At 32.3% G+C, this 71,757-nt stretch overlaps 6 protein-coding genes across 13 annotated transcripts; 3 read left to right on the forward strand and 3 right to left on the reverse strand.

Moving 5' to 3' along the window:
• Window positions 1-12,664: 12,664 nt before the first annotated feature.
• LOC130944359 (3-ketoacyl-CoA synthase 4) lies at window positions 12,665-15,189 on the forward strand. Of its 2 annotated transcripts, none has more exons than XM_057872650.1 (2): window positions 12,665-14,096; window positions 14,867-15,189. In XM_057872650.1, the coding sequence occupies exon 1, from the start codon at window positions 13,078-13,080 to the stop codon at window positions 14,077-14,079; it is 1,002 nt and encodes a 333-aa protein (XP_057728633.1). In that variant the 5' UTR covers window positions 12,665-13,077; the 3' UTR covers window positions 14,080-14,096; window positions 14,867-15,189. The 2 variants fall into 2 exon arrangements, with proteins under 2 accessions (XP_057728633.1, XP_057728632.1); XM_057872649.1 differs by having other exon boundaries at window positions 12,666-14,109; window positions 14,867-15,188.
• Window positions 15,190-15,963: 774 nt separating this feature from the next.
• Window positions 15,964-21,259, reverse strand: LOC130946193 (uncharacterized). The gene is made up of 4 exons (XM_057874866.1): window positions 21,197-21,259; window positions 18,957-19,325; window positions 16,734-17,128; window positions 15,964-16,568 (listed from the first exon to the last, which is right to left on the reverse strand). The coding sequence occupies exons 1-4, from the start codon at window positions 21,257-21,259 to the stop codon at window positions 16,550-16,552; spliced, it is 846 nt and encodes a 281-aa protein (XP_057730849.1). The 3' UTR covers window positions 15,964-16,549.
• A 967-nt stretch (window positions 21,260-22,226) lies between these two features.
• Window positions 22,227-25,306, forward strand: LOC130944070 (TOM1-like protein 6). Of its 5 annotated transcripts, XR_009071961.1 has the most exons (7): window positions 22,229-22,621; window positions 22,845-23,079; window positions 23,703-23,836; window positions 23,928-24,091; window positions 24,215-24,296; window positions 24,377-24,461; window positions 24,575-25,306. XR_009071961.1 is itself a non-coding variant. In XM_057872212.1 (5 exons), the coding sequence occupies exons 1-4, from the start codon at window positions 23,822-23,824 to the stop codon at window positions 24,437-24,439; spliced, it is 324 nt and encodes a 107-aa protein (XP_057728195.1). In that variant the 5' UTR covers window positions 23,703-23,821; the 3' UTR covers window positions 24,440-24,461; window positions 24,575-25,306. The 5 variants fall into 5 exon arrangements, 2 of the variants coding, with proteins under 2 accessions (XP_057728195.1, XP_057728194.1); XR_009071959.1 differs by having other exon boundaries at window positions 22,227-22,621; window positions 23,703-23,855; window positions 23,928-24,296; XR_009071960.1 differs by lacking the exon at window positions 23,703-23,836 and having other exon boundaries at window positions 22,233-22,621.
• LOC130944069 (3-ketoacyl-CoA synthase 4-like) lies at window positions 24,633-28,600 on the reverse strand. Of its 3 annotated transcripts, none has more exons than XM_057872210.1 (5): window positions 27,168-28,600; window positions 26,342-26,699; window positions 26,219-26,256; window positions 25,069-25,134; window positions 24,633-24,868 (listed from the first exon to the last, which is right to left on the reverse strand). In XM_057872210.1, exons 1-2 carry the CDS (start codon window positions 28,184-28,186, stop codon window positions 26,693-26,695), a joined length of 1,026 nt encoding a protein of 341 aa, XP_057728193.1. In that variant the 5' UTR covers window positions 28,187-28,600; the 3' UTR covers window positions 24,633-24,868; window positions 25,069-25,134; window positions 26,219-26,256; window positions 26,342-26,692. The 3 variants fall into 3 exon arrangements, with proteins under 3 accessions (XP_057728193.1, XP_057728191.1, XP_057728192.1); XM_057872208.1 differs by having other exon boundaries at window positions 27,155-28,600; XM_057872209.1 differs by lacking the exon at window positions 24,633-24,868 and adding an exon at window positions 26,064-26,139 and having other exon boundaries at window positions 25,072-25,134; window positions 27,155-28,600.
• Window positions 28,601-31,393: 2,793 nt separating this feature from the next.
• Window positions 31,394-35,562, forward strand: LOC130946194 (palmitoyl-acyl carrier protein thioesterase, chloroplastic-like). Its single transcript, XM_057874867.1, has 6 exons — window positions 31,394-31,798; window positions 32,376-32,509; window positions 32,842-32,955; window positions 33,200-33,377; window positions 34,785-34,853; window positions 35,299-35,562. Exons 1-6 carry the CDS (start codon window positions 31,394-31,396, stop codon window positions 35,560-35,562), a joined length of 1,164 nt encoding a protein of 387 aa, XP_057730850.1.
• A 4,840-nt stretch (window positions 35,563-40,402) lies between these two features.
• LOC130946547 (heavy metal-associated isoprenylated plant protein 7-like) lies at window positions 40,403-42,233 on the reverse strand. The gene is made up of 5 exons (XM_057875322.1): window positions 42,138-42,233; window positions 41,839-42,055; window positions 41,462-41,667; window positions 41,305-41,386; window positions 40,403-41,130 (listed from the first exon to the last, which is right to left on the reverse strand). The coding sequence occupies exons 1-5, from the start codon at window positions 42,144-42,146 to the stop codon at window positions 40,517-40,519; spliced, it is 1,128 nt and encodes a 375-aa protein (XP_057731305.1). The 5' UTR covers window positions 42,147-42,233; the 3' UTR covers window positions 40,403-40,516.
• Between the last annotated feature and the right edge of the window lie 29,524 nt (window positions 42,234-71,757).

The following is a 71,757-nucleotide window of genomic DNA, read 5'->3' on the forward strand; positions in this document are numbered from 1 at the left end:
TCAATTTTTTTTTCTAAAAATATATTTTTAAATTATAAATTGTTAGTTTTAAAAGTTAATTCTCTGATTAAATTATTGTTTTGTATACAAATAATAATTTAAAATATTTAATTCAACTATTTAATATAATATATTAATATTTAAACTATTAGTTTTATATAAATAATAAAGGTTAAATATGTGATATTAGTAGAATGAAATGTAAGAAATATACATGTTGACCAAGTAGGACAAGATTAGTTAGATTTACAATTATGGTAAATGTTGAATATGTGATATTATATTAGAACGAAATTTAAGTAGCGTTTCTTTTTATATACTGGAACTGAGATTGAAAATTGAGATTTAAAATTGTATTTATTAGTTAATATAAATTTTTGGTTCTTTTAGTATTTCTAATAATAAAAATACAAAAAACTAAAATAAATACAATAATATGAAAATTTTAATAATATTTTTAAAAAATATATTTTTATTTAACTTTTTAAATTTATTATAAATTTGTATATTTATTTTAAATTAAATATAATATTAAAATATAATAATATATTTTATATTAAATACAATATAAAATTTTAATTTAATCTTTGTCTTTTAATTGTTTTATTTATCCCAGTTTCTTAATTTTAATTCTTTTTAATACAATTTTAAAAAATATCCATGTTAACCAAGTTTGATCAGATTAGTTAGATAAAATGTGAATATATATATATATATATATATAGGTTAATATTTAAACTATTATTTTTATATAAATAATAAAGGTGATCATTTATATAGGCGCCAAGTGGGAGAGAAGAGGAAGTATCGGATTCTCAGTTTCTGACTTTAACGTGTCACAATAATTATAGCACCGTCCAAGACTAGAGAATTGAGATGCTTCATGTCATAATTAAAACAAAAATATTATTTATATATTAAAATTGATTATTAATATATTTTATATAAATATATATAATTTAATTTATTTTTAATATATATTTATTTTAATATATAATTTATATTAATAATTAATTTTAGTAGTTAAATTTAATATACACGTAGTATAATTATAATAAAAATCATCAATTGATAATGAAGGTTGTGGTAGGCTTAGAGAAGGGGGGTTGAATCTATGCCTTCCTTTTCAGTTTCTGTTTCTGACCTTTTTAATCAAAGTTACAAATCTGATTCTGTTTGAACTCAGCAGCGGAAATTTATGAGACAATTTATTTTTGTCTCATGAAAAACAGAAAACAGAACATGACAGAGAAGAAAAAGCTAACACCAGCATATATCTTGGTTCGGTTGCCTTGTGCTATGCAACCTACATCCAGTCTCCTCCACAAATGTGGAAGAATTTCACTATAGTTAACAGTTTTACATACACCAATTTCACACTCAAGTTCTACTCTAACTTGACATTGGCTATGCTAACATCTAACTATTTTCTCTTAGTGCTAACCCAACTAAGAAAGGGATACCAAACAGGAATAAGATACAAGACACTTGACCAACCTAAAGAAATCTGAAAATAACTCTAGGCTTTTCTCTCAAGTGTATCTCTCAGCCTTTTTCCACTCATGGCTTTTTCTCAAACTTTCTCACAATGCCTTTTCTCTCAAGAAATTACAGAAAGATAAGCTTTAGAAAAGTACATTATAATCAGAACAACATGAAGGAGATTGACTTCATCAACAGCCTCTAAGCTATGTGAAAAACCAGCTTTGCAAACCTCTGAATTTGTTCTTCAATGTTGGCAGAATGCTTCTTTGATAGAGAGCATTGTCCAAGTAGAGGAACTTCACAGGGAATACTTCACAGAACTCAACGTTTCAAACTCTGGTTTTCTCTCCTTACCTTGAATGAACAGCAAGCTCTTCTTTTATCTCCCTGCATGTTCCTTGGTTCTTCCTCCAAGGTCAACATCTTGAGCCTTGAGCTTCACCAACCACAGATTCACTTTTTCTTTTCAATCATCAAATTGGAACCTTTCCTTCTGACTTTTTCAACTTGACCGAAAGCCATGAATATGTAACTGAACTTGTTTTCCAATGGTCAACTAAAATCTGAACCCTTGAATACCAACTTGGTCCCCAAGTCTTGATTAAGACCGTAGATGCACAGCAGAATAGGGCAGATAGCAATTTTCCCTTCACAGCCATTTTCGGATAGAGCAGAGAGTAGGGAAGAAAAGGATGAAGATCTGATTCATGCAAGATGATATAGTTTACCTTTCTTAAGCTTGATTTAGCTTGGGATTTCTGATTTAGCTTCTGTGCTTCAAGCTTCAACTCTCTCTCTCTTGCTTCTTTGGTTAATGGCTTATGGAAGAAGCTTTTCTTCTCTTTCTCTTTCTTGCTTTTTCTGAAATCTTGATGTGACTTGATTAGAATGAAGAAGAACGTTGCTTTGGTTGGAGCATTATGGTGGGAAATGAAAATCAATTCGGGTTTGGATCATGTAACCCGTTTGGCCCATCTGATTTCTTTGGCTTCTTCCTTTGCTTTTGCTTGGGCTTTTTATTTTGCTTTCAGCCCAATATTCTTTGCTGAATGCCTTTTATTCCATTTGGGCTATTACCATTTGGCCTGCAACAATAAATAATTAGTTAATTAGTAGATATAATTGATCAACACTAATTATTTATTTTGCTCAAAAATAATGTTTGTCATCATTAATTAATTTAGTTAATTTCTTAACTCAACAATCTCCCCCTTGATGACAAACATGATTTAAGCAATAATCAAAAGGAAATAAGTTTGAGTTAGGTTTAGAAAACTCCCTTTGATTTTATGTTGCTCCCCCTTTCTTTTTGAAGATTAGCTCCCCCTGGATTCATGCTTTCCTCTTTGTTCCTGTTTATGCATTGTACTTAAAGAAAGCTATACACATTTATTTTGTCTAAGAGATATCAACTGAGCTACATCACAAAAAATTCGAATGAACTACTAGTAGCTGCATTAACATCAAAAAATACCAAATACTATCCTTACTCCCCCTTTTGTCATCAAGGGTGGACAACTCAAAAGATCAACAAAAACATCAATTTAAACCCTGCAAGTAAAGGTTAGTCAGTAGTTGAAAAGTTCTAACTAATCAACAAAAGTGCAGCAGTAGTTAAAGTTATTACAGTCATCCAACAAGTTCAACAGATGCAAAATAAATAAAATTCATGAGACAAAATGAGAGCAGCAGCAGCATTCTTCATGAGACAAATCTTAGGCATCAGAACCATCTCCTTCCGAGGCAGCATCCTCTTCAACATCAGTGGTAATGTCCTCATCATTGTTAAGGTTATCAATGAAGGTCATGAGTACAGCCACTCTATCCTTGATTTCTTCAGAAAGTTCTCATGCTTGCTAGCTAACTTCCTTTGTTCCTTGCTCATGGCAATCATGTGATTTGATTGAGATACAAACTCTTGAGCTACATCCTTGACCACATTCAGCAGAGTGGATTTCTTCCCAGTGGAAATGGAAGTACCCTCGGTGGAAGGAGCAGGAGAATCCTCATGGACACATTCTTCATCCTCATCATCTAGTACGACTCTTTCAGATCTAGTGGGTCCTTTGTTCTGTTTCACTGAACCACCCCCCTTTAGGTATGAATGTCTATTTTCATATGTCTCATTGGTCAAGTCAACACCAAAATACTCAAATATGCAAGTTAGAAACATGCCATAAGGAAGTGCTTTATCTTTTGTACTTCGAACAGAATCAAACATGTATCTAGCCATCAAGTATGCAAAAGAAATTTCTGTTTTTGTAATAATGGCATATAAAACAAGTGTGTCAGTGTAAGAAACCCTTTGATATGAACCACTTTGAGGAATCAAAATGTGGTTGACAATGCGGTGTAATTGAGCACGTTCATATCCTAGGGCTTTGTGAGTGGGTGTGATTCCATCAATTAAAGAAACATGTTCACAAATGTGAGCCAATGCATCTAGATAAGAAATTCCAACACCTTCATCCCATTTAACCGAAGTGTAAGCACAAGGCCCAACATCAGTATACTTCAATGCATCACTGACAGTTTCATTATTTAAAAAGATGTCTCTGCCCTTAACATAAGAATGCACACTTCCTTCATGATAAGTCATGTTCGCATAAAATTCTTTGACCAACTGAGGATATACAGGTTTTTTGATGTCAAAAAGGTGATTCCAGTCTAAAAATTCCAAGTTTGCAACAAAAGGAAAACCTTTCTTTTTCAAATCAGGTAAGTCAGCCAGAAAAGATGGACATAGAGTACGGTACTTAATAACTCCATCATAGAAATCGTGGTTCATGGCAGATTTGAAACGATGGGGGTTAAAATCAGAGTGAGAAGTCATATAGTGTGATTTGTGAGCAAAAGGATCAACTTCAGGTTCTCTAACAGATGAGAGAGGAACTCGAGCTTTACCTCTCTGTGAACGCACAGGTACTGACCTTGCCCTGGGTTGTTGTGGCTCGGGAACAGGTTCCTCCGTCGCCGGACGCTTCCCTTTGGATGAGGGTGGCTTTGAAGAGCCAGGTTTTGAGGAGGCAGGTTTGGAAGGCGTTGCCTTTGGTGGTGGAGTAGGTTTGGCAGAGGTAGGGAACCTTGGAGTAGTCTTGGTTCGTGCCATGGGGTCACACCTAGGAGGAGAGGTTGGAGGAGAAGGAGAAGGTGTGAAGGTTCGGTCTTGAGAGCGAGTGGAAGGTTTTGTGGGCAGTTTGTATATCTTTTCACGAGGAGCCCTTTTTGCAATGACTTTCTTCCTCATAGTGGTGTGAGAGGGAAGAAACCGAAGGGTTGAGGAGAAGTTATGGAGGGAAGAGAGGGAGTGTTGGTAACCGTACCCAAAAGCAAGTTTCCAAAACCATGCAACTGCATCACCATTTGAAAAGACTTGACAAGACATGACCTCATAAAAGAAAGATTTTGTTTGATTTTTTTTTTAAATTTGAAAACAACAAAAATAACCTGAAGCCTTTTTCGGCCAAAATTAAATTTTCTTGAAAACCTTTTGGGCCACAAAACATTTAGTGAAAGCCTTTTATGAAACACAAAAAAAACAAACAAGATTGTAACATTCACATTTGGGCCTTGAGGTGGTATGAAATCAATGAAACACACTTGGACCACTCTTGATCTGAATAATGAGGTTGGCCCAGATTGAGATTTACTTGAAACACGCCCAGATCACATGGACTAGATGGAAACGTTCATCACTTGCCCAGAATTATCTCATGCTTGTTTATGAGACAAAAAACTCCAGCAAATACATCAGTGTTTTTCAAACAAGGAATCATAACTCAAAATTCCTAGACAAGTCCTAAGCATGCAAAATCTATCCTCAGCCAATGGTTTTGTAAAAATATCTGCTAATTGCTCTTCTGATTTAACAAATTGAATGCAAATATCCCCCTTTTGGACATGTTCTCTTATTGAGTGAAATTTCACTTCAATATGCTTAGTCCTAGAGTGCAAAACTGAATTTTTAGAAATATTGATGGCACTCATATTATCACACATTAAGGGAATATTTTCAGCATTTAACTTGTAATCAGCAAGCTGTGTTTTTAACCATAAAAGCTGAGAACAACAAGAAGAAGCAGCTATATACTCAGCCTCTGCAGTGGAAAGGGCCACTGTTGGTTGCTTCTTACTTGACCATACATTTAAGGACTTCCCAAGGAAGCAACATAAACCAGAAGTGCTCCTTCTATTAACTCTATCACCAGCAAAATCTGCATCACAATACCCAACTATAGAAAAATCATCAATCTTAGGATACCAAAGACCAAAATTGGATGTGCCATGAACATATCTAATGATCCTTTTAACTGCAGAAAGATGTGACTCTTTTGGTTTGGATTGGAACCTAGAACACAATCCAACACTTTGCACAATATCAGGTCTAGAGGAAGTCAAGTACATAAGAGATCCAATCATTCCTCTATACCTAGTCTCATCAACATCTTTCTCAGTTTCTCCCTTATCTAATTTGGAATTTGGATGCATGGGAGTTCCCATGGGTTTGGCATTTTCCATACCAAATTTCTTAACTAATTCCTTGGCATACTTCTCTTGATGAATGAAAATGCCCTTTTCAGTTTGTGTAATTTGCAGCCCAAGGAAAAAATTAAGTTCACCCATCATACTCATGTCAAATTCACTTGTCATGAGTTTTCCAAATTCAGTACAAAGGGATTCATTTGCTGATCCAAAAATAATGTCATCAACATATATTTGGACTAAAATAAAAGAATCATTAGAATTCTTGATAAATAGAGTTGTATCAGTGGTGCCTCTTTGAAAACCATTTTTCAAAAGAAAAGAGCTAAGTCTCTCATACCAAGCTCTAGGAGCTTGTCTTAAACCATAGAGAGCTTTAGACAATTTAAAAACATGATTAGAATGCTCTTTATTTTCAAAAGCCGGAGGCTGCTCCACATATACTTCTCTATCTATCACACCATTTAAAAATGCACATTTCACATCCATTTGGTATAATTTAAAACCACAAAATGCAGCATAAGCCAAGAGAAGTCTTATGGCTTCCATTCGGGCAACAGGGGCAAAGGATTCATCAAAGTCGATTCCTTCTTCTTGGTCATATCCTTGTGCCACTAGCCTAGCTTTGTTCCTTGCAATGCTACCATCTTCTCCCAACTTGTTCCGGAATATCCACTTGGTGCCGGTCACTTTCTTTCCACTTGGCCTTGGAACCAACGTCCACACTTGGTTCTTTTCAAACTCAAGAAGCTCATCCTCCATAGCCTTAATCCAAGATGGGTCACTTAGGGCTTCCTTGACGTTTTGAGGCTCCATTTGAGAAAGAAGGGCAATGTTTGAACCTTCATTTGCCTTTCTAGTGGAAGACCTAGTTTGCACTCCATGAGAGACGTCCCCAATTACAAATTCTTCAGGATAATTCTTCAAGAATCTCCATTCACGAGGTCTGGTGGACTTGGAGGCAGATTCGGTCACCAATGGAATCTGTATGCTGCTGTCTGCAGAGTTTCCTTCAGATTCATGAGACAAAATGGATTTGTCTCTTGAATTTTCAGCATTTGCTGATTCTGGTTCAGCTTGTTCAGAATTTTCTTTTCCATGATTCTGAGCAGCTTCATCATCCTTTTGAGCTTGATTTCCTGCATCACCATCTTCCAAAATGCTTTGCACCAAGTTAGTATCACAAAATGTAACATGTATGGACTCTTCAATAATTCTAGCATCTTGATGATAAACCCTATAAGCTTTACTAGTTGTGGAATATCCTACAAACAAGCACTCATAAGCCTTTGGATCAAATTTTTCCAGATTTTCTTTGTTGTTCAAAACAAAACATTTGCATCCAAAGATGTGCAAGTAATCTAAGTTTGGTGGGTAGCCTTTCCAAAGTTCATAAGGGGTTTTCTTCAAAAATTTCCTTATGATTGTTCTATTCAAAATGTGGCAAGCTGTATTAACCGCTTCAGCCCAAAGGAATTTTGGAACATTACTCTCACAAAGCATAGCTCTTGTCATCTCTTGTATGCTTCTATTTCTTCTTTCAACAACACCATTTTGTTGTGGTGTTCTAGGACAAGAGAAGTTGTGAGATATTCCATATTCCTCACAAAAGGATTCAAACAAATTATTTTCAAATTCAGTTCCATGATCGCTTCTTATAGAAGAGATTTTCAAATCCTTTTCATTTTGAATTTTCTTGCAAAAAGGTTCAAAGGCCGAAAAGGCTTCATTTTTGTGTGCAAGAAATAAAACCCAACCAAACCTAGTATAGTCATCCACAATTACTAAACCATAATGTTTACCACCTAGGCTTTGAGTTCTAGTTGGACCAAATAAATCAATATGTAGCAACTCAAGTGGTCTTTTAGTAGAGATGTCTTCCTTTGGTTTAAAAGAACTTTTTGTTTGTTTTCCCATTTGGCAAGCATCACAAGTGATGTCTTTGTCAAACTTTATCAAGGGAAGACCTCTTACTAATTCTTTCTTTACAAGTTTGTTTATTTGAAACATACTTGCATGGCCCAATCTCTTGTGCCATAACCACTTCTCAGAATCTTTAGAGTGGAGACAGGCTACATTTTGATCTTTTAGTTCATCAAGAGTGAGTCCATACATATTATTGAAACGCTTGGCAACAAACATTACTTCATTTGTCTTTTCATTTATAACACAGCATTCAAGCCTTTTGAAAACAACTAAATATCCTAAATCACACAGCTGACTTATGCTCAAAAGATTGTGTTTTAAACCACATACCAAAAGCACATCATCAATGAAAGTAGATTGCTCATTACCTACTTTTCCAACAGCAATGATTTTACCTTTACCATCATCTCCAAAGGTCACAAAACCTCCATCATACTTATTCAGTTTGATGAAGTAAGCTGACCTTCCAGTCATGTGCCTTGAACATCCACTATCCATGTACCACATGTCCTTTTTGTTCTTGGATGCTAGGCAAATCTGCATGAAGAGTTTCAAGCAGCTTTAGGTATCCAAACTAGTTTGGATCCTTTGAAGTTAATCCATCTTGGTTGCCCAAGAGCATTGAAATCACAAACAACATTGTAAACTTTGTTTCCTACAACTCTCTTTTCAATGAAGCATTGTGCATATGAGTGACCAAATTTCTTGCAATTAACACAATGATTTTCTGATGTGTGCCGCTGAAATTTAGGTGAGTTATGTTGCTTGAAATGATTAAAGCTTTGAAATTTTCTGGTTTTTGGAGGAGATGCATTTCTTTTAACAAACTGATTTTTATTAAAGTTATTCCTTTTTGTAAAAGTATTTTCACCAGAATTTTTTTGAACATTATTGCCTTTCGAATATGAGGTTTTGTTGTAAAATGGTGGTTTCTTGAAAACAACCTCATTTTTCGAAACATAACCCAAACCTGGTCGGTTTGAGCTCGGACCAGTTCTTGGTGAAATTTCTGTTTCATTTGTGTGTTCTTCATCAGATTTTTCTTCACAAGTGGAAACATATCCGATACCTAATTTATTTGGTATGGATTTAGTATTTGATGAAGAGGCCACAAATTTTATAGAGGAAGTGTTGGAAACAGCATCTTCCTTGGCTATGTAGCCTAAACCAGATTTTTCAAACAATGGTCTTTGACTTGCAAGTAATTTGTCCAAGTTATTGGAACTTTGTGCAAATTTTGCCAAGTCACCATTCAGTCTTTTAATCATATCATTTAATCTTTCATTTTCAGCAATTAACTCATGAGAAGGATCCACAATGTGCTTTCCTTTTAATTTTTCAAGTTCAGATTTTAAAAATCTGTTTTCTTCAATGATGTCCAAAGCACATTCAGTTTCCTTTACTTTTTCTTTTAAGAATTCATTTTCAGCTCTTAACACATCTCTTTCAGATCTGCAACCATTGTATTTATCAAGCAGTTTTGAGGTATTTAAAGTGAGATCATCAATAATAACATGCAAGTCCTCAATGGTCAAATCATAATAATTTACCTCATCAAGATTGTTGTTTCCAGCCATGAAACAGTCTTTGTCATCTCCTTCAGATTCTTCTTCTTCATTTGAGTCATTCTCAAGATCCTCCCAAGCTGCCATGAGTACTCTCTTCCTTTCCTTCTTTCCTTTGTCCTCCCTTTTGAGCTTTGGACAGTTTGACTTGAAATGTCCAGTCTCCTTGCAATGATGACATGTCACCTTGCTCAAGTCTATCTTGTGCTCCTTTGAACTTGAGCCCTTGTATTTGCCTTTGCTCTTCAACATCCTTCTAAATCTCCTAGCAAAAAACAAAAGCTCGTCATCTGAAATACCATCACTTAACTCACTTTCTTTCGGTTCTATTTGTGACTTAAGGGCTATTCCCTTTTTCTTTGAGTCTGTGTTTGTGTGTGTGGCTTCATAGGCAAGGAGTTTTCCTCTCAGCTCATCATAGGTTATTGGACTTATGTTGTTACTTTCGGTTAGGACAGTGGCAGTGTTTTCCCACTCTTTTGTGAGGCTTCTAAGGAGTTTTCTCACCAAGGTTTGTTCTGCGTAGTTTGTACCCATAGCATCAAGGTTGTTGATTATGATTGAGAATCTCTCAAATGCTTCATCAATGCTTTCTCCATCCTTCATGCTGAACATCTCATACTCTTTTCGCAGCATATCAATCCTCATTTCTTTGACTTGTTTGGTGCCTTCATGTGTAACCTGGAGTTTTTCCCAGATTTCTTTGGCTGTCTTGCATCTAGACACCTTCCGGTACTCTTCAAAGCTGATAGCACAGTGAAGAAGGTTGATTGCTTTCGCGTTCAGCTCTATCTTCTTCTTATCATCTTCATTCCATTCAGCTTCTTCTTTTGGAGTCACCACTCCATCAGCACTTGTTTTTGTTGGGATCTTTGGACCACTCACAACGATCTTCCATAGGTTGTAGTCAATGGATTGGATGAAGATCCTTATCCTTTCTTTCCAGTAGGAATAGTTCTTCCCGTTGAAGAAAGGTGGTCGGTTGTTTGACTGACCTTCAGTGAGGGTGTAGGCAACTGTGGTTGTGCCCAAGTTGTTCGCCATTGGATCTTTGCTCCAAGCGGTTAAGCTTGATTCTTGAGACCTTTGCTCCTGATACCAATTGAAGGTTGTGGTAGGCTTAGAGAAGGGGGGTTGAATCTATGCCTTCCTTTTCAGTTTCTGTTTCTGACCTTTTTAATCAAAGTTACAAATCTGATTCTGTTTGAACTCAGCAGCGGAAATTTATGAGACAATTTATTTTTGTCTCATGAAAAACAGAAAACAGAACATGACAGAGAAGAAAAAGCTAACACCAGCATATATCCTGGTTCGGTTGCCTTGTGCTATGCAACCTACATCCAGTCTCCTCCACAAATGTGGAAGAATTTCACTATAGTTAACAGTTTTACATACACCAATTTCACACTCAAGTTCTACTCTAACTTGACATTGGCTATGCTAACATCTAACTATTTTCTCTTAGTGCTAACCCAACTAAGAAAGGGATACCAAACAGGAATAAGATACAAGACACTTGACCAACCTAAAGAAATCTGAAAATAACTCTAGGCTTTTCTCTCAAGTGTATCTCTCAGCCTTTTTCCACTCATGGCTTTTTCTCAAACTTTCTCACAATGCCTTTTCTCTCAAGAAATTACAGAAAGATAAGCTTTAGAAAAGTACATTATAATCAGAACAACATGAAGGAGATTGACTTCATCAACAGCCTCTAAGCTATGTGAAAAACCAGCTTTGCAAACCTCTGAATTTGTTCTTCAATGTTGGCAGAATGCTTCTTTGATAGAGAGCATTGTCCAAGTAGAGGAACTTCACAGGGAATACTTCACAGAACTCAACGTTTCAAACTCTGGTTTTCTCTCCTTACCTTGAATGAACAGCAAGCTCTTCTTTTATCTCCCTGCATGTTCCTTGGTTCTTCCTCCAAGGTCAACATCTTGAGCCTTGAGCTTCACCAACCACAGATTCACTTTTTCTTTTCAATCATCAAATTGGAACCTTTCCTTCTGACTTTTTCAACTTGACCGAAAGCCATGAATATGTAACTGAACTTGTTTTCCAATGGTCAACTAAAATCTGAACCCTTGAATACCAACTTGGTCCCCAAGTCTTGATTAAGACCGTAGATGCACAGCAGAATAGGGCAGATAGCAATTTTCCCTTCACAGCCATTTTCGGATAGAGCAGAGAGTAGGGAAGAAAAGGATGAAGATCTGATTCATGCAAGATGATATAGTTTACCTTTCTTAAGCTTGATTTAGCTTGGGATTTCTGATTTAGCTTCTGTGCTTCAAGCTTCAACTCTCTCTCTCTTGCTTCTTTGGTTAATGGCTTATGGAAGAAGCTTTTCTTCTCTTTCTCTTTCTTGCTTTTTCTGAAATCTTGATGTGACTTGATTAGAATGAAGAAGAATGTTGCTTTGGTTGGAGCATTATGGTGGGAAATGAAAATCAATTCGGGTTTGGATCATGTAACCCGTTTGGCCCATCTGATTTCTTTGGCTTCTTCCTTTGCTTTTGCTTGGGCTTTTTATTTTGCTTTCAGCCCAATATTCTTTGCTGAATGCCTTTTATTCCATTTGGGCTATTACCATTTGGCCTGCAACAATAAACAATTAGTTAATTAGTAGATATAATTGATCAACACTAATTATTTATTTTGCTCAAAAATAATGTTTGTCATCATTAATTAATTTAGTTAATTTCTTAACTCAACAGATAACGATTTTGTTAGTTCAATAATAATAATGAGCAATGTTAGGGGGCCAGTAATTTTTGTGATTGTTAGCCATCAATTAGCCATCCATGATGATTTGATGGTGTGAGATTGGTGTGAGAATGCTCACCTTCTTCTGCTAGTTACATGCTGGCCAAAATTCAACAAAACTGCTGGTCCCCTAGACTTTTTCATAATAATAAGGTGATTGCTACGGTACGATGATAAATTCATACGTACCGATACGTTTAAAATGTGGACAAATAATAATAAGACAAGTGGAATTTATTTTCCACGTCAGCATTTAATTTTTTCTTTTTTAAATATATAATATATCACCACTTTTACTAAAACACCCTTTTAATTAAATAAAAATAAAAAATAAATTTTATTTAATTTTAATGAAAAGACTTAAATATCCTTCTTTTATTTAATTAGACAAAAATACCCTTTGAATACCCCTATCTTAACAGCTTCTCCCCTAAACCCTAGCTTCTCCACCACCGCCGCAAGGACTGCCGCCGTCCGTCGCTCTCAGGCACTACCATCGTCGTCTGGTCGTCCGTGCTTCTTCCTCCTTCAAGAATCGCAGCTTATTCTTCCTCGACCTCGGCGCATCAGATCCTGGTATTCATCTGCTCCATCGCGATCCTGCCGCCGTCCGTCGGGCGCTCAGTCACCATCGTCTTCGTTTGGTCGTCGCAGATTCTTCCAACCCACCACCGTCTTCAGAGTTGTGTTCGTTGCCTGGCCTCTGTCTCCATCACCATTCTGCCCCCCTCTTCTCAGACTGCTCAGTAGAAAAACCCATCTCCATTCCAGTTTTCTTCCTTCGAGTTCAGAGAGCAGAAGCTCAACCAAGAACAAAACCTTAGACTTTGATGGTCAGTATGTACTCGAAGCCATGCATCATATCCCTCCAACTCCTTCCATGGCTGCTGCAAGAGAAGAATCTGAGAATGTTATGTTTGGTGCTTTGGATAATCTCTTTGCTAATACAAAGATTAAGCCTAAGGATATTGGTGTTCTTGTTGTGAATTGCAGTTTGTTTAACCCAACTCCTTCACTTTCTGCAATGATTGTGAACAAGTACAAGCTTAGGGGTAACATTAGAAGCTTCAATTTGGGTGGTATGGGTTGTAGTGCAGGAGTTATAGCCATTGATCTTGCTAAGGACATGCTTCAAGTTCATAGAAACACTTATGCTGTTGTTGTTAACACTGAGAACATTACTCAGAATTGGTACTTTGGGAACAAGAAATCTATGCTGATCCCAAATTGTTTGTTCCGTGTTGGTGGTTCTGCTGTTTTGTTGTCCAACAAAGGCTCTGTTAAGAGAAGAGCAAAGTACAAGCTTGTTCATGTTGTGAGGACTCATAAGGGTGCTGATGATAAAGCTTTCAGGTGTGTGTATCAAGAACAAGATGATGATGGCAAAACTGGTGTTTCTCTCTCAAAGGATCTTATGGCTATTGCTGGTGGGGCTTTGAAGACTAACATCACAACTTTGGGGCCTCTTGTTCTTCCAATAAGTGAACAGCTTCTGTTCTTTGCTACTTTGGTTGTTAAGAAGCTTCTGAATGCAAAAGTGAAGCCTTATATACCTGATTTCAAGCTTGCATTTGATCATTTCTGCATTCATGCTGATGGGAGAGCTGTGATTGATGAGCTTGAGAAGAATCTTCAGCTTCTGCCTATGCATGTTGAGGCTTCTAGAATGACACCTCACAGATTTGGGAACACTTCTTCAAGCTCTATTTGGTATGAGCTGGCATACACTGAAGCCAAGGGAAGAATGAGGAAGGGGAATAGGGTGTGGCAGATTGCATTTGGAAGTGGATTTAAGTGTAACAGGGCAGTGTGGCAGGCACTTAGGCATGTCAAGGCTTCACCCAAGTCTCCTTGAAAAGATTGCATTCATAGGTATCCAGTGCAGGTTGTTACATAGCTTTAATTTCTGCTACTCTCTCTGGTACACATAGCATAAGCCAATAATCAATCCTATTCAAGGAGATAATAGATAATGTCTCAGCTGTTCAATCATCACTTTAGAAGCCTATTTTTGTTGTTATTTTTAATTATTCTAATGCTTCTGTTTTAGTTACTTAATCCTTAAATTAATATTTATGTATTTGTCACTGAATCCTTTATTTCACTTGGTTGCATAAAGACTAATGCTAGATTTATATCAGCAATATAATGACTTTTGCTTTGCCTTGCTATCATGTATGAGATGCTACTAAGTTTGGTTAATCACTGTAGTCATCAAACATTTTGCTAAGTTAGGCATCGTTTTCCCTTCTAGTAATTTTTTGTGTTGTGCCAACTGGAAGAAAACCTGTCTCTGTTCCTGAGGTAACAAGTTCTGGGATATCTTCTTGTGCTGAAATTAATTTTTGTTTCCTTCTGGACTATGCTTATGCTTAGAAACAAACTTTGTTCTGCCCTTCCAGTTTTTTTATGTTTTGTTTGTGTTTTTTTTTAAAGAAAAAGAGCAGCAGCTTTGTTTTTGGTATGCTTGGAAACCAAAATTTATAGTGTGCCAGTAACTTTGTTTTTGTAAGAAATTGCATCTTCCCAGAATCCTATAAGCTGTTGAAAATGGTTGGACTATTTTAATTATAGTGCAGGAATTTTTTGTTATAACTAGTGATGTAAGTTTATCCCATTTTTGCTTTGTTAATTGCCTGTAGCTTCTGGAGAGTAAGATACAGGAGGCGAGATCAAAGGAGGATACTCTGAAAGCAAGAGCTCAATCTGCAAAGTTTGTCCAAACCATTTTCTGATTGACTCGCATTTTATTACAGTCTATTCCTAATCCCTTTTAATCCTGGTTTTTTATTTATGTAATAAATGTAACTCTCTGATTTTGTTCTAGAACAATTCATTTTTCCATTGAATTTCTTGTCATTTGTTGAAAGAAAGTGAAAGAAGTTTTGTGGTCAAATATTAACTGTAAGAATAGTTAGATCTCTTACGAAGAATTCTGGTGTTGGAAAGTTATGGCATTAGCATTTTTTTATTCTTCAGCTATGTTTTGTTACTATTATTTTCATATAAAACACTGAATATTTAGCATCAATGGCCTTGTTACAACGTTTCTACTCATTGATAAAGCTTACATAGACTTCACTTATGCAATTTATAAATTTCATTGTGGATATTAATGTACAAGGAATCAAATCAAGGAATGTTACAAGCAATTGTTAAGTTGTAATCATGATTGCATCCTCTGAAAATGAACAAAGTATATACATGAAAGAAGAAAGAAAACAACAATAGAGTGGTGCAACATGCACATTTCAAAGTATATCAAGAGCATGTACCTCGAGGCAGTGTTGAGTTTAATTCTTTATATACAAGTAAGACAGTGAATGATAGATTACAGGCTTCATTTTGTTAGCATATCAACCGTTGAACAGAAAAATTATGATCTTATTGCAGTTACTTGCAAGTGAAATTACTATATTAATCTGACTCACAACAATGACACCATTTTGCTTCCCATATAGTCATCAATTTTGTTAGCATATCAACCGTTGACTCCCTAACATTAACTCTAGTGTTGGATAACAAATGAATTTATATTCTAAGATAGGAACAGAGACAATGAGTTAAACAAATCAAAAATCAATTACAAGTGGGAGGGGAAAAATGGTGGCTTGTTTCTATCCAAAACAAGCAACAAAAAATATGCATTATCTACCATGGCATTCATCCTCCTTTTGGCTCTCCATATCTCTCTATCTGTCTACCAAATTACTCTGATAACCACTGAAAATGAAAAACAACCCAATCCCCTTTAAAAAGTGACAAAGTTCAAGGGATATGAATGCAACTTTGACATTAGAAATATACAATATGCACCTTCCAAGAATGATCACCCACCGTTACAACTTTAAAAGGGGTTTCTAATGGCTCTCCATACATCTCATTGAATAATGATCACCCACCGTTCATTGACATGATCAATCCAAAAACAGCCACAACATACTATTAAAAAAAAGGGACTGACTAGGTAGTAAAATGAAAAAATAAATACAATCATTGGATTCCTCCCAATTTAAAACACATACATGCTACTAGTTCACAATCATTGAACCACATAGTTTTAGCACTATGTAACAGATATTATTAACTAAAAGATGTTCTGCCCCTTAAACTTTAATAATAAAGAATAATATATTAGATTATTGTGTTCCTGAACTAGTTCTCACGTAAAGAATAATCACCTAAAAGATAGAAAAAAAAAAAAGGAAATGTCATAACATGCTTCCACTCTAGATAGATATGCCTAAAGGCCTTAAAAAATAGCAACAGCCTTCTTCTTCTTCTTCTCATATCTGATTGGTTCTCATGAGACTGATCTTGCTTGACTATGGTATCCTTCCAGCCCTGTTCAAGCAAACAAAAAATAAGCAGGCTTCCTGGATCTATTACTCTATGAGATCTGTTTATATATAATTGCAAAGGAGATGGTAATTGAGATCTAGTAAAAGCAAATGGAACGATAAATTCGTAGTTAATGGACTATAATTATTCCTGAGTCCAGTGACAAACCTTCCATGCTTTTGCAGCAGAGATCGACGAACGGACTGAGTGGGATGAGCAGTTAGGACCAAATCTACAGTTTGCTTCTTCAAAGCATCAAACACTTCCTGTGGGGACTTTTTCAGTTCAGTCACAAGCCTCTTGAAGGTTTCTTCAATGTCAGATTCAGTGATGGCAGAGTTCTCATCAGCAAAATCGCCCTTCTTTAATAGCTTAATCCTTCTTCGGTAGGCAATTTGAACTTCTTCTGCCAAGTTAGCCAAATTAAGCATGTGGGAAAATGATTTGGCAATGACAATAGAATCCCCAGCATCAAGACCAGTTAGCATATTCCCAAGTTCCTCCAACTTCTCAGTCTTATGCTTCCTTTCATACTCAGCTGAAAGCTCATAACAATCTTGATCCTATTAAGCATCAAATTGTTTAAACTATAAGGCACAACAGGAAAATAACAAAGAAAGAAAAAATTACAGAACAAAGCGGAAGATTGGGTTCCTCTTTTTGAGTCAGTGCCAATCCTTAGTATGTAACATGTTTGAGAGTACTTGTGCATATTAAACTTCTCCCCTCTTTTCTAGAGTCAATAGATCAAAACAAGGTTCTGAGAACCGGACCGGTCATCGAACCGTTCTAGTCATTGGTTCACTGGTTCATTAGTCCAACCGGTTCAACCGGAAAAACCGTTTTAAAATAAAATAATAAATAAATTATAAATAAACATCCTAAAATATAATTATAGTATAATATAAATCTTAAAATATCTTTGAAATTTAAAACACTACATAAAATATCATCAACCTAATCCATATGATCTTATCAAAATACAAACTCAAAAATTAAATAGTAAAAAAACATATCTAAATATTAAATCCTAACATCATGATTTATCAATCATCAAAATCCACAAGAACTTGTTGCAAATTTGCTTCGGTGGATTAGGATTAGGATTAGCAGCATCATTCGAAATTAATAAAAGTTTTATTAATCTCTATTTGATTAATACTATTATCTATAACTGAAATTAATAAAAGTTTTATTAATTAAAACAAAATTAAAGACCAGCCACAGCACAATGAAAAATAAAAAAATTATCAACATGACCATATCTAAATTCTGCCACCAACATTCAGCAACAAACAAAGCCAGCAAAACCAGCAATAATTAGGAGCCAGCAACTACAAATCAAAGCAAAACCAGCAACTACAAAACAAAGAAGTATCCATAACCAAATACGAAATTAAAGACTAGCCATAGCACATTGAAAAATCAAAAAATTATCAACATGAGCATATCTAAATTCTGCCACCAACATTCAGCAACAAACAAAGAAATAAAAACAGCAGGACATTCAGCAGCAAAAACACCATTACCAACAGCATTCAGCATTCAGCAACAAAAATTATCATTCAACAACAAACAGGGCATTCAACAACAAAAATTAGCATTCAACAACAAAGTGTGATCTTATCAAAATACAGTCTCAAAAGTTAAATAGTAAAAAGAAATATCTAAATATTAAAAACCAACATGAAGATTTATCAATCATCAAAATCCATAAATTAGAACCTTGTGACTGACTATTATTCGAACTAGGTGGATTAGGATTAGCAGAATCATTTGAATTAGGAGGATTGGCAGACGAATTATTACTCAAACAGGCATTATAAGCAACTGCTTCTTGATTAATACTTTCATCCATAACTAAATTCAATAAATCATAATCCAAATTAAAAACAGCAACAGAACGGCTAGAAATCCAATAATCATCCATAAGACCATAGAACAGAATTAGTAACAAATCCATTACTCAATTTCAGAATCAGTAACAAATCAGTAACAAAAAGCACATATTAGAACAGAATCAGTAACATCAGAAATCAATCACTAACTTCAGAGTTCAGATTCACAAATTCCTAATTTCAGAAATTGCATATTTGAGTAATTTGAAATTTCAGAGTTCAGACCACTAACCTTGGTTAAAGCATTTCATCAAACATGTTGAGTGCGGTAAAATTAAAATGAAATAAGAGAATCCAAAGCTTAATTTCAATGTGATAGAGAAGAGAACAAAACTATTGTAACTTTAATTTAATCTATGAAAAAATCCAAACCACTACCAAATCAAATAATTACTTATTGTAGTAGAAATCAGAAGTTGCAGAGTTTGAAGATGAGTATTGGTGTTGTCTGTTGTGTGAGTGTATTGTCTGGTGGCTGGTTTAGGGAACTCACGGCGGGGACAACAGAGAGCAGTTCGACGAGTGGAGCACGCGGGTTGGTCGCAGAGTTTGAAGCAGAGCAACGTGGCTTCCAGACGAACGCGAACTCGAACGGTGAACAACGAGTGAACGCGAACGGTGAACGCCGAGCGAACGCGAACGAAGACGCGAACGTGAACGGCAAACAAACGGCGACGGAAGCGTGGCTGAGCAGACAAAGACGACGGACGCCGAGCTCGAGGAAGCAACCGCGCTCGGTGACAGCGAACAGGGGTTGAAGACTTGGAGCACGAGGGAAGCTAGATGACGGATGGCGAACTTTGAGTGCGACGGACGGCAGCAGTATGCCCCCTCCTTGTGGCGGTGGTGTAGGCTTACAGTGCTAGGGTTTTGTGGTTAGGTTTGTGATTTCTCTGACTGAAAGAAAGAAAGGGAGAACGGGAGAAAGAAACGAAGGAGCTTCCCTTTTTGTGTAAACCGGACGGGTTCCGGTTCGGTCTGACCGGCCGGTTCTCGTCCGGTTCAACAGTTTTTAGCCGATTTTCTAATTGTCGGTTTTATATGCCTGACCGGACCGTTAATACTGTCGGTTCGCGGTTAAACCAGTTTGACCGGCCGGTCCGGTCCGATTTTCAGAACATTGGATCAAAATATTACCAAGAAAGAAAAAAGCCATACAGATTTTGTGCATCATATCAAAGTGGACCTGAATTTATTTACTTAAGAGTTTGCATTTACTTATGGCTCTAAAACAAAGTGGATATTCTATTAGCATGCCTACCCTAAACCAGAAAAACATCGAGCACAATAAACGGAGAACTGAATGGCCATCTGTAAGTTCTCATATCACGAACATTCGCATGAATCCTCTACGGTTACATAACTTAGTGATCTCACCAATTTTTTTTTATTTTTTTGCAGTGGATCCCGATTTTATTTGAGCCTCCTGCATACATGGATTTGGATGACTTAGATATTAAAATGGCAATCTATGTGTTTGCACCAAATAAAAGAAGGTTAAATATCTCATTATCTATCTACTAAAAATTTGAAAAATAGTTCAATATTAATGTGATTCGTATTTGTAGTGATGAGGTATTGTCGACAACAAACAAATTTAGCGGAACTCGTGACAATTTCAAGTCATTAATTCCCAAGCAGTGGGTACATGGGGATGTAAGTGCATAATTAAACTGCTATGTCTAGCATACTTTAATTTCTAATATATTTATTTTATCACATAGGTGTTGGATTTGGTTGCTACTATGCTAACCATGCAGGAAAAAGAAATGGGATGTCAAACAAACTGGTATTTGCCAGCTGTATTTTCGGTACATAATGTCTTTTTCAGACTTGTTACCGTTTTTATTTATTTTATCTTATTACTTAATTGGTGCCACTGATTTACCCCCTAACTATTAAATTCAGCAATTCATACTGCAATGTGATACCAAAATTGAAGTTCTGTTGAAATATTATCAAAAAGAATTTATGAGAAAAGTTGATGAAGGTCTAAAAAAAGTATATGATTTATTGTATTTTAATTTTTTTTATTATTTAATGGCATTTATCTTTATGAATTGATATATACCTTTTTTTAAAAAAAAAAAATTGTATCTAGTAATATTCTAATACGTGAAAGTTGGTACTAGATTTTTTTACCTGTCAACGAGAACAACAGACATTGGTATTTGGTTGTTTTTGATTTGTGCAATCATCAAATAATTCTGTTAGACTCCCTACCGATTGCTACAAATAAAGAGTAGAAGAGATCGAGTATAGTAAAGCTGGTAAATTAACTTTTTCTATTTTCACTTTTATGACTTTTTTTTTTAGGTTTCAAATACCGTCCTTTATTTAATTTTTTTTCTATATAAATAGGCAAAATATCTGGAAGATATGCTCAAGTATGACTCGTTCTATAAATACAACACTCCGTTCAGGCCAAGGATACTTGATTTTGCATTTGTGGATATGCTAGAAACAGGAGAACAAGCTTCTGGCTCGTAAGGAATATCTGTATTTGTGTTTTTTTTTTTCAAATTTTTATCTGCATAAGCTAACCGCGTCTTATTTAACACAGTAATGATTGTGGGGTATGGGTGACAACCTGGATGACAAACTACAGGAAGACGTATAGTTATACAATAAATGTAATTTTCTTTTGCTTAAAAAAATAGTACTTCAATTGCTAATGTGTATGGTTTTGTTGGTAACCTAAAATATTTATATTTTTCAGGTTAACCATGGTACAAGGATGCGACTTGCGTTGGATTTGATTCTAAGATCCCACAACTTGATGCTGCGCAATGTCATTGAATCTGCTACCAGGAATTACAATAAGTATAAACAAAAGGAGTCAAACAAAAATTAATTAATCGTAATTGTCATGTAGTCATGTTAAGATTATATTAACTACTAAGACTTGTTAGTTTCATCTCTTTTACTTAAAAAATTATTATGCACTATATTTTTTATGGACTCTTGTTGAGAATTAATGTTTCTGTCTTTCGTTCGATTTTAGTTGAATTTACGTGAAGCTTAATTTTTACTCTAGCATTTTGATTCCTTGAACCACTTCTGTGTTGTAAGCTTAATTGAAAATTTGATACTAAAATATATTAAGTATTTTAAATAAAAACAGCATGAGAGAATGGTTATAATCTATCTTTTGAAAATTGGTTCGGACCGACCGGTTAAACCATGAACCGCTACAAAAAACAACTCGGACAAATGTTAAAACCCCAAATTTCAAAAACCACAATTGAACCGTTGAACCGGCCAAGAACTGGTCGGTCAAACCGAACCGTCATTTGGCCGGATTCTTGGAATAAGGGAAAAACGCAAAGTTCTGAAAACGGTTCGAATTGACTGGTCAAACCGGTCAATTCGTGAATCGAGGGAAAAAGCGGTTCGGACCAAGATTCTGAAAACCCGTTCGAACCGGTCAATCGAACTGTGAACCGGTACAAAAACAAATCGGTCATATATCAAAACCGAAAGATTCAGAAACCGTTGTTAGACTGTTGAACCGGTCGAAAATCGGTCGGTCGAACCAAACCGAGAACCGACCGATTTTCTAAAATTTGCTCAAAACGGTGCCGTTGGTTAGAGGAACCCTAACCAGTAGGAGTGTTCAAAACCGACTCGGACCGAACTAAATCGATCAACTGAACCGAAAAAACCGAAAATAAAAAACCGGTTCTGATAATAAAAACCCGAACCGAACCGGTCAAGTAAAAAACAAAAAAAAAACCAAACCCCCCTCCCCCAAAATGAACGAAACCTAAACCTAACCCAGTAACCCCCATTCGGCCATTCCCCCAAGCCCCAATCCCAAACGAACCCTAGCCCCTCTCTCCCTACTCCCTAGGTCTCACAGCCTCGCTCTCTGCAACTCCCATCGCCGGTGAGAGACCTCCTCCCACCACCTCGCAGCCACCGCCACCTTCCTCCCAGCGCAGCCATTCCACTGCTCCCACCCAGGACCTCCTCGCGGACAGAGCAGCCCAGCACTGCAGCACACAACCAGCGCCCAGCGCCCAGCAGGTTGGCACCACGCTTGCAAGTCGCACCCACCACCACCCTCGGTCCCTCGCAACTCGCAAATCGCACCTAGCAGGCCAGGACCACCCACTCACCCAGGACCACCCAGGACCACTCGATAGCCTATTGCAAGTAAAGAACACGATTTGCTATTATATATAAAGTTCTTCTATTCTTTCTTATTAGCATGTTTTCCAATGCCATCTACTTTGGTTCTAACTTGGCATAATGTGATAATTGAAATGTTAGACCAACGTAGTTCTGATTATTGCTTTTCTGTTCTCTCGCGAACATAAGGGAACTATATGCTTTTCTGATTATTGCTTTTTCTGTTCTCTGAATGAAAACACTGAAGAACGCAGAGAAGACAGAAGAGAACTCGAACGCAGCTTGGAGGAAGCACCGAAGCAGCCATCTCTCGTCGCCGTTCCTCAACGCCCAGCCACCGTCGCCGGCCTCGCCTTCTGCCTCCGTCGTGCAGCCACTGTCTCGACGGTGCCACTTCTGTTCCATCGCGTCAGCCCTTCGGTCGTGCCCTGTTCCTTTCTTGCTACTGATCTGCTCTGCTCTGTTCTGGCATTTAGTTCTAGGTATTATTTTTTTTAAACTATAATTGTTGAATAATTCTTGTTACTTGTTAGTTAATTCTACAATGAAGTGGCTTGCCAATGAGTTTTGGAAATGTGTTGCCTCTCAATTCTTCTGAATCTCACTTGGTTCTATAATGTTAGTACTTTTTGCGTGTACAACTTGCAATTCACTACTTTCTTGTCTGATTAAATTTTGGGTGACTATTTTTCGTAACAATTTAGTCAAATATATCAAATCAATCTATCGATTTTCACTTATCGATTTTCACTTATCAGATAGAAACTTGAGAATCATTCTTATTTAAGTTGCATATGTGATTTCACTTGTGCATTACTGACCCTTGGTGAGTGTGTATTTATTGCTATGAACTAGTGGTCTATTAGTAAAATTGATCCATCAATATGATGTAGTTTGATTCAGTTGCCAAATAATTTGACATCAACTTAATTCACTTCTCTTTCTTGTCTTATTGGCTCAAATATTAATATTTCTGGTCGTATTTCATAGCAAAGTAAAAAGCTCCTATTGTTCAGGTTTTGCTCTTTGGATTAATTGATTGACCAAAACATAGATGATGTACACCTATCCAAACAATCTTAGTATTGATGCTATTTGGATGTAGGATGATATACCCAATCAATCAACATCTTGGAGGCAACTTGAATTAATGCTGTTTAACTGTGGTTAATCTTGTCTAATTTGAAATTCATTCGATGCAATCAATTTACATTTCAAATGTAGATGGCATTGATATATGTAAGGCCAACTGCCAAAGGTACATTTAATTAATAATTGAATGACCTTTATATCATATCCATCACACTCTCTTGGACTTTATAAATGGCAGCGAACGGGAGTAGTGTTTCCAAAGCGTTCTTTAGATGCGTCTCCAATATTTACTCCACCTCCTACCCATCAAGCTTCAGGAAGTATGCATGCTGGATATGGGATGCCAAGCGGTTCTTCAAAAACACTTGACAAAACAATGGCAACAGATATAGAAACTTTGAGGTGAAATTTCAATTTTTTCACTATGTTGCCAACCGCTGGTGCTGACCTCTGTCACCAGACTTGTGTAAACTAAAATATCTCTCCTTTTTCCTTGTCTTCTTTTATTTTTTTTATAATTCATAGTTTGTCAAGCTTGGAATCCATGCGCCATGTTATGGACCTGTTGAGTGACATGCTTCAAGCTGTGAATCCTAGTGACTGTACGGTACGTTGGATGATATCTTGGTCTTGCTGAATTATCTCAGGCCACAGTAAGCTAAATTTATTTTGTTTTATGCTTAGCAGGCTGTAAAAGACGAAGTAATTGTTGATCTTGTTGATCGCTGTCGCACCAACCAGAAAAATTGATGCAGATGCTAACAACAACTGGGTTAGTTCCTATAGACTGGTTATAACATGTCACACAGACCCCAACACCTGTCGACTGCTTTATGAACTCTGCATGTCCACAAGATGCGTGGAATAATCCTAGTTTTCTTTCAGGGATGAGGAGCTTCTTGGACGAGGCCTTGAACTAAATGATAGTATTCAGAGTTTGCTTGCAAAACATGATGCAATTGCTACAGGGAATCCCCTTCCAATTCAACGTGCAGGTTCCAGCACTCCACCAGGTGAAGTTCTGCCAGATGAAGCTAACTCAAATTTCAATCAAACTGATGTGCGGAGCCCCAGCCATCAGACTGACATGAAGAGCCCCAGCCGCAGTCCCGTAGAGTCTATTTCAATGATTGTACTCTGAACACTCCACAAGCTCTAAGGTTCAATCACAAAAAGGGGCTGCAAGGGAACAAAAATAAATCAAAACAATGATGATGGACAAGTTAATCTGTTACTTTGAAAATTTTTTACATTCTCGGATCAATGTATCTGAATATAACTAGGATCTGGATATGGTGATAGAAGGATGTATCAAATTTTCACTGCGAGATTAAGGGGAACAAAAGAAGTATTTAGTTGAAGACCTAGAATGTACTTACCATGTCAACACTAACAGGCTTGCCATCTTCTGCAAGGATTTCGACTATAGTTCCTGATTGATCAGCCTGTATATACACACACAAGACACAAATTTGTAGTTCAAGATGGAAAGAAAATCTGAAGAACTGTGAAGTGAAGATAATGCTACAACTTATGCATCTCCCATTGCTTTTTAAATTTGCATCCCATAGTTACTAACCAAGAAAATCAAGTTGGTTTACTGGTTCACTATGCAATTTTTTATTGCATAGTTCATTTGATGGAAATGTCAGCCATAATGCTTCCTTAAATAATTCAACAAGTTTTTGCACTTTGCTTTGCTATAACCACCAGCATAAAAGAAGTGAAGTATACCTATTTTATACATAAGAACTCATAAAACACAAGAAAAAACCCCACCTTAAGCAGGACAAAAATTATAGCTATTATCGGGATACTTTTTCTTTTAATATGTCAGGACCTCGTTGTAACGAATTTTATATACATACGCGAAGAACCAGTAACCTCACAGAAAGACAAAAAGCAAAATAAAACACATGCATAAACCCGAAAATGCAACACTCCGTTCAAAGTACTCTGAATCAAGCAATTACTAAAAGTCCTATAAAGCAAAGTTTATAGAGAAACTATTTGCATATTATGATACATGGATGAGTACTATAGGAGTGAGATTCAATAGGACATGAGGAGCAAATACTACCAAAAATGAAAAAGAAAAAAGACGCTAAAGTGCAGAAGATCAACCCACATACTCCCCCTTTCCTCATTTATGTTGACATCATCTTCTTTCCGAAAAGCATATTTTTCATGGGAAAAGGCACCACTTTAATCATATTTTAAAGTCGATAGAGAGGAATGAAGACCGCTTAGCAAATTGAGAACCTTAAATCTCAACCTTCAACATGCACCGCATAAACAAGTCAAGCGATATACTATTCATGGTGCGATTTGAGTATTAGAAAGCAACTTGCAAGTAGTTTTCCAAGGCACTCACTTCAGAGAATTAATCAATAATTAGTAACCATTGACTAGAGAAAACAGCCCAAATCCCTCATTGCTACATACAACATCTGTTTCAGAACACAGCATATTACATAAACTAACATTAATCATACTTTGACAGGAAGATTTTCAAGCAATTATAGGTACCTTTAAGAGTAATTTCCTCCTGTGAAGCAATATGGCCTCTGGAATTAACAGAAATCAAGAAAATGTGCAAAATGTCAATAAAATTCTATCAACATGAAACTGGTAAAATTAATAATATCTTACCCGCCGGCATCTTCAAGTATGTCTAGATCAAAAGCATCCAGCTCAAATCTGTCTGGTATAATAACAGAATCCGCATTGTTTCCACAGATGCTTTGTCTTTTGTTTTGATCAGGAACTTATTGATTCTAACAAGCATCCCATTGCAGTCATCTAACAAATATTCAGGCTTCTTTCAAAAGAGAGAGCTCTGTCTCAAGACGATTTAGCCTGTCTCTTGAGGCCTTATCTGTATCATTTGTTAGAGAAAGTCGCTCCATCTCTAGTTTCAAGACTGACCGGTTGATCTCATCAAGTGCAGTAGGTTTAGAAGTAATTTCCATTTTCAGTTTGGGACCGGCTTCATCAACCAGATCAATAGCTGCAGAGGAACCACTGGATATTCATATCAAAAGCTATCTATCTATCTATCTATCCATCTATCTATCTTATAACAAAATTTTCAGGCAAATTTTAACAAAGTTTCAGCACATACTTAACAAAGAGTAACAAATTTTTCCAAATCTTTCTGATGTTAAGCATATTAGAAAAAGAAACCCAACTTTCAGGAGACAGTAACAAAATCATGAAATTTGAACAAGATCAAATACAGACCAAAAACAGAACAACACTCACGGAGCCAAAAATCAAGAACAATCAGCACAACATACTAAACAGAGCCAGAAATCAACAACAATCAGCAACTAAAATTAGAATACAGCAACACATAATCACCCTAAATCCTAAAATCAATAAATCTATCAACAAAAATTCAAAAACAGCAGATTCAGAAGTAAAAAAACACTAAAACAGCAGAAATTAAAGCTATGTAACAACCTGCACTGGATACCTATGAATGCAATCTTCCCAAGGAGAATTGGGTGAAGCCTTGACATGCCTAAGTGCCTGCCACACTGCCCTGTTACACTTAAATCCACTTCCAAATGCAATCTGCCACACCCTATTCCCCTTCCTCATTCTTCCCTTGGCTTCAGTGTATGCCAGCTCATACCAAATAGAGCTTGAAGAAGTGTTCCCAAATCTGTGAGGTGTCATTCTAGAAGCCTCAACATGCATAGGCAGAAGCTGAAGATTCTTCTCAAGCTCATCAATCACAGCTCTCCCATCAGCATGAATGCAGAAATGATCAAATGCAAGCTTGAAATCAGGTATATAAGGCTTCACTTTTGCATTCAGAAGCTTCTTAACAACCAAAGTAGCAAAGAACAGAAGCTGTTCACTTATTGGAAGAACAAGAGGCCCCAAAGTTGTGATGTTAGTCTTCAAAGCCCCACCAGCAATAGCCATAAGATCCTTTGAGAGAGAAACACCAGTTTTGCCATCATCATCTTGTTCTTGATACACACACCTGAAAGCTTTATCATCAGCACCCTTATGAGTCCTCACAACATGAACAAGCTTGTACTTTGCTCTTCTCTTAACAGAGCCTTTGTTGGACAACAAAACAGCAGAACCACCAACACGGAACAAACAATTTGGGATCAGCATAGATTTCTTGTTCCCAAAGTACCAATTCTGAGTAATGTTCTCAGTGCTAACAGCAACAGCATAAGTGTTCCTATGAACTTGAAGCATGTCCTTAGCAAGATCAATGGCTATAACTCCTGCACTACAACCCATACCACCCAAATTGAAGCTTCTAATGTTACCCCTAAGCTTGTACTTGTTCACAATCATTGCAGAAAGTGAAGGAGTTGGGTTAAACAAACTGCAATTCACAACAAGAACACCAATATCCTTAGGCTTAATCTTTCTATTAGCAAAGAGATTATCCAAAGCACCAAACATAACATTCTCAGCTTCTTCTCTTGCAGCAGCCATGGAAGGAGTTGGAGGGATATGATGCATGGCTTCGGGTATATACTAACCGTCGAAGTCTAAGGTTTTGTTCTTGGTTGAGCTTCTGCTCTCTGAACTCGAAGGAAGGAAACTGGAATGGAGATGGGTTTTTCTACTGAGCAGTCTGAGAAGAGGGGGGCAGAATCGTGACGGAGATAGAGGCCAGGCGACGAACACAACTCAGAAGACGGTGGTGGGTTGGAAGAATCTGCGACGACCAGACGAAGACGATGGTGAATGAGCGCCCGACGGACGGCGGCAGGAGCGTGATGGAGCAGATGAATACCAGGAACTGACGCGCCGAGATCGACGAATAAGAAGCTGCGATTCTTGAAGGAGGAAGAAGCACGGACGACCAGACGACGATGGTAGTGCCTGAGAGCGACGGTCAGCGGCAGTCCTTGCGGCGGTGGTGGAGAAGCTAGGGTTTAGGGGAAAAGTTGTTAAGATAGGGGTATTCAAAGGGTATTTTTGTCTAATTAAATAAAGGAAGGATGTTTAAGACTTTTCATTAAAATTAAATAAAATTTATTTTTTATTTTTATTTAATTAAAAGGATGTTTTAGTAAAAGTGGTGATATATTATATATTTAAAAAAGAAAAAATTAAATGCTGACGTGGAAAATAAATTCCACTTGTTTAATTATTATTTGTCCATATTTTAAACGTATCGATACGTATTAATTTATCATTATACCGTAGCAAACACCTAATAATAATGTCACCTGAGATGGTTTGTGCTCAAAACACAAGCCACGTGTGCACGTCTTTTCCAGGAAAAGAAGGTCGGCAACACGTGTCAGCTTGATTGTACCTGTTGAATCTTGATGACTGACTCATCACGTAATCTTTGAGGTTGAAAGTTGAATAATTGAAATGGATAATACTAAAAATACTATTCATATATCAAATATATTTAAAAATTGGGATTTTATTTTGCAGATTACCAACCCGACCAATTCGATAGGATATTGACCCGTATAAATCAAACTGATATGTGCATCCCATTATTTTTTGAAAAGATTTAGACAGATGAATTCAAAATCTAAATACAAGGTATAATGGGGAGAAACTTACTTTTTTTTTTAAATACGTTATTTTTATTTTAATTAACCATCTTATTATACAGAGACTTACTTTATAATTAAAAGGAAGGTTGGTTTTTTATTTGTGAATGACATATCAGGTTTTTCATGTAGCTATTTGTTGTCTTAGTTGTAGGGGCAAAATTTCGGATTAAATAAAATGAGCTCGATTAACCTGTCCGAAAAAAAAAATGATGGATTAAATATATTAGTCTATAGGTTATTGTCTATTTAATTTTTTTATATTTTTTCAAAAACTAATATTTTTTATCATCTAACTAAAAAAAATTTGACCTATCAATTTTAAAAAAATATTTGTTTAAAGTTTTTAATCTAAACATAATAATTTTTGTTAAAATATTTTTTAAAAAATAAAATAAAAAAAATAAACGGATTCATCCGTTTAATTTATTAGGCTAATCATAAATTGTTTGAACTGAACAATTATAACCAATAAATAAAACAAATTTAAATGAATCAGTCTATTTAACCCATAAACTTAAATGGTTAGGCCTAAATGTCCATTTAGTTGCCCTACTTTTTCATAAATAAAATATTTAATTAATTTAAATTAAAAAAATCCTGAAATTATGCTGTTAAATATTTTTCTATTTTTAACAATGGGCCTTGAGTTTTTCATGAGAAAAAAAAAGGGTTAGAGCAGGGGCATTTAAAGTAATACCAAACATCTAAGACCAAAAACGAAAAAGTAACTAATACCAAACATTTTATGAAGCCACAATACGATATTCTTCATTTTACTGGGTCAAATAAAATAGAACAAAAAACGTTAAAATGGTGTCAGAAAAGACAAGGATTGACAGGGTTTAGGTACTTTTTTTTTCTTTTGTTGGTTTACAGGTACTATTTTTTTCCTTTTAAATAAAGCTAAAAATCTCACTGGTTATGACGGGTTCTGACTTGAAAAATAGCTCTAAGTAGGATCAAACTCTTGCCTCAATATATGATCCTCATCTTCCAATTTTTTCTGCAACCTGAATTTTATGTTCTAAACATTAGGTAATGATTTCGTAGACCACCCAAAATAAAAACAAAGCTTAGATAAAATATATTTTATAAAAAAAATTATTTTTTTAATATCTAAACCTCCTGTAGTCTTAAAAGATCTACAAAACTCTTATTGATATTAATTTAATTTATTAATTTATATTATAATATTTTTAATTTTTTACATAACTCACAATTTTAAAGCTCAACAAAATTAGAAGTATTCATTTAATGGTGTATTAAAAATATAATATTGAGAGTAAATTTTTTTTTTTTAAGTGTTAAGGGTTCGAATCTCACTTTGTACATACAACAAATTTATTGGTCCCACAGTGAGAAATTAAAAAAAAAAAATCCATGGACCTTATGTTTTTTGTTTTTCCTCATGCTCTAATTGAAAGCCTTATCCAAATAATAGTGGGCTCATTTCCATGTGGCCCAAATAATATTCAATAAAATGGTCTCCGTCAACCTAAACTATAGGCTTTGACAAAAAAAAAAAAAAAAAGAAAATAAATTGTAAATGATTAAGACTGAAGACGAAAAAATTAATTTGGGTTGATCAAGTGGTCAACTCATTCGTCCGCTTCCACTTAAATAATTTGGGCAAAATTACTCTTGAAAAAACAAAAGCAAACTTAAAAGGTTTGATTTGTTTGACAAATATCATCTATTCTATCAACCATTAGAACAACAAATTATGGACTTCACTCACTACTTTTTATTTATTTTTTTTTACTACTCTTGAATTTAAAAATGCAAGTATTTTTGAGATTTTTTTCCCTCCTTTCTAACTAGCTTTACCTATGCATAAAAAAACCCCATAATTTATTTCTAGCTATTGCTATTTCAAAACAAGAGGTATCTCTATATATGTAATCTAAATTTGAAACATGTCTTCAATCACACACAATATTTTTTATTTTTTTTAATCCAAGTTATTAACGATGCATGTCTCACCAATTTTCCCTCCCACTCGATTTGGTTGGTTAGGCTTTGAATCCGACATGCACCTTTCACTAATCATATAATAGTTAACAAAAAAGGTTACACCTACAAACATTAATTAATCTTCTAATGGTAAGAAAAAAAAATTTAATTAACTAGCATGCAACTTACATCAATGGTGGCATCCATCAAATTAGGGTTACAATTTCCATGTAGCTTGAGCAACAATGTGGTTAAGCTAGGGTTTCATTATTCTTCATCACCATCACCTAATAATAAGAGAAGAGTTTCATTAATGGTGAATGCAAATTCTAATAGAAGATTAGGAGGAACAATAAATAATGGAGAAAATAATAACATAAATGATAAAAATTATAAGGTGAATGGGGTGCGTGTGGCCGAGGCTCCTCTGACTTTGAGAAAATTAAAGGAAGATTCAGCAGAGGAAGCTCTTGTAACTTGCATGCATGGAAGGTTTCAGGAGGGTATTTTCGTCTATAGGCAGATTTTTGCTATAAGGTCTTATGAGATTGGGCCAGATCAAACTGCTACTATGGAGACCATCCTCAATTTTCTTCAGGTAATTAATTAATTAATTAAATTCGTTCATGCACTATGAAAAAAACTCTTAAGATTTAACTCAGGTGAAAACTCGAATTCTTGAATTCGTAATGAAAAGATTGGATTTGCTTTGACTGTTAAAAGTAAGTAATTCATTCTCTCTATCTTTTGTTTGTCTCTATTACATTCTATCTTATTTTATCTATCTCATTTGGTTCTGTGATATTTGAGAATCACGGTCAATATCTCAATGTAGGTTCGAGATACTTTATTATACTTTTATCCGGGACTATTTAAATTAGCCAATTTAAAATTTTTCGATGTACTAGTATTAGCAATAATAAATGCATATTTGATGCAGTAATCAATTCTCAATTTTTCTTAGAAACTATAATTGTCGCTATTTGTATGTCAAGTTGATAGTTAAGAATGATTAGATAGTAATTTAGTTATCGATCCAACAACTTTTAATTATTAAATTCACGTGAAAATAACTGTACGTGAGTCTTTATTATTAACTAGTTTTGACTCAAATATAAGATATATTAAAAAAATAATTGTTAATCATCTAACTTTTTTCTTAATAATATATTTAGGAAACTGCTCTAAATCATGTGGCAAACTCTGGAATAGGTGGTAATGGATTTGGGGCAACACGCCAGATGAGCATCCGAAAACTCATCTGGGTTGTTACTCGCATTCAAGTTCAAGTCCAGAGATATAGCAGTTGGTAGTTACTCTTCTTCTTTCATTTGTATTTTTTAAAATTTTAAAATATTTATGTTATTTATAATATAAAATAAACTATTATTTTTATTTATCAAAATACCTAACCATGGCTAACATTAATTTCATTCATTATTAAATTTGTTAGTATTCTATTTTTTTCTAATAAAAATTGTTATTATTCATTTTTTGTGAGTATAAAATTAATTTTATTTATTTATAAATATTAAAAATTTTCATAAATAAAAATAATAAGTTCTTGCTTTTTTTTTCTTTTCAAATTTATCATTATAACCATTTAAATACATTTAATTATGGGTGTGACATATATGATAGGGGGGATATAATTGAAATTGATACTTGGGTTGATGCACATGGAAAGAATGGAATGCGCAGAGATTGGGTAATCAGAGATCACTTCACTAAAGAAGTCATTGTAAAAGCTACAAGGTACTTCATGCTAAATAGTTAAATTAATTCGAATTTTTAACACTTACTCGGTTCAAATAATAAAATATAAAAAATAAATTTTTTAAAATATATATTTTTTATATATAAATATATTATTTTATTCTAACTAGTCTAATTCTGATTAAATTTTTAAACTTCTAATTCTACTGAGAATTCAATTTGTCTAATAAATTAGAAAAGACGAAAATTACATGCATGATAAAAATGACTTGGTTTGATGCAGTACGTGGGTGATGATGAATAGAGAAACAAGAAAACTTTGCAAGATACCTGAAGAAGTAAGGGAAGAGCTTACTCCATTTTATATTAATAGGTTTGCTATTTCTAATGAAGACACAGATTCTGAAAAGATTCATAAGCTTACTGATCAGGATGCTGAGAACATCCAAACTGGATTGGCTGTAAGTTTTCTTCTTTACATGATTTTCATAATAGTTATTATTAGCTTTCGATATTTTATTGGTTTCTATAGTTTTACTGAATTTTCAATTAGATCTTTATATATTTTTTTCGATTAAGACTCTATATTATATTAGATTTTGAAGTTAACGGAATATTTTGTTAAAAAAAACAAATATGTCTAATACTTGACTGAATATTATGTATAGTTAAACAGAATATTTTGTTAATTCCAAAGTTTTTATCACAATAAGGACTTAGTTACAAAATCTGATATAGTATAAGGATCTAATTAAAAAGAAAAAAAATATAGAAACCTAATTGAAAATTCGGTAAAACTATAGAGACTAATAGAATAATTAAACCTTATTATTATTCAACCAAAGTGCATATTTGATTAGCTCAACTCAAAATTATTAGACAATTTTAAATAAGTAACCTAATTTATGTTGTTCTAGCAATGCTATATGGCCAACAAATATTATTATTTTTTACTAAAATCACTTGGCCAACAATAATTTACATATATATTCATAAAAATTTTACGCACAAGAAGCATATGATTTATATTTATATTTATCTAAGTTTGTACACATAAATTAATAAAATATATTTACACACATAAATTAATAAAATATATTTATTAAAAAAATAATAATTTAATGTTGGTACTAATCAAATCATGATAAAAAAAATTAACATTTACTATTTTCTAAGAATTTCTCATCTCATTTTATATATAATAATGGGTAGTGTTAAACAGTTAGTAAAATGTATTGTTTTTTATCTATAATTAGTCAACAATATTTAAAAATAGACTAAAAATATACCATTAGACTATTAAACCAAATATATTAAACTGATAGCTAAAAATATTAACCAATATAAAATAAAATTACTTATCCTTAAACTTTTTCCTATAATAATAAAATTACACCGTGCTAAAAACACTCAAGAGACCCACATACTTGAATATTAACCAATAGATAGTGTCTAGTGTAAAACAAATTATTATAGTATAGTGGTATATATAAATTGTTTGTTAAATTATTATTAGAGTAATACGATAAATAAAAATTTTGTTATAAATTTATAGATCCTTAAGAAAAGCAAAGTACCAAATAAATTTTTGAGAAAATTTGTAGATTTATAAGTTTTTAAAGCAAAAAATATCAAATAAGTTTTTAAAGAATTGTAAGAATAGAAATGTAGAAGTCTACTATATCTTTTTTTTCCCTCAAAAATCTATAAATTTATAACAAAATTTTCTCAGAGACTTAACAAGTACTTTATTTTTTCTTAAAGACTTATAAATCCATCACTAAAATATTTATTAATTTAATAAATGATTTATTTATAACCATCTAAAAAGAAACTGATTTATTTATTATGTGCATGCAAATATACAGCCAAGGTGGAATGACATGGATGCTAACCAGCATGTGAACAATGTGAAATACATAGGATGGATTTTGGAGGTAGTAATCATCAGACTCAAAATATTTTAGGATAAAATATAATTTGTTAAAAATTTTAAAAATATTTTTAAATTTTATTTTATTTCAATTTTATTTTAAAATTTTTTTACTTATATCAAATATACTCTGATCATTAATTTTTTAAAAAATTTAGGACTAATTAAGCAACAATTTTATAAGAATAATCATTAATATACAAATAAATCAGTGATAATTGTCATGCATTATTATTACTGGATTAGTCTTAAATTTTTTGAAATTTTTGCCGTTAAAAATATATTTAGTACAAATCAAAATTTTTTTGGACAAAACTAAAACAAAACAAAATTTAAAAATATTTTTTAAATTTTTACAAATTCTAAACATAAAAAATATACTTTACTTAATATTTTATTATATTTATTAATCAATGTATTATTTATTAATAACTTGGTTGTCTTATTAGTCCTTGCCAATGAAAGTGCTAGAAGATTATTACATGACAAGCATGACATTGGAGTTTAGGAGAGAGTGTACACAATCTAACATGTTGGAATCAATGGCCACTCCAACATCAAAGCTCATTCATGGAAACAATTTCATTAATAGAAAAGTAAACAACAATTTGCAATTCACACACTTGCTTCGTCTTTTAGATGATGATCAAAGACCTGAAGTCGTTAGAGCCAGAACTGAATGGCATTTCAAGAACTATGCTGATTCAATTTAATTTAATTATATATGTATATAATAATAATTAACTCTGATAATTAGCCTCTTTGTCTGTTTCTTTACATTTGTAAATATTTTATTTTTTTCTGTCACGTGTCTTATGTATATATATGTATTAGGAAATTAATCATGTATATGTTGATAATAATAGCTGACAATTTACATTATTTGTTTTAAAATGGAATTGCTTCCAAATTTAAAGTAATGCACTCCTTATTATATTATTTATGCCCTGTTTTTTCTTTATCGATTCATTAATTAACTAAATAGATGAATGTATATAATTGAATTTAACCGATTTGAATTAGTGGTATGATTAGCCCACTCACCTTTAAACCAGTATCGAAATTTAAATTTCGTTTTTTGTATGCTGTAATTTATTGACAAATTATTTAAATAGAACTTTGATTCACGACAAATTATATTTTAATCTGTTGAATTGAAAAATTCCATAAAAAATATTTATAAATTTTTATCTGATATTTAAATTTTAATGATAAACTGTTTCAGGATATAATATTAGAAATCTTGTATAACGATATTTAGAAATTCAATTTTTGTTATCTCAAGAAAAAAATTAGTATAAAACAAAAAATCCTTCTATATGTAAGAGATATATTTTTGTGATAATTTTTTTTATATAATATTTATGTTATATGTTATATTGTATCATGTCCTATATCAATGTTAGTTATCGTGCATCATAATATAATATTAATATTTTTTTTAAATATTAAATATATAATTATTCATAAATAGCAACATAGAACTTAAATTTTCAACCGGACTAAATACAAACAACCCGCTATAATAACCATAGTACAATTAAAGATTCTTTGTGAAATACTATTCATTCACGTGAAATTAAAAGAGGGTTCAAGAAAATTAAATTCTTAAATTTATTGAAGAATGAATGATCCTACACTATACTAGTAGTTGTTCCATCACCAACTATTTCCAAGTCTCTTCTATCACTCTATCACTCACTCTCTACCAAAGATTCCTCCTTCATGTGGAAGCACATAACTATGTCCTATACTACTTGTTTTAGAAGGGACTACCTAGATCCTAATAAATTGGGTAGGTTCTTTGAGTATCATAGAGTTTAAGAATTAAGCATGAAATCAGATAGGAGAAACTGAGTTTGTAATATTGAATAAGAAAATTTGGGCGTATATGATTTTAATGTGTCTAAAGTTTACATAAAAGTTTAAATTGTAATTAAAATTATTATTGCTATTATAAATAAAAATTAAATTTCATACGTGTTAAAGAAAATTTTTTCTATGAAAAAAGAATAAATCATTAAATTAATTTTTGAAAGATCACTCATTTTTTAAACTAATTTTGAATTATTATTTTAATCAAATTCATCTTTCAAAGATTTTAAATTAGTCACATGTTAGTCTTTCTGCTATTTTCATTGCTAATATCGTTAGAGTTTGCGGATGTGAAACGTTAAGTGACACCACAACACACATCTAATAGTCTTAATTGGCGAATAACATGATAAATTTATAAAATTAGATCAAATCAAATATTAAATTGAGAGATTCTAAGACATTAGGTTTTGATTTGATCTAATTTCATAAACTTATTAAATTATAATCAATTAAAATTTTTAAGTGTGTGTTATGGTGTTGTTTATTATGTCACATTAGCAAACTTAATTTTGATGCCACAACAAAAAAAAGTAACGAAAGACTAATATAATTAATTTAAAATCTTTAAAAAATAAATTTAATTAAAAAATCTTTTAATAATCAATTTAAAAAATAAATAATTTTTTAAAGATAAATTTAACTATTTACTCGATCTTGAAAAAAAACAAAGTGATCCCTCATGGTCGTTAAGATTATTATTATTATTCTCCTCATTATTGATGAGCTTGTATGTGGTACCAATATATATGCATGGCTTTGCAAAATTATTATTTTCCAACCAAACAACATATGAAAAAAGGTCCACAAAACAATTAGTACTTTAGTAGTATGAGCTACCACTATTACTTATTAATTAAATTGTCCACATATAGTAAAGTAATAGTAATGTTCATTTATAACTCAATCCGCAAAAGCATTAATTTGTAACAATGCATGCATGCATGGTAGCTACTAGCTAGTTGATAAGAGTGGCCCCACCATCTTCCTCAATGCAGAAATGTCATTTATGTGTCTCCATTTTCTCTTTATTGCAAACAGCACGTTTTTAACCAGTATACAAAACATGCAAGTTCATCATATCAGCATATATACAAACAAAAAATGAATAATTAATGATCCTCTCAAGTATTTTTAATTTGTGGGGTGTGTTAAATAGAATGAAATTGATGTATTTTATTGTCCTTTAATTTGTTTGGATATATAGAAAGTGTTAAAACATAAAAGTGACACTCCCTTCCTCTGTCTAATGATAATAGGTAATTTTTTTTCAAAAATAATGTATAACTCAGTTTAATAACATACTAAATTCTTTACTCTTATGATCAATGATTTTAGATCCAAATCTAAATCCTAAGTTAATTAAGCCTGTCATTTGTACTATCCATAAGTTGTAGGGTTTTGCTAATGTTCTTAGTGAGTACTTGTTAGGAGTTTTCAAATGCAAAATTTACACATTAGAATGCATTTAATATATAAAAAAAGATTGAAAAATTTTTTTGGTGTGTGTGTTATTTTTAGGATTTTACTCTTAAAATATTTATTAAAAAATAAAATATTTATCATCTTAAATAATTTTATGATATTTATTATCATTAAATATATTGAAGAACAAAATGATAAATTAATGAATATATTAGTATTTATTGACCTAATAAAATTTTTAAAATAAATTTAATTTTTATGTTATACATTTTAGGAAAATTAGAAAATATTGTTGATCATCAATTAGATATTATGAATATATTTTTTTAGTACATATATAGAAGTTTATGAACCGTTCATCCAACCAATTTATATCGATTTCTGCTCTAACTTTGATTGGACAAATGAAAGGTTCACTAATTTTGAGTATCATCTAATTGGTTCAAATTTCTCCAATTTGTGACACTGGGTTTAGGTAGTCAACAAAATCAACTTATTATCAGTGCCTAAAAGTGCCAATTGTGATAACGGATGTACTTTCCACGAGGTAAGTGCCAATTTCAATAATTTAGATGAAAACAATAAGGATTGAATATTATATAGGATGTAACAAGAAAAGAAAAAGTAATTAAGAATGACCGAAATATATATATATATATATATATATATATATATATATATATAGGTTTAGTTTAGTAAAATTTTATGAAGAGGTGTTTGTATTTTTTTAAAATTTAAATTTTTTAATAATTAGTATTTTTTAAATAAAATTATCTCTATTATTTTTTGTCTAGTCCTATCAAAATTTTCAAACCTCCTATGACTTATTTTTTTTTTTTTACAATTATTATTAGGACACACTACCACCCGTGAAAAAAGATTTTAAATAAATATAAAATTGTAATATTAAATATGTTAACTATAATTCTTTAAAGAATATTTTTTTAGGTTATTTAGTATTTTTTAATAACTTATAATTTTATAGTAGAATTTTATCAATAATTTATTTATTTTTATTATTATCTTTTTTATTATATATATCATTTTAGTCAATTTACATTAATGACCAAGAATAAAAAAGCAAGATTAGTTATAAAATTGTTTTAAATGTGAAATAACAAGTATCATAAGATCAATATAGCTTTTAGTGTATACCACACAGTTTTGTCATAAAATTTGTCTATTCCAAATTAAAACTCACAAATCTCAAGAAGCTTAATCAAAACTAATTTAATCAATAGCATTGTTATCATCATTACAGTCAGTCAACTACCTACTAATGCTAGCTTAGGGATGTTACAAAAATCAGATACATCATCATGCAGTACACTACTAAGAGATTCAAACTTTGGTTATCATAATTATTATTATTATTATTATTATTATTATTATTATTATTTTTCTTTCTCTCTTTCTAAATCTTATTCATTTTCACTATCATATATCAAAATATATATAGTTAATAACCAAAAGAATATACTGAATGCAATTTATGTTGTATTTTGGTTTCATAATATTATTTTCTACTGAAATTTAAGGACAAGTCAGTTCCACTGAATTTACTCCATGCATAAATTTTCACTTTCTTCGTATTATACACGTAGATGACGACATCTTAATATTATACCTGTGATGAAAAATAATATAAACATATAATTTTTTTAAGTTATTTATAAATTAAAATTGAGTATAATTCAGTATAAAAGATATTTATCTATAAACTATACTTATTTTAAATATTTTTACAATTAATATATATTGCTTAAATAAAAATTTTACATTAATAACTGTGACCAATAACCAAAGCATTTTTCATAAAAATAAATTTTCTAATTGTAGTACATGTAATATCCAATAATATCATAGTAGTTAAAATTCAGTTTCAAGTACTTTCTCCCAACCCTACTCTTTTATTACTAGTTTTAGTATTTTTTAAGTCGTTACTGAAATAACATATATCAATCAACAATCATGTGCATATCAAGTTACCAAAAAAAAGCACGTGCATATCAAATTCGCTGTTTAGTAATCAAATTTTTTCTTAAAACAATAATATAATTAGTTGTTATTCATAAATGCATAGTACATCCTCCACTTGCTTCATTGCTGACACCATTGACACAAAACTAAGTGAACTGAAGAAAATTAGTTAATAATTATCCTACAAATATATATAGAACATACAAATGATTCAAAAAATTTTCACAACCTACTTATGTAGATTATACTTTCAAACATTTAATACATCATATCATATCAGGTAATATTACAATAATAACTGCACAAATAAGGAAGAAAAGATACAACTATCTTAAATGTTAGAATTTTCAATAAAAATTCCATAATACCCTTTAATTCATTCACTTTTTACATAACATTACATGTATCTGGATTTTCATCACTAAACATCTGAGGAGGATAGTTTTGATAATAAAGAGGGTGTGCATTATTAAGAAGAGAAATAGGTGGAGGTGGTGAAAGATTATAATTGTAGGCATATACATACAACTCCATTCCATGTCTTGGTGGGTAATAGTAATATTCATTTTTAGTCAAACTAATCTCTTTTTCTTTGTTATTATTATTATTATTATTATTATTATTATTATTATTATTATTATTATTATTATTATTATTATTATTATTATTATTATCCTCTTTTTCTTTCTCTTCTTGTTTTATTTCTTCTTCAGCTACTTTCTCTTCTTTTTTATTCTTCTTTTCTTCTTCTTTCTTGTTATTTTCAGTGCTATCAACTTGTTCTTGTTGTGACTTTTCTTCTTCCTTTAATTTTGCTCTTTCTTCTTCTGAATTTGTTGGTTTCTCTTCTTGAATCTTCGATGTTTCCTGTGGTTCTACCTTTATTATTACTGCATGTCTTGCTGTTCTCTTGTACACGTAGTCAACAAGCTTCAAAGCGTCAATGGCGCCTTTTACACTAACTAATGAATTCTTTAGATCTGCTTCGGCTGATTCCACCCCTTCATTATCAATAATAAATTAATCAATAATGAAAAACACTCGCTTATAGTATTACTTATTTAAATAATTAAATTTACAGAATAAAACAAATTAAGTATTTGCATGATTCAAGAAAATAATAATTCAAGGAAAAAAAAATTGAAAGAAAGGTAACTGACATAGGACATACATACCCTTCATTTTGAGTATTCGTCGCTTGATTTCTTGTGAACAAGCTTCGCAGTGCATGTGAACTTTCAGAACAACAGTTATAATCTGTGCATATGTGAAAAAAAAATCAAAATTAATGTAAACAAAAGGAGAGAGATTTAAAATTAATAATTAATGAACCTCTTGTTTCTTTTGCTTAGTCTTCTCTTCTTCTATTGGTGATTTTTTCTCATCCCCTGATGAAGTGTGTTTTGGAATTGGAGACAGAAGTTCCACCTTCCTATGACTCTTTTTCTGCACTCTTTCCACGATCTTAAGTGGATCTGCGATTTCTCCCTTCACCACTGCTTTCTGAGACTTAGTATCTGTTATCACTGTTTCTACCCCTAAAAATAGAGTGGTATAACCAAAATCTATAATTTTCTTTTTTATAAATAAAAAATCTAAATACTTTAAAAGGTGGAAAAGATACATGCAATAATATAGTTGATAATAGAATACATAGAGACTAGAGTACATACAATCAATTGTTATATTATCTGATTAAAAAAACAAACCTGGAAAGTCCTTCAGTGAACGACGAACCTTGCGGGCACAACCTTCACAATGCATGAACACTCTTAGCACAATTTCAGGTATAACTGCGGCTTCGGATTTTGGTTCTTCCATCAATTTTTCTACTCCTTTATCTTCTACTACAGTTGTTTCTGCCTTTTTTGGTTCTTTTGGCTGCTCCTTTTCCGCTGCTTTTGTTTTCTCTAATTTATTTTCTTCCTAAAAAACAGCAAAATTAGAGCGAAACAAAATAGTAAATTTGATAATGAAAACAGAGAGATGGAGAATAGTTGTGACATGCCTCTCCCATTTGTATTAGCTGTTGTTCTTGATTTGAGGTTGGAATTGTGTGTGAAGGGTGGGATAAGCGAAGTGGAGGTTGCTATTAATATTTGTTTGTGCTGTAATTTTAATATTTTATTCTCTGTTTTTGTTCTTTTTATGAAGAGTGTTTTGCTTTTTCTGAAATGTCTTATTCTTATTCTTGTTATCTTTTACTCTTTCTTTATTAATATTTAAAATATATAAATACAATTTTATTCTCCTAAACTTTATTTTTAAAAAATTATTAATATCATATAATTTTTTTAAAAAGATTTTAATCTAAAATAATATAATCACACTCATTACAAATTGTTGATTTCTTACCTTAATAAATATAAATGATAAAAATTTCTTATCATACTTCAAAACACAACAAGCTTTTACCATTTGATATTAGACAAATCACTGTCGTACAAGTCATTTACGAAATGGACCTCTAATTTTTTTTTTTTTTCATTTCCTATTCTCATGCAGTTATTTTTTGAGAGCAGCATAGTTCCATTTTTATGTACTAAGAATGTAGAGAAAGTTATTTGAGTACTAAAGAGGTTAGCTTCATTTTGTATATTCTTTGCAAGGAGCAGTTGTGAATAATTAGAAATAATTATATTCTATATATATTTATTTAAAAGATTAAATTATTTAAAATTTAATAATATAAAAAAACATATATTAATAATTAGTTAAAAAAATGTTATTTGCATATGTTTGATGTAAGTCTTTGTTAATTTAAAATACTAAAAATATGAACAACATCTGGAATGATGATATGAAAAGTTATATATAATAAATTTTATAGTAATAATTATATTTTTTAACAGAATTACGAACGTTAAGAAAAAAATTTTATATAAAAAATGTTAATCGGTGTATTTGTATTTTTGTCATTCAAATACAAGAAAATTTTAATAAGTTTAATTTTGATACATTTATAGTTTAAACTATTTTATACCATGTTTAATCATATTTATTTTTTTAGATTATTATCCACACGTTGATGATTAAAAGTAGTTATTTTTATTCATATGGTGATATAAAATTAAATACACATATAAAAAAATTTATACGTTAGTGCATTAAAATTAAATTTATTTTTAGTTTTTAAAAAAATTCTCAAAAAATTTGCTTCAGGTGAAAAAGATATTTTTGTCACAATTTTAATGAGTCTATCACTCTTAATTTTTAAATAATATTTAAAAAATAACGATGTAATACACACTAAAATAAATAAGTAAATAAATTCAATAATAGCATTTTAAGTCAATAGGCTAGATATATAGTTATATACAATAGGCATCTAAAAAATAAATATTAAAATAGATTAATTACTAAAATACAGGTTTAAGGGAGATTAATTGATCAAATTGTGTATGTGTGCCATTTTATTGTAATTTTGCAGGGAGAATAGTTAGCAAGGCTACTAAAATACGGATTATTACGAGTTTAGGATGACCCTTAATTAGGCTTTTTGTTGTTTGTTAGTAGACATTTATTTCATGTTTAATAGCAATGTAAACATGGATTGTGAAATTACTGTTTTGAAAATCAATCCTGCTAGTACAACATTTCTGCCAACATCTACTAACTCTTATTTATAATTGTGTTTAATAGAAGTGTCTTTGTGGATGTGTCTAATAAAAATGTCTTTTTTATGGCTGTATTTAATAAAAGTGTCTTTATAGATATATTTTTTGGATGTGTCTCTTTATATGTGTTTAAAATATAATAATTAATCATTATTAACAATAGGTTGGTATATAATATGTTTGTATCCTACACTTTTCCTTTGAAAATATTGATTTTGAAAACAAATTGTATGGATATGGTTTATATTTAGTAAAAATTATTTTTTTAATAAATAATTACTGTAACAATTCGATAATAATTTTTTTCAAATAATCTTAATTTTAAAATGCTCTAAATATTACCGTTTAAAAAATTTACTGCCGAATTCATCTATCTTGTAGATGTTTATTGCCGGAGAATTCTAACCAAAAATTAGTATCGGATACGATAAATGCAATGATAACATATTTCCGTCGCAATTTTTATCGGCAAATTTTATGTGACAGTTTGAGTGTATTTTTTATAGGGTCCCACAAAATAGAGTAGATAGCATTTCTAATCATGTATGCATGAAATGAAGGTTGGACAATTTCTACACAGGTGCCATTGGATGAGTCCGATTTGTTGTTGATCAACATAAAATGACTTTTTCCTTTGATTCAAAATCCGCCTATAGTTACCAGTATGAATTTATTGTTCTACTATTATTCTTTTATTAAATAAGAATGTTCTATTATTATTATTATTATTTCAACGCTCTTAGTTTCAATTTTTATTTTTTGAATACTAACTTTTTTTTATTATTTGGGATAATAAAATTAGAATGAACAATTAAAAATACTATGAAAGGAGAAATTTTTTTAACAAGGTGATTCTTCTTTCGTTTTTTTTTTTTTGTAATCTAACAGAATAATCTATTAGCTATTAAAACTATTTAAATATTAGATAATTTACCTAAATAAATTAATTGGAATTTATATTTTTGCAAATGCAACAATTTCAATTTTATTATTATGCCTATTCTATCTATTTCATTTCTATGTAAACCGCATATGATAACCTAAAATTATCATTTGGCCACAAAATGCGAAACCGTGGGACTCTCCTATTGCGGTTTATGAAGGTACATAAAATGCAATAGACAGTGACAGATTTCATTTTCTAAGATTTGAGTCTTTGGATTTGAGAGGATTTAGGAGAAAATCACTTGGCATCGATACTCTAGTGGGTTGGAATCACGAAAGAATGAAATCGTTTGTATCAATTGAACGGCGTTGTTCACGTGGATAGAAACATCAATAAAAATGTTAGTTGTTTACAGATTATTCTCTTTATATGTTAGTTATTTGATGTTTCGTTCATATGTTATGTCACTTTGATGTATAATTTTGGTATTTTATAATGAATTTAAAGATGTTAGTAATTTATCTGTTAAAATTTAATTAATATCAGTTTATTTTTTTTTGTTAATTAATGTGTTAGTCTTTTATCTTTGAATTATTTATTTTATAAATAATTTAAATATTAGTAATTTATCTGTTAAAATTTGATTAGTACCAAATTAATTGTTTAGTTAATCAATATGTTAGACTTTTGTATGTGAAGTATGTAATTTATAAATAATTTAGGTGTTAGTGATTTATCTATTAAAATCTGATTAGTACCTGTTTAATTTTTATGTTAATTTATGTGTTAGTCTTTTATCTTTGAATTAATTATTTTATAAATAATTTATGTGCCAGTGATTATTTGTTAAAATTTGATTAGTAGGCGTGAATGCAAATTGGATCGAATGATACCAAAATCTCGATCCAATCTGTACTAAAATCATCGGATCGGATTCAATATCCATACTTTTTTAGCTTTGATCCGATCCGATCCGCACATTTGCAGATCGGATCAGATCATATATCAGATATATCCTCAAAACATAAAAATACTTTTTAAAAGCTTATTTTTTATTTAAAAAATCAATAAAATTTTCTTTTTTCTTTTTTAAATATGTTTACTTTTAAAATAATATTGAACATATTTTTTCTTAAATGATAAAAATAAAATAATACAACATATATGATAATTATTAGTTGAAATAAAACAAAAAAATATTTACTTATTTATTTATTTATTTTTGCGGATTCGCGGATATGCGAATCAGATATGCGGATACCTATATAAAATCCATAAAATCCAATCCTATTAGTGTGTGGATTCGATCCGATAGCTTTGTGGATCGGATTCATATCTACAATTCTTTTATCGGATTCGGATAAATACCGCTGATATGCGGATCGGATCTGATCCTTTAACACTCCTATTGATTAGTACCAAATTAAATCTTCAGTTAATTGACATGTTAGAGCTTTATTTTTGAAGTATGTAATTTATAAATAGTTTAGGTGTTAGTGATTTACCTATTAATATTTTATTATTATCAGTTTATTTTTTTTTGTTAATTTATGTGTTAGTCTTTTATCTTTGAATTATTTATTTTATAAATAATTTATGTGTTAGTGATTTATCTGTTAAAATTTGATTAGTATCAAATTAATTTTTCAACTAATTGATGTGTAGACCTTTATCTTTGAAGTGTTTAATTTATGAATATTTTTAAGTATTAATGATTTATCTGTTAAAATTTAATTAGTACAAATTTAATTTTTTTGTAATTAATGTGTTACTCTTTTAGCTGTGACTTATTTAATTCAAAAATAATTCAAGTGTTGGTATTTTGTTTTTGTTAAAATTTGATAGGTACCGGTTTTATTTTTTTGTGCATGCATGTATTCGTCTTTTATCTGTTAATTATTTAATTTAAAATAATTTAAGTATTAATCTTTTTTTTTAAATTTAATTAGTACTAAATTAATTTTTTTGCATGATGCAGCTGACTAGGTGCATTATTGGTGTTAGAAGACAACAAAATATGCCTCTACATGAGCGGATCATACCTTATTTGAAAATTGCGAATTTGTATTACTTGACAAGGCTGAATAGTCATTAATTCTGGGTGGATGAGTCTCTGGTGAGCGCATTCATTGAGAGTTAATGCTAACTAATGACTTGCAATGTCGAAAGACCTCAATCTATTCCCCAACTCTAATCGAAAAAGTTTTCAACACTGTAATGGTTCTCAGTATGGTGAACTAGACTCCAAGCATCCAACGTGGTAACTCACTGTAGGAGTCTTCTCAATCTCCATAGCTCTGTGTTATTCCCTTCTGATTCGCCATCCAAACCTTCGTATAAGTATGGCTGAAATCGTAAATTACTCTATTGCTTCCTTCAATACCTTTATCGTAATCGCAGCATTCGCTCTAACCAACGGAAAAATCCTCGCACAGATGACGTGATAATCAAGCTGTTGGTGATCGCTTGAAATAGATGTAGCTAAGCAAGTGTGCGGACCATTATACCGTCTAACCTCTCAGGTATCCATTCGTTGACGTAGTGTTCAACTATGTGCAACTTTTGTTGAGTTTCTTGCATTTTCCATGATACTTAAGATAATCTGATTCTAACACTCTGTACTCAACTCCTCTATGGATGCTATGATCCTTCACACTCAACACAACTTTCTCTTTATTCTGTAATGATTGTCCAATCTGAAATTCTGTAGGAGCAATTCCATGAGGCAATCCTTGACCACCAAAGACAGCATCTACATTCGGTTGTTGCTCCAAAGCTTCCAAGTTCAGGGTTGAAAAGTGTGGAGGATACTGTTGTGTTTCGGAACTTGATGGGCCCTGTTGTGTACGTAGATTTCTCCTTGTATCCTCGTCACTGTCCCCAATTATATCGATAGGCTTTCCGTTCGAATTATTCTCGCTCATTGCATTTTCAACTCGATCAGGTTCACCGTCACCTACACAATCAAGAATCATGACAGGAGAATTAGTCATCTCAACTGCGAACTGCTGGAACGAATGATTCTCCAATGCTACACAACCATCTTTATTCGCACGGTTCAAATAAACCGCAACGGATGGGAATGCAACAATCGGACAAATCGGTACAACTACAAGCATCAAACTGGAAGTACCCCTAAGCCAGTCGACTGAGGAATTGGAGCTGATGTCCCATAACTGTTGATACCATCCTCCAACTTCACATATAGCTCGTGTGTTCTGACCTCCGAAAATTTTTTCTGACAAATAAAATAGAACCTGCAGATCTTCATCAGACCCTATCATAAACGTACCATACTTCATACCAGTTGACACAATTGCAATAGATATCTAAAATAACTTCTTCACCCATTTGGTCCCAAATACCCCAAACTTTTACAATATTCTCGTTTTTAGATCTAACAAAATTTTTGATAAACAAATAAATACATTTAAGGATTTCTTGTCGATAAATTTCACATCCTCTCTTTTGGTTTTATGAATTTTCTCAGAACAATATATTAGGACTAAGAAACTATCCTTTTTATTAGATGTGAAAATAACTCTTTTTCTCCTTGTATTGACAATTACCTTCAACTCGTATATATAGAGCCAACAACCTTTATAAATTGTAATAAAATCTCACAGTTTATGTTCGAATGCTACATTTCATAAACCACGATAGAATTCCCGCAATTTATGCCCAAATGATATACTGTTGTTATCCACCGCAGTTTACATAAAAACGAAAATAAGATGGATATCTAAAGAGGAACATATTATTAAATTTAGATAAATATAAATTTTAATTAATTTATTTATATAATTGCTCATAAATATTTATTATTAATCAATAAATTATTAATAAAATTTAAATTCTAATGCTTATTTAAACAAACTAATTACTAATTATGAGACTAATTCAAATTGGTTCTTCTTTCGTATTATTTAATTGTCACAAAAGTTAATTTAAAAAAGAAAAACACTGTAGAATCTTTCCAAGCAAAGAGATATGTATGAAGGGCATGCACTCATTCCATCATGATCCTGAGAATGAGATAAAGTGGCCGAAAATGGGAAGGCACGTGCGACAGAGAGGACATAGCTTGGAAACAATGGTGTCCAATTCTTACTTTACCCGCTTGTCACTCACTCATTGCTTTGCCATTCCCTAGGTTGTCTAACTTGTCTTGGACATTTTTGGAAATTAAAGACAATTATTATTTCTATAATCCAAAGTATAATTTTTTTTAAAAAATATTCTTTGTTTAATATGTGTCTTAGAATATTAATGTTTTTTTATACCATACATAAAAATAAAACATGCACGAAATTAATCACAAAGTACAAATGAGAGTTTAAGTGTTAAGAATCTTACTTGTTTTTATTTTCTTTTGAATAACTATAAAAATTTACTTTAGTTAATATTAATTACTTTTTATTATAAAATATTTTTATAATTTTTATGTTTTTAAAAAATTTAAGGTTTATATTTAAAATTTAAGATTTAAAATTAAGACAAAATAATAATGCTAAAAAATTAATAGAAAAGTTACACATCCAAATTTTTTACCTAACAAAATTCAATCAAATTAAAATAATATATCTCAAACCTATGTGCCTTTTCTCATTCGCTAAATTTTTTGGAAGGGTAACAATGATGGAAGGTGTCTTTCCTTTACTTATTGGAAGTTATTAATTATTCTAAGAAATTTTGGTGGTTTACGTATTCATGATTCTTCTTTAGTTAATATTACTATGATTTTAAATTATGCTTAATAAATATATCAAACAGTCTTTAAACTTTAATTTATCTGTTTTAAAAAATTGATTATCTCCCCCTGTACACATCTCTGATATTGATTAAAAATTAGAGATATTTAGAATAATATGCATGGTTGTTGGAACAGATTGCAACGCTTTTGTCACAATAAGTTTTTCATATGTTTCAAAGTATCACCTTCTTTAGTTAGCTCTCAGCAGAATCAGGATGGATTTAGAAGGAAAATTCTGATGTAGAAAATTCGTCCATTAAGAATTTTTATAAAATAATTTTGTTGTAAGTATAATCTAAATCGATAAATAACCGTCGATCAAAATTTAATATAGTTGTTACAAATACAAATCTCAATAAAAATTGAGAGTATTTAAATTTTAGGTTATCTCTCAATGAATTGCAATAAAATATATACTTAATTATTGGCTATGAAAAAATAAAGAGATTTTGATGACAATTGACAAAAAAATTAAAAGATAAAAAAGTAAATAAGCATACAAAGAATTAAATGAAAAGTAATTAAAGTAGCAAAAATGGAAATTAAAGTAATCCGAATTGTAAGGTCTCATATCGGTTGGAGATTGGAACGAAGCATGTCTTATAAGAGTGTGAATACCTCTCCTTAACATGACGCGTTTTGACGAGTGAGTGTGAAGGGTTTTAGCTATCATCCCTATCATCAAAGACAAAACCGTGAGGTCTTATGTGCCAAAACGGACAACTCCCACCAACATTCTTAAAACTCTTCGCCGAGATCACGACGTTGTTTAAGTTATAAGGATCTTTTCCTGTATTTTTTTCTTTGTTGTGCTTTTTGTTCCTTTCTTTTTAGATACTAAAAAAATAAAAACCTACCTGCCATTTTTATTTCAGCTGAAATGAAAACGTATATAACTAAATTTTAGGTACATGTTTTATATTATCGTCTTCTTTTATGTCTTTAATTTTTTTTCTTTCTTCTTTTCCATTTTTATTATTATCTTTTTTTTATTCTTTATTTTTTTCTTCTCTTTCTAGAAAGAACAAAAACAAAAAAAAAACAAAAAATCATAACAAAATAGAAGATGTAAGAATGAAAAAAAGAACAACAAAAATAAAAAATAAATAACAAAAAAAGAAAGTTAAAAAAGAAAAAGAATAAGAAGTCAAAATTTTTGTTAAGAAACTATTGCACATGTATAAGTCCATAACAAGTCCATAATCTTGTTGAAAATTTTATGTTATAATTAAGAAATTTTAGTGTTGTGGCGAGGCTTTGTATTTATAACCACATTGAGGTTCGATTTTCAGCTGTAGTTGAGTGTGATAAAACCTGAATTATGTGTGTAAGTGTGGTGTGCGTGAGTGGGTAATGCTTAACATTGAGGGTTGTCCAATTCATCAACAAAAAAAAAAAAGAAATTTTAGTGTTAAAATATATCGTAGTTAATAATTTTTATTGCTATTTTTCTGTTTTATGCTTTTTCCAAACTTTCTTTTTTCACACTCTTATAATTCTTTTTGTTTCATCTTTCAAAAAGAATAAAAAAAAATCAAACAAAAAAATAATGAATAAAATAAAAGAATTATGTAACTTTTATTTCTTTTTTTGGTTTATCTTTTTTGACAATAAACAAACAAAATTTGAAAAAAAAAACATGTAACTTTATAAATAAAACACATAAATTTTGTACAAAAAAAGAAAAAGAATAAAAAGCTGAAGGTTTGGTTAAAAAATTTTGGCGTCAAAATTAAGAATTTTCAATGTCAAAGTTAAAAAAGTCTTGCACCATGATTAAAAAATTTTTGTACTATTTTTCACATGAAAAAGAAAAAATGTGTGATTTATGCACAAGCTTGTGAGTAATTTTGTTGGATTTAGACCAACTTAATTAACAAAAACGTTTAAATGTATAATGAAAATGAAAAATTAATTGATATTAATTAAAAATTATTAATTTTATACTTAAAATTTTCTTTTTATTATTTTAATTTTAAGATTTTATGAATAAAAGGAAAAAAATTATTTTTTTAGTGTTTTTACATTTCTTTCGTAACAGAGGATATCAAAATGAAAAAAGGAAAAACCATTCTAACTTTAATAAGTGTTAAGTTTCTATGGTGAGTGTCACTATAATACATAAAAAGTCAGGAGCTTGTTTTAATTTCTATTTTAACCTTAAAACTCTTTTGTAGCTAGAAAAAGTAAAAAATATATTTTTATTTTTTTTCATTTTTAATAAAACTAAAGTCTTAGAATTAAATAAATAAAACACAAAAATAATAATATATATTTACAATATTCCTCCTTGGGAAACCAACAGAGAATCAAGCAATCTGTTCCTCATCTTACTCCATATATAGTCCAGATATTCAACAAAGGTACAATAATAATTATTACCATAAATAAATAAATAACACATTTCAATTTCATAACATCAAAGATCAAACACAAGCAGTAGTGTGTGTTTTTTTTTTTTTTTCACGTTTGTGATATTTTCATATCATTCACTGAACTGACCCACCCACAGATTATTAGATTCAACCCCCCTCTTATTAAAATGCTTGTATTGATAAATAAAAAACAAAAAACAAAAGAAAACAAAGGAAAATGCAAAAACCTTATCAGTCCAAAAATCGTTATGGTGTTTCCTTTGTCATTGCCTTTTATTAGTGCATATACACTTATCTTTATAGTCAGCATAGTCAAATAAAAATAATGGTGTTTATGATTAACCGTAAGAAACGGAGGGAAAAGATAGAAAGTAATAATAATAAAAACAAAAAATAAAAATTAATAATTTTCCATACATTGCTATGATTTGAACTTATGAATAGTTTTGTGTCTTAAATTATTCTACCAACCAATGCCGACGCACGTAAATTTTAATGTATATAAAATAGGAAACATTTTAAGTGCACTGGAGAGTACTAGTGTATCAGGTATTTTAGCTGTTGATTTTAATTAATATATATTATATATTTTTTATAATTAAGATCAATGGTTAAAACAACTGATACACCAGTACTTTCAGTACACTTAAAATATTTCTTATAAAATAATCTAAAATGGGGGGATACTGTAATGTAATGTAATGAAGTGCGCTACATACAAAATTTATTGTATTTGTCTTTACTTTCATTAGTTATTATTTTTTAATTTTTATTCAATTACAATGGAATAACATTGAGTTAACTTTTAAAACTTTTAAGATATAAATAATAGAAAAAAATAATTAAGAATAACATTGACATTTGTTTAAAATATTGGCGACAAAAAAATATTTTATTTTTAATATTAAAAATTTGGCAAAAAATGTGAAAATACAGAATATGTGAGATACATACACTTTTATTATTTATTAGCTAAATCCTATTTTTTCTTATAACCAAGTTGCAAGATTAGCATGCATGTGGTTCAGTACTATAATAATAATCACGAAGACACGAACCCCAAAGGAAACAGAACAAAGAGGTACAGAGAAATCACATGCGGGCTAATTCAGCAAATCGAATCCTACGTACTAATCATTTTTTGTATATGTACATGTTTATTTCATCACTTAAATAGTAATATTGATGTATACTTATCTCTTTAGCAAAAGAATCCGATATGATAGGATTATTAAAAAGTACGGATATTTTATTGAGTTGTTATATTTATATAATTGTATATTAAATATATTTTAAATATAATATTTATTGATATTTGTTTAATACATATATTTATTATGTCTAACTGTATTTTAATAAAAAATAGTTTTTTAAATACATTTAAATATTATCACATATTAATGTATTTAATTTTATTTTTAATATATATTTTAAAATAAATTTTAAAATAATATATATTATTTATTTAAATATAAAATATTTTAAATATTTTATATAATTAAAAATATTAAAAAATAAAAATTATTTTGTATTTTAATATCAATAAAAAAATTAAAATATTATTATAATTTATTTTAAAAATATTTTATATTATATATATATATATATTATATTTTTGTATTTTATAAAATTTTAAAATTTATGTATCCTATATCTGTCATGTCATGTCCTATCCAAGCATCACAGTATGATCATGATGTATATTGTCATTTATGAATATGCCAATTAGTTTTTTATTTATTGAGTAAAGTATCGTTTTTATCTTTAACGTTTGGGGTAAATTTTAAAATTGTTCTTAACGTTTTAATTGTCCTATTTAAGTTTCATTAGGGATCCGTTAACAGAATTAATGGCGGGACAAAATTGAGACAATTTTAAAACGTTAAGAACTTAAATAGGACGAAAACGTTGGGAACAAAAATGACACATAGAAATAATATCAATTTTTTACTATACACAATATTCAATTATTTTATAATCACATCTAAGTAAATTACACTTAATCATATTACTTTCATTCTAAAAAAATTAATTTTTTTTATAATTTTACTCTTAAAAATTTTTAGTTATCATGCAATATTTGTAGAATGACTAGTATATAAATTTGTGAAAAAGAAAAAATAATATATATATATATAATAAAATATAAATTATATTTTTTTTGGTCTATGTATCAAAATTTTTTAAAATTATAAAAAAAATAAATTTATTTAAAAAGAAAGTAATGTGATTAAATGTAATTTATTTAAATATAATTAAAAAATAATTGAATACTATATACAATAAAAAATTGATATTATTGAAAGATAAATTAAAAAAATATTTTAATTTAAATTTTAAAACATCATTATTCACTTTACTTGTTTTTAACGAAAAAGAGTGTATTATTATTATTATTATTATTATTATTATTATTATTATTATTATTATTGTTATTATTATTATTATTATTATTATTATTATTATTAATTGCATAATATTATTATTAATTTCTTTTTGTCTTTTTTTGACAAAAATAATAATAAATTTATTCATTAGATTTTTATGTATATATAGTCACTAAATAATAGTAATATTACTCTTTTTTTGTTAGAAATAAGTAATAAGGTGAATAATGATGTTTTGAAATTAAAATATTTTTTTAATACAAACATGATTTTTAAAATAGATTATATTAAATACAAAAATATCAAATGATTTTAACTTTAAATTTTTTGTTAAATAATTTCTAATAATTTTATTAAATATTATTATTATATATTATTATTATTTAGTGACTATATATATATATATCTAATGAATAAATTTATTATTATTTTGTCCAAAAAATACAAAAAATTATGGTACAATATTATTTTGTAATTAATAATAAAAATAATAATTTTTTGAAATTGATCTGTGTATTAATTTTTTTTAAGGATTAAAATGTCCGTTTTTAAAATATTTGGAGACCGATCTAAATAATTATTCTACCGAAAAATGAACTAAAGACTAATTTATCTGTCAAAATAAAATTTTAAAAATTAATTTATATATTAATTTTTTTAAAGATTAAAATATTAATTTTTAAATTTTTTAGAGACTGATATAGATAATTACTCATAATATTATTATTGGGTCGAAATTTCACTAGTATTGGGTTGGGATTAGCATTGTGCTTAAGAAGAGTTGTATATATATATATATGTTGAGTCAATCCTGGACGACAAAAACAGTTATTTGCATATAAATCATGGCCAGCCAATTATTTATACTAGTGTATCCTCAATAACTACTCATTTTTTATTTATTAAATATGTATAAAAATAATAAAAATTAAATTAATTAAGATGATAAGTAGGTTATAAGTTAACTAGAAATAATAAATTATGAGAAGAATGATGATTATGTATTTTATCAGTTAAAGTTTGGAGGTGAATTATATTTTAAAACTTTTTTGGGTATAGATAAATTTATAAATAAATATTTTAAAATTTTTTATTTATATTTTATCTATCGAATACAATTTTATATTTTTATATTCCTATTTTGATTTTGTAGACAAACATAGTCGCAGAAATTGAATTAGGTGATGAACCTAACTCAATTGTAGAAGTCCCTTTGAATCATGATTGTCAATTATATTAAAGATCTTGATCCTTATGAGTTTCAATTTATTTTCCTGATTAACTACTCATCATCAATTTTTATTTGGAAAAGTCTAGGGGGCAGCAGTTTTGTTGAATTTTGGCCAGCATGTAAGCAGCAGAGAAATGTGAGTTATTGGATGAAATCTCACACCAATCTCACACTATTAAATCATCATTGATGGTTATTTGCTGGCTATCAATCACAAAAGTTGCTGGCCCCTAATATTGCTCTTCTTATTTAGCTGCTCATCAGGACGTAGTATTATTCTTTATTATTCTACTATTAATTACCCATGCATTAATTATTTGAAGAACATGGTGATTTTAGTGCATAGATTCATGACTTTATGATCTAAGTGGCAGCCTGCTTGAATCAAGCCCATTGAATTGTCCGGGGTGCAAGATCCAAATTTAACTTATATTCTGTCAGAGTTTAAATTTATTATTTTTATTTAATGTTATTTTTAGAGTTGGATATGAATTATGCTTCAATTTGATCCAATTCGATGCAAAATTATATTATAAAACTAAAATAATTAAATTGATAATAAAATATTATATTTTTATGTTTCAATTAATATTTTTATATTTTTATGTTTTAATTATGTTGTTTTTAATTTTAATATGAATTTATTTTTATAATTTTTATATTTATATTATTAATGTGTTTATGAAATATTTTTAGTAATATTAAACTCATATGTAAAGTATTCAATAATAATATTACACTCATGTATGTATGTATGTATACTAATGGACTATTAAGCACTACTAATTCACTTTTTTATTTATGTTATAATAATAATAATAATAATAATAATAATAATAATAATAATAATAATAATAATAATAATAATAATAATAATAATAATACGAAATATTAGTAAAAAAACAATTTATTAGCATGCCTAAAGGTAGTTATTTTGATTTCTTATTAGTAATGGAGAAATTTATCTTGATAACATATCGAAATTTGAAAAAATTATTGTGACTAAAAATGTAGTAGTTATTTTTCTTCCACCTTTAAATAGTTTCTTGGTATACTTAGACTGTGTTTATTTATAAATACGAAATATTATACATAAAATTGTGTATAATAAATAAGACATAGATATAGATATTGTATTTAAAAATATTAAATTAATTTTATATTTATTTTTTGATAAAAAAATATAAAAATATTAATAAAAGATAATTTATTTTTTATTTTTTTATTTTTTTATTAATTTTTTATAATTATATATATTTTTAACTTTTTTGAATGAAAAATAAAAATAAATTAAATTTTTATAATTTATTATATTTTATTATCAAATAAAATATAAAAATATTATTTTTTTGTCTCTATTTTTTATATCTTATTTTTAGTATTTTATATCTTGTCATAGTATCTTATCTTATTGTATTCTCAGAGCTAAACATGACGCTGTTGATGAGCTCCCATCATCAACATGGAATGTAATTATTAATCAACTTTCATAATTATAATTCAAAAGTTTTTCACAGCAAGTCTCAATTATTGATGGAAGATGTAACATAAAAGGAGTATGATAAGGATAAGAATTTTCTGGTAACAGTTTCTCAAAGATAAGATTTTTTTTTTCACGTACATGCATGAGGTCGTTTTTGGCGGACATAATCATTATTATATTTTGCTAATTTACTTTATACCTTAGCGGTGACAAGAACTTAGTAGTGTCCCTTCACCTTCATCCACTTCTACAAAACAATCTAGGTAGAATGAAGGGCATAATAATTTAGGTCAGGATGTTGGTATGTGATGTGAGGTGGATATATTAGCTTCAAAAATTCGGTTGTTAGCTACAAGAAAAGCTGATACAAAATTTAATGGAGTGGTTTTTTTTTTTGGTCAGTAATGGAGTGGGTATTTGACAAGTGACAAATGATATAAATTGAAGTCCACACAAAAAACTAATTAAATATATATAAATAAAGTATATTTTTGTTTCTGATATTTTTATTTTTATTTAAAATTATTTTTAATATTTAATTTTATTCAATTGTTTTTCTAATATTTTTAATTCACTAAATTTTGTTATTAATATTTTTTATTTGTGTCAAATCTATCTTTTAACATTTTTAATTTTGTCCTTCAATAACCTTTTAGATAGAGTTAACGTGCATTTAGAATAATTTTAATACATTTAACTAATGTTGTGCATCACAACGAGAAATATAACTACAATAGTAGAGAATTACACAATTAGTTATTAGTTTCAAGTAACAGATATATGGCCGTCGCTAATCCATAGTTACTTAATTTTAGCGACGACCTACCCTCTTGTTATTTTTGTGGCGGATATATTTTTCATTTTTTTTCAACTATTCTTTTATATAACTTGTATTTTTGTTTGTGTTTGGGTTTGGATTTCTTAATCTAGTTTGAAGAAGAACGGATCCTGTTACTTGCTTTTGGGCCAACCAAAAAAAAAAATCCTACACACTATCTAAATTGTGGTGGTGATCATACATCCACCAGTGGCACTGTACTAAAAGTAGATACACAAAATGTCACAAAACATGCCAAACTTTGGAAGGGAACCGATAGAAAGAAAAATAATCAACATCAAACCAAAAAGTCAAAAGGAACACAAAGTAGACAGCATCAACATAGTAGGACAAATTATATCAAGCAAAGAAGTCCCATTTAGAAGTAGCAAAAATGCCATTATGGGAATCAGAAGAAACCATTAGGAGTTTCCATTTCTGAAGTGGGACGCAACAAAGTTATGATAAGTTTCAATGATATGTGGAGAGGTCAGCAGACTTTGAAAGGGGGTCATGAAGTATAAAAGGTCATCCTCTAAATCTCCAACTATGGTCACAGTATGAATCAATATCGGAGGTCAGCCACCAATATATGGAGTTTTGGGTTCAGATACATGGGCTAACATTAGAGAACATGAACAGTGAAACAGGCAGAATCATTGGAGACATGATGGGATTGTTATTGATGTCGAAGATCTGATGAGGAACCATGTGCTCATCAGAACTTTTTAAGGATAAGGGTAGCCATTGATATTCTCAAGTCTTTACCCACAGGTTTCTATATGGCAAGGAAAAACTTTCCCAATATCTGGGTTCACTTTAAATATGAAGGCCTTCAAGATTGTTATTGCATCAACTGTGGGGTCATAGGACACAGCAAAAAATAATGCAACAAAGAAATGGCCATGGCGGTGTGAAATCCAGACATACCCAGATATACCCATGGGTTAAGGGTAGAACAAGCCAAATCTTTAAATAGGAGAGAGGAAAGAAGATGGAAGAAGATGGAAGCAGAGTGGTGCACGAAATTGTGATCACTACAACTTCGCACAACTAACCAGCAAGTGCACTGGGTCGTCCAAGTAATACCTTACGCGAGTAAGGGTCGATCCCACGGAGATTGGTGGTATGAAGCAAGCTATGGTCATCTTGTAAATCTCAGTCAGGCAGACTCAAATGTATAATGGTGATGAACGAAAATAACATAAAAGATAAAGATAGTGATACTTATGTATATCATTGGTGTAAGAGCTTCAGACAAGCGTATGAAGATGCCTTCCCTTCCGTCTCTCTGCTTTCCTACTGTCTTCATCCAATCCTTCTTACTCCTTTCCATGGCAAGCTCGTATAGGGTCTCACTGTTGTCAGCAGCTACCTCCCATCCTCTCAGTGAAAGCGATTGCATATGTCCTGTCACGGCATAGCGGAATTCAGCTGTCGGTTCTCGGTCAGGCCGGAATAATATCCATCGATACTTTTGCATCTGTCACCAGACGCCCCGCCTGCTAGGAGTTTGAAGCACGTCACAGTCATTCAATCATTGAATCCTACTCAGAATACCACAGACAAGGTTTAGACCTTCCGGATTCTCTTGAATGCCGCCATCAGGTCCTGCCTATACCACGAAGATTCCGAAGAATCCAAGAGATATTCACTAAGCCTCAGATGCTTGTAGAACAAGAATGGTTGTCAGTCACCTTGTTCATGGGTGAGAATGGTGATGGGCGTCAATCATCACCTTCATCATGTTGAAGAACAAGTGATATCTTGGATAAAGAACAAGCGGAATTGAATGGAAGAACAATAGTAATTGCATTAATACTCGAGGTACAGCAGAGCTCCACACCTTAATCTATGGTGTGTAGAAACTCCACCGTTGAAAATACATAAGAACAAGGTCTAGGCATGGCCGAATGGCCAGCCTCCCAATGAGGGTTCAATCATCAAAACATGATCAAAAGATTCTAAGATAGATGAAAATACAATAGTAAAAGGTCCTATATATAGAAAACTAGTAGTCTAGGGTGTACATAGATGAGTAAATGACATAAAAAATCCACTTCCGGGCCCACTTGGTGTGTGCTTGGGCTGAGCAATGAAGGAATTTCGTGTAGAGACGTTTTCTGGAGTTAAACGCCAGCTTTTAATCCAGTTTGGGCGTTTAACTCCCAATTAGGTGCCAGTTCCGGCGTTTAACGCTGGGAATTCTTGGGGTGACTTTGAACGCCGGTTTGGGCCATCAAATCTTGGGCAAAGTATGGACTATCATATATTGCTGGAAAGCCCAGGATGTCTACTTTCCAACGCCGTTGAGAGCGCGCCAATTGGGCTTCTGTAGCTCCAGAAAATCCACTTCGAGTGCAGGGAGGTCAGAATCCAACAGCATCTGCAGTCCTTTTCAGTCTCTGGATCAGATTTTTGCTCAGGACCCTCAATTTCAGTCAGAAAATACCTGAAATCACAGAAAACACACAAACTCATAGTAAAGTCCAGAAAAGTGATTTTTAATTAAAAACTAATAAAAATATACTAAAAACTAACTAAAAGATACTAAAAACATACTAAAAACAATGCCAAAAAGCATACAAATTATCCGCTCATCACAACACCAAACTTAAATTGTTGCTTGTCCCCAAGCAACTGAAAATCAAATAAGATAAAAAAGAGAATATACTATAGACTCCAAATTATCAATGAAACATAGCTCCAAATTAGATGAGCGGGACTAGTAGCTTTTTGCCTCCAAACAGTTTTGGCATCTCACTTTATCCTCTGAGGTTCAGAATGATTGGCTTCTTTAGGAACTTAGAATCCAGATAGTGTTATTGATTCTCCTAGTTAAGTATGATGATTCTTGAACACAGCTACTTATTGAGTCTTGGCTGTGGCCCAAAGCACTCTGTCTTCCAGTATTACCACCGGATACATACATGCCACAGACACATAATTGGGTGAACCTTTTCAGATTGTGACTCAGCTTTGCTAAAGTCCCCAATTAGAGGTGTCCAGGGTTCTTAAGCACACTCTTTTTGCCTTGGATCACAACTTTATTTCTTTCTTTTTCTTTTCTTTTTCTTTCTCCCCTTTTTTTTTCGTTTTTCTGCTTCTCTCTTTTTTTTTTTTTTTTTTTGTATTCACTGCTTTTTCTTGCTTCAAGAATCATTTTTATGATTTTTCAGATCCTCAGTAACATGTCTCCTTTTTCATCATTCTTTCAAGAGCCAACAATTTTAACATTCATGAACAACAAATTCAAAAGACATATGCACTGTTCAAGCATACATTCAGAAAACAAAAGCATTGCCACCACATCAAACTAATTAAGCTAGTTTTAAAGATGAATTTGAAATCCTGTACTTCTTGTTCTTTTGTGATAAAAACAGTTTTCATTTAAGAAAGGTGATGGATTCATATTCATAGCTTTAAGGCATAGACACTAAGACACTAATGATCATAAGACACAAACATGGATAAACATAAAGCACTAAAATTCGAAAAACGGAAAAATAAAGAACAAGGAGATTAAAGAACGGGTCCACCTTAGTGATGGCGGCTCTTTCTTTCTCTTGAAGATCCTATGGAGTGCTTGAGCTCCTCAATGTCTCTTCCTTGTCTTTGTTGCTCCTCTCTCATGATCCTTTGATCTTCTCCAATTTCATGGAGGAGGATGGCATGTTCTTGGTGCTCCACCCTTAGTTGTCCCATGTTAGAACTTAATTCTCCTAGGGAGGTGTTCAGTTGCTCCCAATAGTCTTGTGGAGGAAAGTGCATCCCTTGAGGTATCTCAGGGATCTCTTGATGAGAGGGGTCTCTTGTTTGCTCCATCTTCTTCTTAGTGATGGGCTTGAGGTCATGCCTTCTCAGTTGAACCGGCTTTGGATGCCATAAATGGTTATGGAAAAACAAAAAGCAATGCTTTTACCACACCAAACTTAAAAGGTTTGCTCGTCCTCGAGCAAAAGAAGAAGAAGAGAGTAGAAGAAGAAGAATAGGGGAGAGGGAGATGGCTTTGTGGTTCGGCCAAAAAAGGGGGAGAAGTGGTGGTTTATGAAGGATGGATGTGAGTGTTGAAGAGATGTTGAGGTGATTGGTGAATGGGTGAAGAAGAAGGGAGAGAGTGGTGGGGTTGGTGGGGATCCTGTGGGGTCCACAGATCCTGAGGTGTCAAGGAAAAGTCATCCCTGCACCAAATGGCATCAAAATCCACGTTTTGAGGCATTTCTGGCGTTAACCGCCGGCTGGTGCCCATTCCTGGCGTTTAACGCCAGGTTCTAGCCCTTTTCTGGCGTTTAACGCCAGTCTGGTGCCCCTTTCTGGCGTTAAACGCCCAGAATGGTGCCAGACTGGCGTTAAACGCCCAACTGCTAGGCTACTGGCGTTTAAACGCCAGCAGCTTCTTCCTCCAGGGTGTGCTGTTTTTCTTCCTTTTTTCATTTTGTTTTTGCTTTTTTCATTGATTTAGTGACTTCTCATGATCATCAACCTACAAAAAAGATAAAATAACAAAAGGAAATAGTTAATTATAAAACATTGGGTTGCTCCCAACAAGCGCTTCTTTAATGTCAGTAGCTTGACAGAGGACTCTCATGGAGCCTCATAAATGATCAGAGCAATGTTGGAACCTCCCAACACCAAACTTAGAGTTTGAATGTGGGGGTTCAACACCAAACTTAGAGTTTGGTTGTGGCCTCCCAACACCAAACTTAGAGTTTGACTGTGGGGGCTCTGTTTGTCTCTGATTTGAGAGAAGCTCTTCAAGCTTCCTCTCCATGGTGACAGAGGGATATCCTTGAGCCTTAAACACCAAGGATTCTTCATTCACTTGAATGATCAACTCTCCTCTATCAACATCAATCACAGCCTTTGCTGTGGCTAGGAAGGGTCTGCCAAGGATGATGGATTCATCCATGCACTTCCCAGTCTCTAGGACTATGAAATCAGTAGGGATGTAATGGTCTTCAATCTTCACCAAAACTTCTCTACAAGTCCATGAGCTTGTTTTCTTGAATTGTCTGCCATCTCTAATGAGATTCTTGCAGCTTGCACCTCAAAGATCCCTAATTTCTCCATTACAGAGAGGGGCATGAGGTTTACACTTGACCCTAAGTCACACAAGGCCTTCTTGAAGGTCATGGTGCCTATGGTACAAGGTATAGAAAACTTCCCAGGATCCTGCCTCTTTTGAGGCAGTTTCTGCCTAGACAAGTCATCCAGTTCTTTGGTGAGCAAAGGGGTTCATCCTCCCAAGTCTCATTTCCAAATAACTTGTCATTTAGCTTCATGATTGCTTCAAGGTATTTAGCAACTTGCTCTTCAGTGACATACTCATCCTCTTCAGAGGAAGAATACTCATCAGAGCTCATGAATGGCAGAAGTAAGTCCAATAGAATCTCTATGGTCTCATTTTGAGCCTCAGATTCCCATTGGTCCTCATTGAGGAACTCAGAGGAGATTGGTACACGCCCACTGAGGTCTTCCTCAGTGGCGTCCTCCTCCTCTCTTTCCTCTCCATATTCGGCCATGTCTATGGCTTTGCACTCTCCTTTTGGATTTTCTTCTGTATTACTTGGAAGAGTACTTGGAGGGAGTTCATAACTTTCTTGCTCAGCTGACCCACTTGTCCTTCCAAATTTCTGATGGAGGACCTTGTTTCATTCATGAAACTTTGAGTGGTTTTATAGATCAGAGACCATTGTTGCTAAGTCAGAAGTATTCTGCTTAGAACTCTCTGTCTGTTGCTGAGAAGATGATGGAAAAGGCTTGCCATTGCTAAACCTGTTTCTTCCACCATTATTGTTATTGAAACCTTGTTGAGGTCTCTCTTGATTCTTCCATGAGAAATTGGGGTGATTTCTCCATGGAGAATTGTAGGTGTTTCCATAGGGTTCTCCTAGGTAATTCACCTCTTCCATTGAAGGGTTCTCAGGATCATAGGCTTCTTCCTCAGATGAAGCTTCCTTAGTACTGCTTGGTGCATTTTGCATTCCAGACAGACTTTGAGAAATCAAATTGACTTGTTGAGTCAATATCTTGTTCTGAGCCAATATGGCATTCAGAGTGTCAATCTCAAGAACTCCTTTCTTCTGACTAGTCCCATTGTTCACAGGATTTCTTTCAGAAGTGTACATGAATTGGTTATTTGCAACCATTTCAATTAGCTCTTGAGCCTCTGCAGGCGTTTTCTTCAGATGAAGAGATCCTCCAGCAGAGCTATCCAAAGACATCTTGGATAGTTCAGATAGACTATCATAGAAGATACCTATGATGCTCCATTCAGAAAGCATGTCTGAGGGACATCTTCTGATTAATTGTTTGTATCTTTCCCAAGCTTCATAGGGATTCTCCATCCTTCTGTCTGAAGGTTTGGACTTCCACTCTAAGCTTACTCCATCTTTGTGGTGGAAAGAACTTTGCCAAGAAGGCATTGACTAGCTTTTCCCAAGAGTCCAGGCTTTCCTTAGGTTGAGAGTCCAACCATGTCCTAGCTCTGTCTCTTACAGCAAAAGGGAATAGCATCAGTCTATAGACCTCAGGGTCAACCCCATTAGTCTTGACTGTGTCACAGATTTGCAAGAATTCAGCTAAAAACTGATGAGGATCTTCCATTGGAAGTCCATGGAACTTGCAATTCTGTTGCATTAGAGAAACTAATTGAGGCTTAAGCTCAAAGTTGTTTGCTCTAATGGCAGGGATAGAGATGCTTCTCCCCTAAAAGTCGGGAGTAGGTGCAGTAAAGTCACCCAGCACCTTCCTTGCATTGTTGGCATTGTTGTTGTTTTCGGCTGCCATGTGTTCTTCTTCTTTGAAGAATTCGGTCAGGTCCTCTAAAGAGAGTTGAGCCTTAGCTTCTCTTAGCTTTCGCTTCAAGGTCCTTTCAGGTTCAGGGTCAGCTTCAACAAAAATGCCTTTGTCCTTGTTCCTGCTCATATGAAGAAGAAGAGAACAAGAAAATATGGAATCCTCTATGTCACAGTATAGAGATTCCTTGAGGTGTCAGAGGAAGAAAAATGGAAGACAGAGGTAGAAAATTCGAACTCATCAAAGAAGATGGAGTTCGAATTTTGCATTAAGGGATAGTGTTAGTTCCAAGAATAGAAGGATGTGAGAAGAAGGGAAGTAATTTTCGAAAATTAAGTAAAAGATTTTGAAAACATTTTTGAAAAACACTAATTGATTTTCGAAAATAAAAGTGGAAAAGAAATCAAGTGATTTTTGAAAAAGATTTTGAAATTAGAAATCAAAAAGATTTGATTGAAAACTTATTTTGAAAAAGATGTGATTAAAAAGATTTGATTGAAAAGTTATGGTTTTAAAAAGATGTGATTGATTGAGAAGATATGATTTGAAAAGATATGATTTGAAAATAATTTTAGAAGATATGATTTGAAAACAATTTTAAAAGATATGATTTTAAAAATTAATGACTTGCCTAACAAGAAAAGATATGATTCAAACATAAAACCTTTCTCAACAGAAAAGGCAAAAAAATGTTCAATCAAATCATTAATTGTTAGTAAGTATCTTTGAAAAAGGAAAGAAATTGATTTTGAAAGCCTTTGATTGAAAAGATTTGATTTGAAAAAGATTTGATTTTGAAAAACTTTGAAAACTTGAAAAAAATTGATTTGAAAACAAAATCTTCCCCCTAGCACCATCCTGGCGTTAAACGCCCAGAATGGTATACATTCTGGCGTTTAACGCCCAAAATGCTACCTCTTTGGGCGTTAAACGCCCAACTAGGTGCCCTGGCTGGCGTTTAAACGCCAGTCTGCCTTCTTCACTGGGCATTTTTGAATGCTCAGCTTTTTCTGTATAATTCCTCTGCAGTATGTTCTGAATCTTCAATTCTTTGTATCATTGACTTGAAAAGACACAAATTAAAAATATTTTTGGATTTTTAATAATAAGGAATAATCAAAATGCAACTAAAATCAAATAACAATGCATGCAAGACACCAAACTTAGCAGTTTGTATACTATTGACACTAACTACATGAGAATGCATATGAGAAAACAACAAAACACTCAAGTCAATAGAATTCAAAGATCAAAACAAGGAAATCATCAAGAACATCTTGAAGACTAATGAAGATACATGCATGAATGCAATAAGAACAGAAACATGCAATTGACACTAAACTTAAGATGAGACTCTAGACTCAAACAAGAAATATTTTTGGATTTTGATTTATAAATTTTTTTTTTTTTCGAAAATTAAGTGAAAAGGAAAATAAAGGTATCAAAATTCTTAATGAGAATTCCAGGAATCATGCAATGTTAGTCTAAAGCTTTAGTCTAAAGGGATTAGACATGGCCGGCCAAGCTTCAGCAGGACATTGCATTCAAGAGCTAAATTGATGAGAATCAATCAGCTTTGGTGATGATAAGAACATCACCTTTGAAACACTAGAATTCATTCTTAAGAACTCTGAAGAAAAATACCTAATCTAAGCAACAAGATGAACCGTCAGTTGTCCATACACAAGAACATCCCCGCAACGGCGCCAAAAAACTTGGTGCACGAAATTGTGATCACTACAACTTCGCACAACTAACCAGCAAGTGCACTGGGTCGTCCAAGTAATACCTTACGCGAGTAAGGGTCGATCCCACGGAGATTGGTGGTATGAAGCAAGCTATGGTCATCTTGTAAATCTCAGTCAGGCAGACTCAAATGTATAATGGTGATGAACGAAAATAACATAAAAGATAAAGATAGTGATACTTATGTATATCATTGGTGTAAGAGCTTCAGACAAGCGTATGAAGATGCCTTCCCTTCCGTCTCTCTGCTTTCCTACTGTCTTCATCCAATCCTTCTTACTCCTTTCCATGGCAAGCTCGTATAGGGTCTCACTGTTGTCAGCAGCTACCTCCCATCCTCTCAGTGAAAGCGATTGCATATGTCCTGTCACGGCATAGCGGAATTCAGCTGTCGGTTCTCGGTCAGGCCGGAATAATATCCATCGATACTTTTGCATCTGTCACCAGACGCCCCGCCTGCTAGGAGTTTGAAGCACGTCACAGTCATTCAATCATTGAATCCTACTCAGAATACCACAGACAAGGTTTAGACCTTCCGGATTCTCTTGAATGCCGCCATCAGGTCCTGCCTATACCACGAAGATTCCGAAGAATCCAAGAGATATTCACTAAGCCTCAGATGCTTGTAGAACAAGAATGGTTGTCAGTCACCTTGTTCATGGGTGAGAATGGTGATGGGCGTCAATCATCACCTTCATCATGTTGAAGAACAAGTGATATCTTGGATAAAGAACAAGCGGAATTGAATGGAAGAACAATAGTAATTGCATTAATACTCGAGGTACAGCAGAGCTCCACACCTTAATCTATGGTGTGTAGAACTCCACCGTTGAAAATACATAAGAACAAGGTCTAGGCATGGCCGAATGGCCAGCCTCCCAATGAGGGTTCAATCATCAAAACATGATCAAAAGATTCTAAGATAGATGAAAATACAATAGTAAAAGGTCCTATATATAGAAAACTAGTAGTCTAGGGTGTACATAGATGAGTAAATGACATAAAAAATCCACTTCCGGGCCCACTTGGTGTGTGCTTGGGCTGAGCAATGAAGGAATTTCGTGTAGAGACGTTTTCTGGAGTTAAACGCCAGCTTTTAATCCAGTTTGGGCGTTTAACTCCCAATTAGGTGCCAGTTCCGGCGTTTAACGCTGGGAATTCTTGGGGTGACTTTGAACGCCGGTTTGGGCCATCAAATCTTGGGCAAAGTATGGACTATCATATATTGCTGGAAAGCCCAGGATGTCTACTTTCCAACGCCGTTGAGAGCGCGCCAATTGGGCTTCTGTAGCTCCAGAAAATCCACTTCGAGTGCAGGGAGGTCAGAATCCAACAGCATCTGCAGTCCTTTTCAGTCTCTGGATAAGATTTTTGCTCAGGACCCTCAATTTCAGTCAGAAAATACCTGAAATCACAGAAAAACACACAAACTCATAGTAAAGTCCAGAAAAGTGATTTTTAATTAAAAACTAATAAAAATATACTAAAAACTAACTAAAAGATACTAAAAACATACTAAAAACAATGCCAAAAAGCATACAAATTATCCGCTCATCACAGAGCAAATCACAAGAAGGGGATGAAGAGACGGAGGCGTGTGACATCCAGAACAGCTATGAGAGAGTGGAGGAAATACAGGAATCTGCAGCTAGCGGAGTAGGTAGAAATCTGGAAGAGGGAAGGAAGGAAAAAGGAAAAAAAGTAACATAAGAAAATTAGGAGCAGTTAGGGCAAATAGATCTCAGAGCTGCAGAGCAGGTAGAAGAAATTCCTCTTAATCAGCTGAGGATAGCAGAAAATCAAGGGAATTACAAAAGAAGAGCCGAGAATATACTAGAGAAAATTATGACAGACTTAAATGAGATCAGGGCCAGAAGAGAAAGGAATACTAATGGACCATGCCCAATAAAAGAGGGAATAGAAGCTGGATATTGGATCGAAAAACAACAGGGAGAAGAGAAAAGCATTAACCAAGAAGTAGGAAGCCCAAATAATTTGGATCATACAAGCCTCATGGAAGTGGACAAACAAGATACAAAAAAGGAGCAGAAAAGAAGAAAGATGTAGAAGACAGTATAACAATACGGAAGATGAATTGGGCCCAAAAATAATAAGGGAGATTCTGATGGCTAGTTTTGGTGCTAAAAATACAACAAATGCAGCAGGAGGAACGGAACAACAAAACGAAGGCAAAAGAGAATGGAGGAAAATTTGGGCGCTCAGGAGAATGGAGGAAGAGAAAAATGGCATGGCAAAAGAGAAGAATTTAATCATACAGAGAGCAGCGGGAGGAGGCACATATTTTGTGGAGCTAGCTGAGGAAGAGGATGAAGATAAAAGAGGGAGAAAGGAGACACAAGCTCTGTATGCTGAGTGGGAGAAGAGGCTCACAATGGAGATCATAGGAAAATTAAATATCAAGAGGAAGAGGGCTGAGCAGGATACTCTGATGATTAAAGATGCAGGGGAAGAGGAAGAAGAAAAAGAAGAACTGCTTCAAGACAGCACCAAGACCAAAAGGACCAGGAAGGAAGACGTAACAGAGAGAGACATAGGTGTAGGAGAAATGCAAACTGTTCTCAGTAGTATAGAGGCTGAGGAGGCGGGCCTATATATGCCCCAACCCCAGCCATGAGTATAGTAAGTTGGAACTGTCGAGGTGTGGCGGCAACTGCGACAGTTTCCGAATTAAAAGATCTTTGCAAAAAGATCAAGCCGGCCATAATTTTTCTTATGGAAACAAGAGCTAAGGAATGCAAAATCAGAAAGTTAAAGAGAGAACTCCGTTTTGATAAATTCTTTTGTGTAGAACTCCGGGGCTTGTTCGGAGGTCTAAGCCTTTTATGGAATAAAAATAGAGTAAACTACCATTTCTACCCACGAAAGTTGAAAACGCTGACATATCTACCCATAGAAAAAATAAATTACCATTTGTACCATGAAATATGGATGCGCACAACAAAGTTATCCAAACACTAAAAAATTATCTAAAATCCCTAAATTACTCTTATCTTCACCACCACACCACCCCCTTCACCCAGTCACCTTTCTAACCCTAACCCTCTTTATCCAGCCATCACCCCCTTTTCCTTTCTAATCTCAAATCTCACCACACCCCCTTTTCACTTTGCTTTTTCTATTGTTGTTGTTGTTGTTGTTGTTGCTTTATGTGAAGAAGATGATGATGGAGGTATAGTGGTGGTGATAGTGATGGTAGTGATAAAGGAAATGAGATAGTTGTGCCTTTGAACTCAGAGTTTGGCTCAGGCGAGGGCGAGACAGGGAAGGAGAGAAGGAGGAGTGGATGATGCGGATGATGATAAGGGTAATTTGGAAAATTTATGTGATTTTTTAGTGTTTGGATAATTTTGTTATATGGAACTCATATTTCATGGGTACAAATGGTAATTTCTTTTTTCTATGGGTAGATATGTCAATGTCTTTAACTTTCGTGGGTAGAAATGGTAGTTTAGTCATAAAAATATGAATCTTGATATTTACGCTTAGCGTCATAATGTCATTAAAACTTATATTACAGATAGGAAAGGAAATAAATGGGATTGCTATTTTGTGTATGGAGACCCCAATTTTAGGCAAAGAAGGAAGCAATGGAGGAATTTAGTAGCTCAAAATCAGAATCAAAATGAACCACAGTTGTTCATTGGGGATTTTAATGATATTTTGAATCAGGAAGAAAAAGTGGCTTACATCCAATGCCAATAGAGCATGTGGTAGAATTTAGGAAGTTTGTGAATGGCAATAGATTGATGGACATTGATCTTAAGGGAGGAAAATTCACATGGTTTAGCAATATTAGGAATGGCTTCGTCATAAGAGAAAGACTAGACATGGTGCTTGTCAATTGGGAGTGGAGGAGATTATATCAGAATGCAAACCTCACAGCCCTCCCAGCGATAGGACCGGATTATTGCCCTTTGGTTTTAAGGCTAGAACCGAGAGAGAAATTCGAATGTCACTTCAAGTATGAAGCATATTGGGAAGATCACGAAGATTGTGAGAAGATCATCAAGCAAGGATGGGAAAAGAATGAGAATAAAAGGAATAAATGGGAAAAACTACAAGTAAAATTAAAGAGTTGCAAGAAGAAATTGGAGCAATGGAGCAAAAGAACTTTCACTAGAGCAGATAAAAAAATTAACTAACTTAAGGAAGAAATCACAAAACTGCAGAATCAAGAGTTTTCAGAATAGCAGCAGGAAAGGATCAAAGATCTGAAGATTGAAATATCAAAGCTATGGAAGAAAGAAGAAAAGTATTGGGGCCAAAGAGCAAGATTAAAATGGCTAAAGTTTGGAGACAAAAATACATCCTTCTTCTATGCAACGACAATTCAAAGAAGAGACTTGAATAAGATCGAATGATTGAAGGACACAGAGAAAAAATGGATTACAGGAAGCAAAGACATCATGGAATTAGTGGAGGGACACTTCACTAATCTGTTTGCCACAACCACAAGAAGCAAAGTAGAGGAATGCACCCGAATTATCCCAAAAAAGGTCACAATTGAAATGAACAGGGAGCTTCTAAAGGAAGTGTTAGCTAAGGAGATAAAGGATGCAGCCTTCAGTATGGGAATCTTGAAAGCGCCTGACTTGGATGGTCTTAACGGTTTATTCTTTCAAAATCACTGGGATATCATCAGTAGAGAGGTCTGTGATGTTATTAAGGAAATTTTTGCTAGCAGGAGAATGCCAGAGGACATGGGAGAAACTACGATGGTCCTGATTCTCAAAGTTAAACAACCAGAATGTCTTAGCCAATTAAGACCTATCAGCTGCTGTAATTACATTTACAAGATCGTGACGAAAATCATTGTCCTCAGGTTAAAAAAGTTTCTTGATAAATTAATCTCCCCTACTCAAAGCGCTTTCATGGGAGGAAGACTCATACAAGACAACATTGTTATTATTCAGGAGGCCTTCCATAATTTAAATAGAAAAGGTAGGTTTGGCTCCCAAAATTTAGCTGTAAAATTGGATATAAACAAGGCTTATGATAGGTTAGAGTGGGACTTTTTGAAAAATGTTTTACACTCTTTTGGTTTTGAGCAGAGCTGGATACAGTTAGTAATGGAGTGTCTCAAAAGCGCAAGTTATAAATTTAAAATAAATGGTAAGCTGTCTAAGAGGATAAAACCTCAAAGAGGTCTGAGACAAGGTGATCCTTTGTCACCATACCTTTTCATCATGGCAGTAGAGGTTTTCACAGCACTTATGGAGGAAGCACAAAGGGAAAGACGTATTTCAAGCGTTAAACTTGCTCCAACAGCACCAGTTATCCCCCACCTTCTGTTTGCGAAAGATTGCATTCTTTTTGCGGAAGCCAAAGAAGAGGAACTTTATCAAACCATCTTAATTCTGAACAGATACACAGATGCATCGGGACAAAAGATAAATTTAGAGAAATCGGGCATAGTGTTTGGACAACAGGTACAGATTTAGACAAGGGTCAATATAGAAGAGATTATGGGCATGCAAACTTGGAAAAATCCTGGAAAATATCTTGGGTTACCAG

This window comes from Arachis stenosperma, chromosome 8, assembly GCF_014773155.1.
Source record: "Arachis stenosperma cultivar V10309 chromosome 8, arast.V10309.gnm1.PFL2, whole genome shotgun sequence".
NCBI lineage: Eukaryota > Viridiplantae > Streptophyta > Magnoliopsida > Fabales > Fabaceae > Arachis > Arachis stenosperma.

Bases quoted from the DNA above. Each gene is read 5' to 3' on its own strand.
- LOC130944359 (XM_057872650.1), top strand. From the start codon at position 13,078: ATGCATCATATCCCTCCAACTCCTTCCATGGCTGCTGCAAGAGAAGAA.
- LOC130946193 (XM_057874866.1), bottom strand. From the start codon at position 21,259: ATGACATTGCGCAGCATCAAGTTGTGGGATCTTAGAATCAAATCCAAC. The intron at 19,326-21,196 runs GTACCATGGTTA...ACAAAACCCTAG, and splicing joins CCAACGCAAGTCGCATCCTT to CACTGTAAGCCTACACCACC. The intron at 17,129-18,956 runs GTGAGTTCCCTA...GATGCTTAATAG, and splicing joins TGCTCTCTGTTGTCCCCGCC to GATCAAGATTGTTATGAGCT.
- LOC130944070 (XM_057872211.1), top strand. From the start codon at position 23,877: ATGACCTTTATATCATATCCATCACACTCTCTTGGACTTTATAAATGG. The intron at 24,092-24,214 runs GTGAAATTTCAA...TATAATTCATAG, and splicing joins ACAGATATAGAAACTTTGAG to TTTGTCAAGCTTGGAATCCA. The intron at 24,297-24,376 runs GTACGTTGGATG...TATGCTTAGCAG, and splicing joins TGAATCCTAGTGACTGTACG to GCTGTAAAAGACGAAGTAAT.
- LOC130944069 (XM_057872208.1), bottom strand. From the start codon at position 28,186: ATGCATCATATCCCTCCAACTCCTTCCATGGCTGCTGCAAGAGAAGAA. The intron at 26,700-27,154 runs GTTGTTACATAG...GTTCCTCTGCAG, and splicing joins TTCATAGGTATCCAGTGCAG to CTATTGATCTGGTTGATGAA.
- LOC130946194 (XM_057874867.1), top strand. From the start codon at position 31,394: ATGGTGGCATCCATCAAATTAGGGTTACAATTTCCATGTAGCTTGAGC. The intron at 31,799-32,375 runs GTAATTAATTAA...TAATATATTTAG, and splicing joins CCATCCTCAATTTTCTTCAG to GAAACTGCTCTAAATCATGT. The intron at 32,956-33,199 runs GTACTTCATGCT...GGTTTGATGCAG, and splicing joins GTCATTGTAAAAGCTACAAG to TACGTGGGTGATGATGAATA.
- LOC130946547 (XM_057875322.1), bottom strand. The intron at 41,387-41,461 runs GTTCATTAATTA...ACATATGCACAG, and splicing joins CTAAGCAAAAGAAACAAGAG to ATTATAACTGTTGTTCTGAA. The intron at 41,131-41,304 runs GTATGTATGTCC...TTGATAATGAAG, and splicing joins ACGAATACTCAAAATGAAGG to GGGTGGAATCAGCCGAAGCA.